Source organism: Sorghum bicolor, chromosome 10 (assembly GCF_000003195.3).
Source record: "Sorghum bicolor cultivar BTx623 chromosome 10, Sorghum_bicolor_NCBIv3, whole genome shotgun sequence".
NCBI lineage: Eukaryota > Viridiplantae > Streptophyta > Magnoliopsida > Poales > Poaceae > Sorghum > Sorghum bicolor.
The window spans coordinates 8,336,304-8,408,392 of record NC_012879.2 but is presented as its reverse complement, the minus strand read 5'-3'; the positions used below and the strand labels follow the sequence as shown (position 1 = coordinate 8,408,392).

The window sequence follows — 72,089 nt, the reverse complement described above, 5'->3', positions numbered from 1 at the left end:
GAATAGCTTCGACCCACTTAGTGAAATAGTCAGTGGCAACTAGAATGAACTTATGCCCTTTGCTAGATGGTGGATAAATCTGGCCGATCAGATCGATGGCCCACCCCCGGAACGACCAAGGTTTTATTATAGGATTCATAGCCGATGCGGGTGCTCTCTGGATATTACCGAACTTTTGACAACCTTGACATCCCTTGAAATATTTAAAACAATCTTCAAGTATGGTTGGCCAAAAATATCCATTCCTTCGAATCATCCACTTCATCTTGAAAGCTGACTGATGCGCTCCACACACTCCTTCATGGATTTCCCCCATTAAACTTCTGGCTTCATCATCACCCAAGCATCGGAGAAGAATTCCGTCGATAGTTCGATAATACAATTCATTTTCAAGGAGCACATACTTGGTCGCTTGAAATCGAACCCGTCTTCCAACTTTCTTAGATGGATCTTCTAGATAGTCGACAATCTCTTTCCTCCAGTCACCGGCATTGACTGCCGATGTTGCATTAATCATTGGCTGATATCCTGAGGCATGCTGGGCTAACCGATTAGCGTCCTCATTATGCAATCGGGGAACATGCTCCAATCGGAAGTTCTTGAATTCCTTTAACAGTTGCATACTTTTCTCGAAATAGGTTATGAGAACTTCACTTCGGCATTCATAGCTTCCGGCCAATTGATTTATAACCAACATGGAATCCCCGAATACCTCAACAGCATCAGTACGAACTTCTCTTAACAACTCCAATCCCTTGATCAGAGCTTGATACTCAGCCTGATTATTTGTTGATGTAGCAACAATCGGTAAGGAAAATTCATACTTCCTCCCCTTAGGAGAAACTAACACAATGCCGATTCCTGCTCCCCGGTCACAGGTAGATCCATCAAAGAAGAGCGTCCAGGGTGCAATTTCCAAGGTTTCCACTAGGCCGCAATGTTGAGTCACAAAATCGGCCATAACCTGCCCTTTGACCGCCTTAGCCGATTCGTAACGCAAATCGAATTCCGACAGCGCTAAAATCCATTTACCGATCCTTCCACTCATAATTGGCATAGATAGCATGTATCGGACTACGTCATCTTTGCAAACAACAGCACATTCGGCCGACAATAGGTAATGTCTTAGCTTGATACATGAAAAATATAAGCATAAGCACAGCTTCTCGATGGCCGAATACCTGGTTTCAGCATCAATCAACCTCCTACTCAAATAATAAATTACTCTCTCTTTCCCTTCAAATTCCTGAACCAAAGCTGAGCCGATAACCGATCCATCGGTAGATAAATATAATTTGAAGGGTTTCCCTTGTTGAGGTGGAACTAAAACTGGAGGATTTACTAGATACTTTTTGATTTCATCTAGAGCCAACTGCTGTTCTTCTCCCCACACAAACTCCTGATCGGCTCTCAATTTTAGAAGAGGACTGAAAGCACGAATTCTCCCAGATAAATTCGATATAAATCTTCTGATAAAATTCACTTTGCCGATCAAAGATTGGAGCTCGGTTTTATTGGTAGGGGCCACTATTTTATTGATGGCATCAATAGATCTTCGACTAATTTCAATACCCCTCTGATGTACCATGAAACCAAGAAACTGCCCTGCCGATACACCAAATGCACACTTGTTGGGATTCATCTTCAATCCATGCTTCCTTGTGCACTCCAACACTCTTCGTAAATCGGCAAGATGCTTTGAGAAATCTCCAGACTTGACCACCACGTCATCAATATATATTTCTACGATCTTGCCGATGAACTCATGAAATATAAAATTCATAGCCCTTTGATAAGTAGCACCGGCATTCCTTAACCCAAAAGTCATGACTATCCATTCAAATAGTCCAACATGACCAGGACACCTGAATGCGGTTTTTGGAATATCCTCTTCTGCCATGAATATTTGATTGTAACCCGCATTACCATCCATGAAGCTGATGACCCGATGGCCAGCCGCAGCATCAACCAGTAGATCGGCGACAGGCATTGGGTATCCATCCATCGGCGTAGCTTTATTGAGATTCCTGAAATCAATGCACACCCAAAGCTTCCCGTTCTTCTTGTAAACCGGGACGACATTGGAAATCCATTCGGCATACCGACACTGCCGAATAAACTTAGCTTCAATAAGTTTAGTGATTTCGGCCTTAATATCAGGTAGAATGTTAGGATTACATCGGCGGGCTGGTTGCTGATGTGGCCGAAATCCAGACTTGATGGGTAACCGATGTTCAACAATTGATCGGTCTAAACCAGGCATCTCTGTATAATCCCAAGCAAAGCAATCTTTATATTCCTTTAACAAACTAGTTAATTGCCGTTTACACTCAGGATCTAGTTTAGCACTAATGAAAGTAGGCCTAGGCTTATCACCACTACCTATATCTACTTCTACCAAATCATCGGCCGATGTGAATCCCTGGCCTAATTTTCCATCATCGGCGAATCTATCCATTAAAAACCGTCGTCAGAACCGACTGCTTGGATCGGTGGAATCTCATAATCGGCAACTTTGAGAAAATCTTTCTCCCAAACTTCTCCTGAAATGCACCTAGTCTTTTCATAAGTATCCGCTTCTGCCGATGCGATAACATAAGAAGAATCCCCTGGGACGATCTCAATCTTGTCACCTACCCACTGAACCAAGCACTGATGCATTGTAGATGGGACACAACAATTGGCATGAATCCAATCTCTCCCCAATAATAAATTGTAGGCACCTTTTCCGCTGATCACGAAAAAGGTTGTCGGCAAGGTTTTGCTGCCGATGGTCAGCTCTGCACATATCGCCCCCTTGACCGGAGACACGTTTCCCTCAAAGTCTTTGAGCATCATATCGGTCTTGGTCAAATCTTGATCCCCTTTCCCAAGCTTCCGATATACTGCATACGGCATAATATTAATAGCAGCTCCACCATCAACTAGGATCTTAGTCATTGGCTGCCCATCAACCCTTCCTTTGAGGAACAAAGCTTTAAGATGCTGCCTCTCGTTATCGGCAGGTTTCTCAAAGATAGCCGTCATCGGATCCAGAGCCAACTGAGCTATCTGATCAGAAAATCCCAACTCATCGTCACTGGCTGGTGCAAGAAACTCCATCGGCAACATGAATACCATGTTGATGCCTGCCGATGGACCTTCCTTCTTAGTGTCTGCCGGCTGCCGACTTTCAGAACTCTCTCCTTTATTTAACTCCTCTTGCCTTTCTCGTTGCAACCTCCTTTTCTGTGTCTTGGTTAATCCTTGAGGGCACCATGGAGGAAGTGGCCTTTGCCTTACTGCCGGGCGTCGGTTCTCCCTTGACTCCATACGATGTGTGTTAGCATCTCTGCAAAATATGAACTCATCGGGAACCCGCGCATTAGCCATTTCCTCAAGCTCTTCCTGGTTCCTGGGAAAATACTGGACACGGTCACCGAGCCGATCGTGAACACTAAGCCTGCCCCCCAGCCGATCATGAACTGATGCCCTTCCTCTGATTGGCCCATTAAATCGCCGTTCATCATCATGATAACGTCGATCGTTCCTATCGTACCGATCATAACCGTTGCATTCAGGGCAGTCTCTGACAGTAGGAAGCTTGATATTTTCCTCCCAACAATGGATGAAGAATGGGCAATTCCAATGATCCCTGTGCCGATTCCACTCCTGTCGGCGCCTTTCTTCTTCCCGTTGATAATCTTCCTGCTGGCGCCGATATCGATCTTCCCGTTGTTGCCATCTCTCTCGAGGCCTTCTATGAGTTATGACAATACCAGACCGAGGAAGTCTTCCTGAGCTAGCTCCTTCCTGGACCAAGCCCTTACTTCTTGCATCGGTGGTAGTAACTTGATGCTGAGGATCTACCGATGCACTCTTCTCAGCTGTCTCCGACGTTAAGACCTTAGCCTTCCCCTTAGCGTCCAACATGTTTGTCGGGAAAGGATGTTGGTCTATCTTCATCGGCTTCTGGGCTTTAGAACTGTCAAACTTGATTCTCCCCGACTCTATAGCCGATTGCAGCTGTTGTCTGAATACTTTGCACTCGTTGGTGTCATGTGAAGTTGCATTATGCCACTTGCAATATCTCATCCTCTTCAACTCTTCTGCCGACGGGATCACATGGTTAGGTGACAGTTTGATTTGACCTTCCTGAAGTAGAAAGTCAAATATCCTATCGGCCTTGGCGGTGTCAAAGGCAAACTTCTCTGGTTCTTTCTGCCCAAAAGGACAAGACATCGGCTTCTTGTTTTTTACCCACTCTGCCAAACCGATTACTGGTTCCTCGTCGGAATCTGAGCTTGTTGCTTCGTCAACAAATGACACTTTCTTATTCCATGCCCTCTTAGGCTCGAAAGGCTTGATGTCTTGATCAGATATCCTCTGCACCAAATGACTTAAACTCTCGAACTCTTGAGATGCATACTTATCCCTGATATGTGGCAACAAACCCTGGAAAGCCAAATCGGCTAGCTGCCGATCATCCAGAACCAGGCTATAGCATTTATTCTTGACCTCCCGTATCCTCTGCACAAATCCCTCAACCGACTCATCATTACGTTGCCTCAACTTAACCAAGTCGGTGATCTTCTTCTCATGAACCCCCGAGAAGAAGTATCTGTGGAATTGCTTCTCTAGATCGGCCAAAGTAATTACTGAGTTGGGAGGTAACGATATGAACCAAGTAAAGGCCGATCCAGACAGTGATGACGAAAATAGATGAACCCTTAATTCGTCCCTGTTACCAGCCTCTCCACATTGAATAATGAACCTGTTGACATGCTCCATGGTTGACGTGTCGTCTTGTCCGGAAAACTTTGTAAAATCTGGTACCTTGTACCGATGTGGAAGCGGGATCAAATCATACGCTGGAGGATACGGTGTCCGATAAGAATAAGTGTTGACTTTGGGTTTTATCCCAAATTGTTCCCTCATTACTTCAGCAATCTTATCGGCCCAATAAGCATCGGCATCTTGCCGATGAGGCGGCTGCGGATCCGGCACTTGGTGGCGAACCTCCACGTGTCTGTTTGGGACGTGACCTGTATGGAACATCGTATTGGTCACCTGTCCTCCAATCTGCGGACTACCAAACTGCTGTCCACCGATTGGCTGTCCTCCGAGTTGCTGTCCAAAATTTATTGGCTGGTTGGGAATTCCCTGACCTTGGAACCCGGGATAAACCTGCCCTTGCTGGAACCCCGTAGTCTGATAACCCTGCTGGGGCGACTGTGGAAAGGCTTGCTGTCCAAGCCATCCATTATTAGCGTTCATCGGCATAGGTGCTGCCGATGATTGGTAATTGGGTATCGTCGTTGAATTGACATACCCCGACTGGGCCATAGGCCTTTGTTGCATCAGCATTGACTCTGCCGATGCGTTGGGCATCTGGAACGTTGAATCTTGAGGATTTCCAGTGTAAGGCCTTGCGGTAGTAGTTGTGGTATACCGAGGACTCTGGTTCACCGGCACATTGGAAGGTGCCGATGTCATAGGAGTTTTGCCCCTCATGTCAGTTATCTGTGATGTTCCCGGCGTCAACTCTGGAGGCATACCATAACCCCACCAGTTGGGAGGAAGAGTTAATCCCGACATTGCCGATGCCAACATATCTGTTGTCAGTTTATGCTGCCCAACTGAAATTTGTGGGTTGGTTGCCATCGGCATAGATAGTGCACCAGTAGTCCCCAATGTACTTGGAGGGACGGCAGACTGTGCACTTGCACTCGTCAAGGCAGCCGATGGAGCCGTGACCTCTGGTGCCGTGGGTTGATGATGGGAAGGGCCCACATAATCCGGCGGGATTTGTCCTTCCTTGAAGGTTCTTGCCACGGCGTTGAAAACCGTATTAGACAGTACACCAGCTTGGTTAATCAGCGCTCGATTGATGGCATTGTCAACCATGTCTTGAAGCTTGCCAGGATTGGCGTCAAAGGTGACCTGCCGTGGTGCCGGCAGTGCATCTTTCTGGACCACTTCGCCGCTCCTGTTTATGCTGAAAGACTTCAGGCATTGCTGCTTGAACTCTTCCATGGCTTGGGCAATAGCTTGCTTCTGCTCATCCTTGAGGTTGGCTTCTGTCACGGGGATGACGTTGTCTTGATCGAGGTCAGAGATCGACATGTTGATCTTGATCTTGAATCGGTCCCACTGGGCGTGCCAAAAGATGTGTTGATGCAAAAACTAGTCTGCAAACACAAAGGGCTAATACCCGATTCAAACGTTAAGGCGTGCCAGCCGATTTGACCTTACTATCGGCAAAGGTGATAACTCGAATACTTTAGTCCTGACAACAGCGATGCGCCCGGATGTCACGGCTAAGAGGTACTCACGCGGAACTTGAGGATACGCCGAGCTTGGGTCGACGAATTCCTAAGAACTCGTAACAAAAAGAAAACGTATGACGAAGTCGTCGAAAAGTAAATGCTGGAATATGAGTAAAAACGTGTGTTTGATTGATTGATAGATAGATTTGATTACAAGGTCCTAGGGCTTATATTTATACCCTGCTCAAAGAGCTACGACCAGACACGATTAGAATTCGAATTCCAAATTACACGGAACCCGTATACAAAACGATGCGAATAACTAAGGAAATAATAAAACCATCCTTCGTGACAAACCGAAACTCCTCCACATGACAACTGGCAGCTTCCGGACTCCTCCTTCGCGTCATCGGCAATCCCCTTGCCATAGTCATCGGCAGACCTTTTTACTTGGTCATCGGCACCATATTACTGCCTGAGGACTTAGTCACATTCAACCTTTCCCTCATCGGCAACCATCCTTATCAGCAACCCGCATCGTACTGCCACCCTATCCTGCCATCCTGGACACGTGCCCAAAAATGGTGTCAACAGCATAATTAGAAACAATACACCAAAGCAATCAAAAGCATAAAGCAACCGTGCAACTGTATTCTACTCGTTGATACGAAACTATAGAGACCAGAATCACCTAAATCGGAGCTAAAACGCAAAAGTTATGACTAAAACAAGTTGGGTGGCAATTCTGTGAACTAACTGAACTAGTTTTCGCATCTAAATAATTAAAATTGAATTAAAAACGAGGTTTGGACTAAATCTACAAATACTGATGGCTACAGGGGCTAAACTGTAAAACCAAGGGCATATTTTAAATTAAAAAAAACTAAAACGGAGCGCAGGTTGATTTCTAAAAACTACAAGGGCCTTTATGCAAAAGAGGCAGGGGCGGTGCGGGTGTGGCCGGTCTGGCGGCCACGTGGCGGCGCATGACTGGCCCAGTCCATGGCGGCACTGTGGACCGAGGGCGGGTGCTGCGGTCCACCGGTCCATGGTGGATCGGGACCGAGTAGGGGCGCGAGCGCGAGCAGCCGAGGGTCGGCCGCGGCGGCGCGCCATGGCCGCGGCCCGGAGCTCGCCGGGGCGGCGTTTCGCGGCGCGGGGAACGATGGAGAGGGCACGGGCGAGGTCGGCGTGTCGAGCCGAACGCGAGGGTGGGGCGGCGGCGCGGCGGGTTCAACGGCGAGGTTGACGGCGGCGGCGCGAAAACTCGACGAAACAACTCGCGGTGGCTCAGGATGCGGCTAGGGTTGCGTAGGGGCGCGTGCGACAGCGGTACGACGCTATTTATAATGCGCGAGGATCCTAGGGAAGCGCGCAGCACGGAAGCCGAGCAACGGCGCCGTCCGCATCCGATTCGGGCGGGAGGTTGGGGGCGACCTCCCCCCTGACGGGTGGGACCCACTCGCGGGCCCCACTGTCAGCGGCAGCGGGTGGGCCGAAGGCGGCGCGACGCTGCTGGGCTGCGCGCTGCTGCGGGCCGAGGCGCTGGGCAGTTGGGCCGCGCGCACGGCTTGGGCTGGCCCACGCGGGGAGAAGGCGGGGGAGGGAGAGAGGGGAAAGGGGAACTGGGCCGAGGGGAGGGAAAGGAGGGGAGCCGGCCCAGGGAAGAAAAGCCCTTTTCCTTTTTATAAATTCAGATTTTTTATATTTCTTTCTTGACTCAAAATTAAATCAAGCACAAGCATTAAATAAAATCAAACAAAAGTAGATGCAGCAGCATGAATGCATTTCAAACATGTTTCTACCTTATATTCTATTTATTTTGTAAGTTATTTAATATTTGCCCAAAAAATTCAAACTACACCAAATTAAATCAAATTTAAACTATGATTTGAAATTCAAATTCCAGAGTGTTATACGTCCCCTGCTCATCCCCGACTCACCGGTCCTGCTCTTCTCCTCGTCGTCCCCTGCTCGTCGCCTAGAAGCTGCTCGTCTCTGACGGCGCACCCCTCCCCGTCGGCCACCCCAAGCCTCCAAGGTGAGTTCCCTTCCCTCCCTGCTCTTCTCCCTTCCTCCATCGGCTGCTTCTCTCCCGTGCTCTCAAATTTTTTGCTCGCCACAATCACCTTCCCCTCCGGCCTCCCCTGTTCCTCTCCTTGCAGCCTGACTGCCTGAGAATGGAGCCCTGCTGTGATTTCTCATTTCTGTCTAATTCATTAGTGAATGAATCTGAATGTCTGATTGCATTGCATGTTTGTTTGAATCTAAATGTGCATGTATGATGTATGCCTCTGTATTTTCTATTTTGTGATTGCCTGAATGTAGGATGTCATCAACTGATGGTTTAGCTGCACCTAAGAATGGAATAGAGGGATCAAATGTCCTAAAAAGGAATTCGGATGATGTTGGATAAGAATATGGTGTTCTTGTTGATGCTAACAACAAGGACAAGGTGAAGTGCAAGTTTTGTAGTAAGGAGATGAGGGGAGGGATTCAAGGTTGAAGCAACATTTGGCTCATGAGGAAAAGAATGTGAAGAAATACACAGCAAGAACACCATAGGCTATGGAGGCTAAAGAGAAGTGCAAGAAGGCACTAGCTGATGCAAAAAGGAAGAGGGAGGAGAAGACTGTTCGTGAGCTAGAAATTAGAGAGGAAGTTCATGTATCTAGGGTTGGAACATATTCAAATGAAGTCACCTGTGTTGGAAGTTCAAAGCCCCACAAGTTAGGATCGGTTGACAAATGGACATGTGTTATTGATCCTAAAGCTACAAAGTCTGATTCTTTGAAGCAACAACAGCTGAACAAGGAACTTTGGAAAGAACCAATGAGGTGCATAAGTACATTGCAAAATGGGCCTATACACATGATAATTTGCTAGTATACTATTCTGTAATCTGTATTTACATTTCAAAGTTCATTAGATGTTGTTTTCCTATACAAAACACTAATTATGCTTCTTTCAATGTTCAATTGGCGGCTGTTGCTTTCAATGCACTTGATAATGATGAGTTCAAGCAAATGTGTGAAGCAATTGGACAATTTGGTCAAGGTTTTGTACCTCCAACTCTGCGAGGGAAGTTGCTGGAAGAAGAAGAATATGAAAGAACAAAGAGTTTGTTGCAAGAGCGTGAAGCCGAGAAGATGAAAAATAGTTGCTCTATTATGACTGATGCTTGGTCACATAGGAAGAGAAAAAGCATAATGAATGTGTGCACCAATTGTGCTGAGGGAACCTCCTTCATCAGCTCTAAGGAGATGTCACATGTCTCACATACCAGTGAGCTCATCTTTGAACTTCTGGACAAAGCAATTGAAGAGATTGGTTCAAACAATGTGGTGCAAGTAGTGATTGACAATGCCTCTAACAACATGGGAGCAAAGAGGCTATTGCAAGAGAAGAGACCACACATTTTGGATATCTTGTGCAGCTCACACAATCAACCTTATGCTACAAGGAATTGGCAACATGCCTCGGTTCAAGAAAGTGGTTGACCAAGCAAAGGCATTTACCATATTTGCCTATGGCCACACAAGGACATTAAAGTGCTTGAGATGCTTCACCGAGGGGAAAGAGGTAGTGAGGCCAGAAGTGACTAGGTTTGCTTCAAACTTTCTCACTTTGGCTAGCATGCAAGAGAAGGATCAGTTAAGGAAGATGGTGGTTCATAGTAAGTGGGACACATTGAAAGATGTGAAATCAAAGAAAGAAAAAGAGGCAACATCAACTATATTGAGTCCAAACTTTTGGAGGGATGTGAAGCTAACATTGACTGTTTTTGAGCCATTGGCCAAAGTCCTCCGTTTGGTTGATGGTGATGTTTTGGTTGATGGTGATGTGAGGCCAGCCATGGGTTTCGTTTATGGAGAACTACTAAAGGCAAAGAAACAGATTAAAGATGCCTTTGGACCGTTGAGGCTCGATTCAAGGATGTAATAATTGTTGTTGACAAGAAGATGAATGGAAGACTTGATTCTCCATTGCATTTGATAGCCTATTTGCTCAATCCTCACTATAGCTATAGTGACCCATCAATATTTGATCAGCCCAGAATATCAGAAGGGTTCATAGCTTGTGTTGAGAAATTTTATTACCATGATGAGAACATGCAGCATCAAGTTGCCAACATTGAACTAAAGAAGTTTTAGAATAGAGGACCCTTTAGCAAGAAGCTTGCTAGGACTTTTGAAATTTTTTATTACAACCCAAGTAGAGGTACTTCCTTATTCCTATTACCATAAGCTTGCTACTTGCATGGCTCATGGCTGAAGGTTGTTTGCTGCTGTTTTCTAAACTAATAGAGGTGTTTTTTTATTTCAGCATCATGGTGGAGATTGTATGGATATGAAACACCTGCTTTACAGAAGATGGCTACAAGGATCCTATCTTTAACATCAAGCTCTTCTGGTTGTGAAAGAAATCAGAGTGGGTTTGAAGGGGTTAGTACCTATCTATTATGAACATTTCAAGTTCAACAGCATTACAATTAAATTGTAGAACTAAGGATTCTCTTTTTCAATTGTAGATACACACTAAGAAGAGGAATAGGCTTACTACAACCCGCCTCAACAAGCTGGTGTATATCCAATTCAACTCAAGCTGTTTAGTAAGAGAGAAAAGATCGAGTCAAAGAAAATCATTGATGTTCTTTTATCTAGTGATACATGTGAAGCTCAAGGTTTTCTCCAAGAAGGTGGGAATGATTATGCATTGGTTGAATTTAGAGATGGGGAGAAAGATGAGATGGAAAATACAGGGATACCTTGGTCTCTCATTGGAGAGGCAGTGGAAGCAGATGAACAGCTTGAGAGACGTAGAAGTGCAAGAGTGAGGGAGCTCTATGAAGGAAAAGAATTTGAGTCTAAAGAAGAGTATGAAGATGAGAATAGAGACTGCAGTGAAGAAAGTGAAGAAATATGATATGGGCTGCTAAACCATCTCCATCTAGTAGTGAAGCCTTTTGTGATGCCCTAGACTGCAGCTGTGACACTTTGTTTGTGTGTCTGTGCCTTCTTTTATTATTTGTGAGACCTGAACTAAGAAGTATGTGTTTGTTTTGCTTTATTTATAAATTGTGTTGTGCACTTCTATTATTATCCTATCCACTTGTATTGTAATCACCAGCTGCTGATATGGTATGTTCATGGATGGAAGGCTGTTGAAATCATCCAGATAAGTCACACATATAGTCATATATATAATATATAGTAGTTATATACATATATCTCTCCTACTTAAAACACGAATCTAGGACCCGTCTACCGGCTCCCGTGGTGAAGCCTCCCTCAGCCCACGCCTCACTCCTTGCCCCCGCACCATTCAAAGCCACTGTCCTCCACTCGTTCCTGTTCTCTACTCGCATGCAAACCCCATCCACTCCTCTCCAAGTCCCAACACACCCACGCCATCCACTCCTCTCTCCACGCACACGGTCCCCCATCCCCTCCTCTCCCAACGCAGCCCGACCCCAATCCCTCAGCGCTCGCCTGTGCCGCCGCCGCCCTGCGTGTGCCGCCGCCACCGCCGGTTAAACGCCCGCTCCAGGAGCTGCCGGAGGGCCGGGTGCTGGCTGAGGTGGCCGCGCACGCCCGCCCACGCCCGCGCCGCCCTGCGTGTGCCGCCGCCGCCGCCGGTTGAACGGGAGGCCGCCACCGCCTCGCGAGCAAGGAGCCGCCGGAGGGCAACGTGCCCTTTGCTGCTGCGTGTGCCGTCTACCGGAGGGCAAGGAGCCGCCGCTGCATCGCGAGAAAGGAGCCACCGGAGGGCCGGGTGCCCTCTGCTGCTGCGTGTCCGCCGCCGCCGCTGGTTGAACGGGAGGCCGCCGCCGCCTCCCGCTCCAGGAGCCGCCGGAGGGCCGGGTGCTGGCTGAGGTGGCCGCGCACGCCCGCCCACGCCCGCGCTCGCCTCCACTCCAACGACGGCGGCTGCGACGACGAGTGCGGCAGCAGGGGCTTTGCTGCATCTGCTGCACGCGGCTCCACGGCTGCTGCATCTGTTGCCACCGGCGCGAACCTGATTTTGGCTTCGACATGGAGCTGCCATGTGTTCGATGAAATGCCCACATGGTAATTTTTTTGCCTCTTTCTTTTGGTTTGTTCAAGTGTTCAATAAACTCTACTTCTTTATTTAGGCGTTGTTGTCCTCTTTGTAACTGTGGAGAACATGGTAGCTGAATGAAAAGGTTTTCTTGCTCTTCTAATTGTTTAGTTCGACATACATGTTGTTTTTTGTTAGTTGTGAACTTGAGACATGTTTACAGTGCTCTGACAGAGTCTGTTAACAAAGTTCAGCATTTTTTGAGTAATGTTTATGTATTTTGGTGATAATTGTCCACTACTTGTCACATTATCAGTGTGTGTAATTGAATGACTGCATAAGGTATTAAGGTGAGAATTTGGGGAAGTCTCTGTAACAACACTTTTGCTCTAATAACTTCCTGGTTTTCCTTCTGGTTCTATCGATCGCAACCCTTTGCTTCCTGTGATGTTATTTGCTGATGTGTGTATCTGTAGTTTAGGCAGAAACAATGGAATGATGGAGCAATTGTTGTCCAAATAAGTATATTAGGAGTATCGGTGACAGATTTCTAAACATCCTTAACTCTTTTGCTTTGTATAGAAAAAGGATTTAAAAGCATCTTTTGGTGGCAGTTTAAATAGGGTTGAGCTTGAAGGATGTCAGGTGGAGATAAGATCAAGGACACTTATAAGATGTCTCATTTTGTGTTTCAGTGATTGCTGACCTAGGTGTTACATTCATATCTCCCAAGAAATCAGGAGACGACCATTTGCTGGTGCATGCTGCCACCATCACTTTGATGCTGAGGAAGGCAAAGGTTGAACAATATGTCTGCAATATCTCTGATGCCCTAACCTTCCTTAGGGAGAATATATATTTTTCCCCTTTTTTTTCTCTCATGCTCCATGTTAATTTCTTAAAAAAGGTTTTGCATGCAGAAGAAAGCCACTCATATGCAGAGGATCTGTGGAAATCAGTAAAGATAAACAAGTTAACATTTGGAGGTGTGAAGTTATGCGGTTTGAGGATTGAATCTTTTTTGGATAGTTTTGCAACACGGGGCATCACGTGAATTCTGACTCAGCTCTTTGAATTGGCAGGGATCCCACAGCCGCAAGGTAGGAGCCGTGGTAGTTGCCGAGATCGAGTTCTTTGCAGTCATCTCCAAGACCGTCGTGGAATCACCAACAACGATGAGGCGACCCAGCAGCAACAGTTGAATGTCGGGTCGCCCGGCGGCGCTGGCAGCGGTGGTCACGTGCTGGCTGATTTTGGCCCCCCGAGAGGTGACCGTTCGGCGCTGCGACGAACATGATGGCTTGGAAGCCGCAGAGGCTAGGCAGTCGCTGGCGCTTCGTCTAGACAAAGATTTGCCCTCCGCAGGCTGCAAGGTTTGTCCTCCTCAACCTGCAATTTAGTACACTGATAAGATAGTTTACAAACAGTCAATTATTTTTGTCACTATGCACTCCATATTCTAATGCCTATGTTTGAGTGTTGGACATCCCATTACATTTGACGTGTTATAGCAGATTTGACTTGGTTGCTGAAAAAAAAAACCTTTTTCATGCTTATGTCTGTTGGTTACTCAAGTCATCCAGTGGTGCACAGATGCTGCTTTGGGCAACAAAAATTGTGAATGAAAAATAGTTTGGTTTTGTCAGGTCAATTTCTTACACTTAAACGTTGGCATGTGCCATCTGTTAACTTTATGGGGCTCTATGAGTGGTTTACGTTTTATTACGTAGGGTCTAAATTTTTAGGATCTTTGCTACTTCCTTATGTTTCAGATACTTTTGGTATCCGGGTATGATTCCTAAAGTTTGACCATGGTTATTAATATTTACCAGATTGCCAGTGAAATCATTTAAACTAATTCTCAACAGTAGCTGCCACAATTTGAAAATCATTCAATAATTTGGATTGATTTTATGAACATTATGAAAACTGAACCAGATTATTTCTGGACAAATCATTTCTGGATGCGCTGCCCTGAACTGATAACCATTTATCACTTTTTGCCAAGCATAAGCCAACTTAGTAGGATCTGATTTTCACTAAACTGCTCATTAGCTATGCCCACCTCCACATGATCAATTCTTACAGAATATGTTCATTTTGCCGCTCGGTTTGCCAGAGTATTCATGCTTATTATGAATGAGTAAGGCCAAAATGAGATTAGGAGTGAGAAAGGCCAAAATTAATTCTCAATATGTCACAGATCATCACCTGCAGAGATTTCTAGAGCTCTCAATAAGTTTGCTTCAGTTAATAAATACTATTTCCTTATCTCCTTAACCTGTTGAGCCTCAGCAGTATGTAAGTATTCATGATTAATCTACTTCCCTGCTTTATGGCCAGAATTCTGCAAAAGAGAAGAGGAGGAAAAAGAGCCATAATAGTAACAGTACCACCAATATTTTGGGACGCTGTTTTATTTATTTGAATGTGGCTCGAAACATTATGTTGCTAAGCCAGGTTAAAATTTATTTGTCTTTATTTCGACCCATTACTTTTTGATACTCTTACTGTGTTGAAAATTTGAGCACCTAATCTGCTATTTTTTCTTACTTTTATATGTTGAATTATATTGAAAATTTTAAGATTCCTGTAGCTATGCACGTGTATTAAGCCACCATCTCTTTAGTTCATATGCATTGCCATATTCTGTGATTGAGTCAACTGAAACATAATTGGTTCTGAAGTCCAAACACTGAATAGCATGTTCTGTACCTTCCAGTTATCTATGCTGGCTCTTGGGTGATGACTGACGGACAGTTCAGGTATTACCGCATTTTTGTTGTAGTTACATATATATACTTTAGAGTTGACAAACAATGCACTAATGCTATATTATTTTCTATTCTTTGTCTCATGGCACATTTCTTGTACAGTATATGGCAATAGGTGCCTAGCAGCCACAGGAGATTTTTCAAGGAGTCAGAACGATCTCACTATTAATAGGTGCCTAGCAGACACAGGTGATTTTTCAAGGAGTCAAAACGATCTCACTATTAATAGGTGCCTAGCAGCCTATGGTTATTTTTCAAAGAGTTATATATACAGTCACATAATGCAGTAGCATTGTCTTATTCGAGGAGGCCTTAACCTTTTTGTGTTCGACCGTGAGGAAAAAACTCTCACTGTGCTTGATCCTACTCCTATTTCTGATTGGTGTAAAGATATGCCATACAAGCGTTATGTGCATAGAATTATCAATGTTTCCAACAGCTATAGACTTGCAATGGGAGTGCAAGCACCTGAACGTGTTGTCGATGTGTTTGCTTGGAAACATATACTCCCAAGTGGCATTCCAGTCATAGAAGATAGGTAACTTCATTTGAACCACCTTTTACTATGCTATATATATAGAAATGGACTGTTAAGTTGATCATTTTTTGTGACTAAATTGATCATTTATTTTGCTATAGTGATCTAGATGCCTTTATCTTTTTGCAATTCATGTCTGCATGGAACAATGGAAAACTCATGCCAATCTCCACGGTGAGCACAATTCTCCACCTTATAATTTATATATGTTTATGTATTTACATCTTATTATTTATGTTTGTCTTGTGCACAGGATAGTCAAAGACTACGGAAGAAATTTGTGATCGATCTATTAGCATATGATGGGAATTCACGGTGTTGCATGATTCCTCTATCTGTACGAGAATATCTTAGCCGCATCACAGGCATAAGACAATGAAAGAGATAGTTGTGAAGGACGTATCTATCATGCACTTATTTATTTGAAATAGGCTCAAAACATTATGTTGCTAAGACAAGTTAAAATTTATTTGTCTTCAATTCGACCCATTACTTTTTGATACTCTTAGTGTTGAAAGTTTAAGTTCCTAACCCGCTATTTTTTCTTACTTTATTATGTTAAATTGTATAAAAAATTTTAAAATTCCCGTAGCAACGCACGGGCATTTACCTAGTATAGTCATATATATAATATATATAATTTATGGCTATATTGCCAAAACGCCTAGGACCGAGTACTCCCGACTAGGCGCTAGACAATGGGTCAATGCCCCGATTACGCCTAGCGCCTAGCTGAACTTTGTCATCAACCACTATGGACATCCAAATTAAGATCCAAATCCAGATGGAAGAGAACATTTTACAATACACAACTCCAACGTTTGTTTTTTAAGCCAAAGAATAAACGGTGAAACTAGGGTCACCGGCATTGCAATTAAGGGAGGGCAACAATTCAGCAAACAGGGCATCCAAAAAAAACAAGAGGAAAAACACCAACCATATAGAGATTACATCCAAAATTGTTTTGTTAGGGGCATTCGTGCCAAGCCTTCATAAACCTTGCATCTGCATATGCATTCCCCGGAGCCCACTTAAGCCAGCTTGGTTCACAGAATCTCACACACACATCCACACGGAGGCAGGCATCAAGCAAGCAGGCAGAGAGGGGGAGGAACAGGGACAGGGAGTAGTAGTAGTAGTAGTAGGAGGAGGAGGAGGAGGAGGAGGAGGAGGAGTAGGAGCAGCACCATCAGCAGCACCACCAGAGTGACCAAGCGGGCTTCAACGGGATAAATGCATTCAGATTTCCGTTCTTAATGCAAACACCATAATCATCAGGCTGGTAAATGCCTACCCTATAACAAAACCAAAACATTGAAGTACTTGCCTCCAAAATGAACAGAAACTCAGAAAATTTTTCAAGGTATTACGCATTGGCATTTCTGCAAGTGGAGTGGACTCGTGCTTTCACAAATGATCTTCCTTTAGCACAAAATGCAATTGTACTACAGGGACACTTGCCATAGCCTCTTAGCCAGGATGGTCAAAGCAAATAAGGATGGACTGATATTTAGAATATGATAGAGAACATTGGACAAGCCAGCTTCAAAGGAACAGAAAGCCAAACATGATCACAAGAGAAGAGGCAACTTGCAAGAAAATATGTTGAATCTGATGCTGGAATCAGAGATTCCCCAAGACATTCATCATGCAATTACATCCCTGATACCGGGAACACTGCAGATGTCCTTGTCCTGTTTCTTGCCATTACCTGTTTTTATGCAGTCAAATGTTGTGATGGCAATTCTCATGCAAATACCAAACATAATTCCTCCAAACACCTAAAACAAAAAAGAATAAAAAAGAAAGGAAACAAGAGGCACATCTTGCAAGAAAATAAATAGGGCTTTCAAAACAATATTACAAGATTAGCATCGTAGATTCCCCAAGTCATCATACTTTTGCATCGCAAAATTGAATTGACAATACTGCAGATGTTCTGGCAATCTGCCATTTTTTCTTATGCGGTGAAGTGGCAAAATATGGCAACTGGCACACCAGACATGTTTCTGAAAGAAAAGAATCAACAGACAGCGACTTAATTCCAGGCAAACAGTACCCAAGCTAAAATGGCTTATCTCAGTCACAGATGAGATGCCAGAAAACTTTTATGGCCATAAAAAAGCATCTAAAATGCATTACTCCAATTCAAAAGATACCTATCACTAGCATGGTTGTACACACATCAACCTATCCACCTTGTAAGCTATATAAGAAAATTCACATTAGCATTAGCATCAGAGATTCCCCTAGAAAGTCACCATGCCGAATGAACCAGGAGCACAGCAGATGCAGCTTTCTTTGCTTTTTCGCCGTCCACCAATTTTTCCCATAGGGTAAAATACTGCATGTTTGTACCTCAAATATCAGTCAAGCTAAAGCAAAATCATTAACATGATGCTGACCCAATCACAAGCAGCTCAGGCTGCATTGCAGTGCTTTATATAGGAACAGCTTTTCTGATAGTGATAAAGAACTCACTAAACAAGTTAAAACTGAATTTAGGCAGGGCATTCTTCCAATCTGGGATAGCCTTCATAACTTTTGCATCTACAGATGCATCTCCCGGAGCCTGCTCGGCCAGCTCAGTGGTGGAAGAAGAGTGAGGATATATATGTATGCATGTGTGTATGTGTGTGATAGCTGGTAGTTTCCCTGAGAGAACTACTCAGCCAAATTTCAGCGAGCCAAACAGGGCCATAATTTGGAATGGATGGAGTAGGGAGACAACGAGCTGAGCTCAGTGGCTCAGATGACCCACCACGGCGGTCAAGCAGGCTTCAACGGAAAGCACATTCAGATCCCCAATTTTTGTGCAAAAAATGCTAATCATCAGGCTGATGGATTAGAATAGCCCCCATGAAAAAAAATTCGATCATCTAGTCAGCTCGGAAATAAGGCTGAAACTACAACCTATTCACAAGGAATTAGGCATTTCTACGAGCTCACAGATCCAGGCCCTCAAAATCGTCAAGAATCCATACGAAAACAAAGTAACTCAAACGCGTGCTTTTAGAAAGCAGATTTCTCGAGATATGTTTGTAAGGCAGGGGGATCCGGAATAAAACGAATTAAAAAAAAAACTGGAGACACAGTCATCATGCAGTTGTGCCCACATGAACCAGGAGCACAGCAGATGCAACTTTCTTTGCTTTTCATAATCTGCCAATTTTGCCCATAGGGTAAAATACTGCATGTTTGTACTTCAAATATCAGTCAAGCTAAAGCGAAATCATTAACACGATGCTGACCAAATCACAAGCAGCCCAGGCTGCGTTGCAGTGCTTTATGATAGGAACAGCTTCAGATAGTGATAAAGAACTTGTTAAACAAGTTAAAAATGAATTTAAGCAGGGCATTCTTCCAATCTTTGATAGCCTTCATAACTTTTGCATCTACAGATGCATCTCCCGGAGCCTGCTCGGCCAGCTCAGTGGTGGAAGAAGAGCGAGGATATATTTATACTCCATACATGCATGTGTGTAGTACTAGTAGTTGGTAGTTTCCCTGAGAGAAAACTACTCATATAAGGCCTTGTTTAGATCGCGAAAAGAGTAGGGTTGGAATAGAGGGAGTAGCAAGGGAGTCAACGAGCTGAGCTCAGTGGCTCAGACGACCCACCACGGCGGTCAAGCAGGCTTCGACGGAAAACACATTCAGATCTGCGATTTTTGTGCAAAAAGATGCTAATCATCAGGCTGACGAATTAGAATAGCCCTCATGAAAAAAAATCATCTAGTCAGCTCGGAAATGAGGCTGAAAGTCTGAAACCACAACGGATTCGGCATTTCTACGAGCTCATAGATCCAGGCCCTCAAAATCGTCAAGAATCCATAGGAAAACAAAGTAACTCAGAACGCGTGCTTTAGAAAGCAGATTCCTCGAGATATGTTTGTAAGAGAGGGGGATCCGGAATAAAATAAATTAACAAAGAAAAACTGGAGACACAAGGTAAGGCAAGGGGAACAAACTGAGGTTATCAGCGGATTTCTTGCGCCCCCGGCCGAATCGACAATTGAGGGCGCCGCAGATTTACCTGTCATGCGATAGATAAGATGAGGGATAGCAAAATAGCACCCATAATCTCCCGAATCAGATGTTTGCTTTGCTGCAGTAAATGGCGAAGAAGTGGGTAGAGGCTGCTGGGTGGCGGATCATGAAAGAGGGAGGGCGGTTCCCACGAATAGGTAGGGCGAGGGTTTTCTTCCCAGGATGCACAGGCTGAGACGCCGAGGGGTTTTGTAGGGGGCAATTTAAATTGCCCTTTTGTAGGTAAGGCAAACGTGAGGACCGTGAAATCTCAAGGAGAGCCCTCCATCGCTTCCTCTCCCTCTCTCTCTTTGCTCCAGATGTCCAGATCCAGGACGAGGGGTTTTGTAGGCAGGGGAAAAGTTTTTATTTCCACTATATATCTGTCGGACGTCACATGTTCAAATGACACTTTTTAAAATACTCTTCCAATTTTATTATCTGAGATAGAACAAATTTTATAAATTTACTAAAAAAAGATTTTTTTTGCCTGTGTGGCATAAATCATGGTACGAGCATGGAAGCGCCTTGCGAAACCTGGCCTTGTTTACTTGCAAAGAAATTTGCAAAATGTAAACACTAATACTTTCGTTTGTATTTGACAAGTCCAATCATAGGCTAACTAGGCTCAAAAGATTCGTCTCGCAAATTATATACAATTAGTTATTTTTTATCTATATTTAATGCTTTATGCATGTCCCAGAAGATTCGATATGACAAAAAATTTAAAACATTTTGCAAAATATTTGAAGAAATAAACAAGACCCCTGTCCTGTCCTTGGAAGCACTAACCGGTGTAGCTCCTTTCTCTCTCTTCAGATTCACACCTCCTCTCATTGCTAACTAGTGAAAGGCGCGCGCCATCGCGCGCGTAGGCAGGGCAAAGATTGTAACGATGGAGAAAATGTGCTAGGTATATATACTACAATATGACTAAGTAGGAAACATCTTACATAAGACACCTAGTCTAATGAATAGAAAAGGAAAGTAAGAGCTGTTTTGGAGCATCCAAGAATTTTCATTGGCCCAATGACAAACTCATTAATAGTTTGAAGAGTTGGCAGGATATGAGGCAGGATGTGTTGTACCAGAATATATCAACTGTCCAGTAAACAAGAAATGAGCCCTTGAGGTACCCAGCGACCTGCACAATCGGGAGGAAATAAGCAGCATTAGTTGGTAACATGAGGAACATGTTGTCGCAAACAACAAAAGAATAGGATTAAAATCCTCGGAGGTAGGAGTAGAACGAAAAAAATCAGGTCAGGTAACTTAGTATGCAACTTTTCCAAGCATCATGTGGCCACCTGGTGGGCTCTTTGTATTCCAGGCAAACCGAACACAAATAATTCCACAAAGAGAAAAGAGCTAGACAACCGTACCGTTGTTTCATCACTACTAAATTTCTATTGACTTGTTCGGTATCAAGATTTTTGCAGTCTGCTATTGTTATATGAGATTGTAGGCAACTGATAAAAGTCAAAGTCATGGAGAAGCCTGCATGCACAAATGAAATTTTTATCACCTCCAACCCTTTTCATTCAAAATCAGTAGAAGCTTAGCATCATGTATAGTCTACAAATTTGTGAGGCACTCAGAGGAACTGTGGCAATAACAAAACTGAATCAAAGATAATGAAAAAAGGCAAAATATATCTTTGAAATGCAAATGTTATATAGCATACTACAATATTATGTCATCGTCGTTCGGAGGCACAAACACAAACCATGAAAAATTATAACCCGAGGGATAACCTTTTTTATGTTCGTAGAGTGTAGCAGGTAGTTTTCAATTTCTTCATTATCATCCTGGTCGCACGACGTAGGAAGGTAAACCTGAAAAAGTGGAAAGTTCCACCAAACTACGAAATAGAGAACACTCTAGGGTACATATATATTGTAGTAATGTAGGATCTGTAGAAGGGAACAATGCTAGTTTCCAATATGCAATATGGGACCTTTGATAACATAGAAAATACTTGGAGATCACACACTAAGTTGGCAGAACATAAAATGCTTTTTTGCATCCTTGCAAGATATAAGTATCCATATTCAGGAAGAATAAGTACGGTTTGAAATTAGCTCAACTGACCATTCAAAAAAGAATATGATTGCGTCTTTGCAACATATGAGTATTCATATTCTGAAAGGCCATTCAAATAGTCAAAATATATTGTAATGATTTCAGATAGTTTAATTTTGAGAGGCAGACAGACCTAAAATCATTGCAGTACGAAAAAATGGCACCAAACGAACAGGGTAGCAACAAAATATGTAGGCATGCCGATTCTCATCTTGCTCGCTGCAGTGATAGGGCAGGCGCTAGATCACAGGTGAAAAAAATTGATGTACAGATGCATAAATTCAACAAAAAATAGACGAAATGGATCCCAAGTGGTCAAGGGAACCCCTCTTTGACACACTTACAAAAATTGCGAGAGAGAGGAGTCGAAGGAGGATTTCCTGTGCGGCGACTGCAGTGCCGTGTCCAACCACAGCACCTGCTGCATCACCATGGCTACACTTCAGTCGTCCTGTACACCACACTTGCACATATGGTAAGTAGTCATATGTATAAACTCTGTAGTAACAGTAACTTGAAGAGGAGAATGACCATAGGCATGAGCAAAGTTTATGAAGACAATAATGATGTGGCAGGCAAGGAAGCTGGAGTATCCAGATTAACCTTAATGAACTCTGAATCCTGAAATTATCACAAAGAGAAAACAAAGAGCATTTATTTGTCTTGCTTAAGCACAACACTTGATGCGGTATTGCTGAACTTAAGGACATTTTAGTACTCAGTCTTGATAATTTACATGATCCTAATTAGGAGAGATGGCAAGCAAATCGCATGGAATGTGAGGGGCAGTACTTTGAGAAGCATAGGAAGCATATTAACATAGGTATTAAGCAGTAGGTATCTATCCTGATAGGCAATGAACTGTCAGGCTGTGTTCCTAGCCCCCTAGGTGAGCACCAAGAACACACACATGGTATGACACTGTTAATTTGGTGAAGAATAATGTTTTATAGTATGCAGGCGTATGAAGCATTATTGTTTGGAGACAATCTATGTGGTTTTCCAAGCAGGTCCACAACGTCGGAAAAACTAACATAGAACAAAGAATGAGTATTACTATATACAGGATGAAGTACTACTATATAATTTCTCCATTTAAAATTGTAAGAGTTTTAGCTTTTCTAGATCTATAGCTTTTGTACGCACGTAGATTATGTTATTTGGCCTGAAATAGACAAATAGGTGAAGCAGCAAACCTCAGAACCAAGCAACTTATATAGCAGCAACTGAGGAAGCTTAAATCAGTATGGCCAACAACTTTTTAAGATGTTACCATTATAACAAGAGCCTCCAAACATATTAGAATCGTTGTCCACAAAGTCGGTACATGAGGTACTCTGTAGGGATATATCATCTATAAGTAGGTGTTGACACCGTTTTTGGGCACGTGTCCAGGCCGGCAGGATAAGACGGCAGTGTTTTGTTTACAGGAAGAGGTGCCGATGAGGATGGTTGCCGATGAAGGAGAGGTTGAACGTGACTAAGTCTGTAGGCGGTGATGTGTCTGTGCCGATGGCTATGATGAGGAAGTCTGCCGATGACTATGGCAAGGAAATCTGCCGATGATACGAAGGGAGAGTTCGGAAGCCGCCGATGGTTTGTGGAAGAGTTTCAGTTTGTCACGGGGGATAGTTTTGTTATTTCCTTAAATTATTTAAATCGTTTTGTATACGGATTCTGTGTAATTTGGAATTCGAATTCTAATCGTGTTTGGTTGTAGCTCTTTGAGCAGGGTATAAATATAGACCCTAGGGCCTTGTAATGATACATCTATCAATCAATCAAACATACGTTTTTACTCATATTCCAGCATCTACTTTTTCGACGGCTTCGTCATACTTTTTTCCCTTTTCATTACGAGTTCTTAGGAATTCGTCGACTCAAGCTCGGCGCGTTCTCAAGTTCCGCGTGAGTACCTCTTAGCCGTGACATCCGGGCGCATCGCTGTTGTTAGGACTAAAGTATTCGAGTTATCACCTTTGCCGATAGTAAGGTCAAATCGGCTGGCACGCCTTAACGTTTGAAATCGGGTATTAGCCCTTTGTGTTTGCAGACCAGCTTTTGCACCAACACATCTTTTGGCACGCCCGGTGGGACAGATTCAAGATCAAGTTCAACATGTCGATCTCTGACTTTGATCAAGAGAACGTCATCCCTGTGACGGAAGCCAATCTCAAGGATGAGCAGAAGCAAGCTATTGCTCAAGCCATGGAGGAATACAAGTTGCAATGCCTAAAGTCCTTCAGCATGAACAGGAGCGGCGAAGTAATCCAGAAAGATGCAGTGCCGGCACCATGGCAGGTTACTTTCGAAGCCAATCCTGGCAAGCTTCAAGATATGGTTGACAGTGCTATCAACCGAGCTTTGATCAACCAAGCTGGCGTACTGTCTAATACGATTTTCAATGCCGTGGCAAGAACTTTCAAGGAAGGACAAATCCCACCAGATTATGTGGGCCCCTCTCGTCATCAGCCAACGTCACCAGAGGTCACGGCTCCATCGGCTGCTACGGCCGCTGCGAGTGCACAGTCTGCCGTCCCTCTAAGTACGTTGGGAACTACTAATGCACAATCTGTGCCGATGACAACTAACCCGCAGACTTCAGGTGGGCAGAATAAACTGACTACAGATATGTTGGCATCGGCAATGTCAGGGCTGACTCTTCCTCCCAACTGGTGGGGTTATGGTATGCTTCCAGAGTTGACGCCGGGTACATCACAGATAATCGACATGAGGGGCAAGACTCCTATGACATCGACGCTTCCTAATGCGCCGTTGAACCAGAGTCCTCGGTATACTACAACTACTACTACGAGGCCTCACACTGGGAATCCTCAAGATTCAATGTTCCAGATGCCTAATGCATCGGCAGATTCAATGCTGATGCAACAGAGGTCTATGACCCAGTCGGGGTATGTCAATTCAATGATGATGCCCAATTACCAATCATCGGCAGCGCCTATGCCGATGAACGTTAATAATGGATGGTTTGGACAGCAAGTCTTTCCTCAAACACCCCAACAGAGTTACCAGGCTACAGGGTTCCAGCAAGGACAGATCTATCCCGGATTCCAGAGCCAGGGGGTTCCCAACCAGCCAATGAATCTCGAACAGCAGCTCGGGGGCAGCAAATCGGTGGACAGCAGTTTGGTGGTCTGCAGATTGGAGGCCAGATGATCAACCCAATGTTCCGTGCAGATCATGTCCCAAACAGACACGTGGAGGCTCGCCACCAGGTGCCGGACCCGTAGCCGCCTCATCGGCAGGATACCGATGCATATTGGGCCGATAAGATCGCTGAAGTAATGAGGGATCAATTTGGGATAAAACCCAAAGTCAACACTTACTCTTATCGGACACCGTATCCTCCCGCATATGATTTGATCCCGCTTCCGCATCGGTACAAGGTACCAGACTTTACTAAGTTTTCTGGACAGGATGACACGTCAACCATGGAGCATGTCAATAGGTTCATTATTCAATGCGGGGAAGCTAGTAACAGGGACGAATTAAGGGTTCGTTTATTTTCATCATCATTGTCTGGATCGGCTTTTACCTGGTTCATATCACTACCACCCAACTCAGTGATTACTTGGGCCGATCTGGAGAAACAATTCCACAAATACTTCTTTTCCGGGGTTCATGAGAAGAAGATCACCGACTTGGTCAAGTTGAGGCAACGTAATGATGAGTCGGTTGAGGGTTTTGTGCAGAGGATACGGGAGGTCAAGAATAAATGCTATAGCCTGGTTCTGGATGATCGGCAGCTAGCCGATTTGGCTTTCCAGGGTTTGTTGCCACATATCAGGGATAAGTATGCCTCTCAGGAGTTTGAAAGCTTAAGTCATTTGGTGCAGAGGATTTCTGATCAAGACATCAAGCCTTTCGAGCCCAAAAGAGCATGGAACAAGAAGGTATCATTTGTTGATGAGGCAACAAGCTCAGATTCTGATGAGGAACCAGTCATCGGTTTGGCAGAGTGGGTAAAGAACAAAAAGCCGATGTCTTGCCCTTTTGGGCAGAAGGAACCAGAAAAGTTCGCTTTTGACACCGCTAAGGCCGATAGGATATTTGATTTTCTACTTCAGGAAGGTCAGATCAAACTGTCTCCTAATCAGGTAATCCCATCGGCTGAGGAGTTAAAGAGGATGAAATATTGCAAGTGGCATAATGCAACTTCTCATGACACCAATGAGTGTAAGGTTTTCAGGCAGCAGCTGCAATCGGCTATAGAGTCTGGGAGAATCAAGTTTGACAGCTCCAAGACTCAGAAGCCGATGAAGATAGACCAACATCCTTTCCCAACAAACATGTTGGATGCTAAGGGAAAGACTAAGGTCTTAACATCAGAAGCAGCCGAGAGAAGTGCATCGGTAGATCCTCAGCATCAAGTTACTACTACCGATGCAAGAGGTAGGGGCTTGGTTCAGGAAGGAACTAGCTCAGGTAGGCCTCCTCGGTCTGGCATTGTTATAACTCATAGAAGGCCTCGAGAGAACTGGCAGCAACGGGAAGATCGGTATCGGCGCCAGCAAGAAGATTATCGTCGGGAAGAAGAGAGACGCCGACAGGAGTGGAATCGGCATAGAGATCATTGGAACTGTCCATTCTTCATCCATTGTTGGGAGGAGAATATTAAGCTTCCCACTGTCAGAGACTGCCCTGAGTGCAATGGTTATGATCGGTATGATAGAACCGATCGGCGTTATCATGATGACAATCGGCGATTTGATGGGCCGATCAGAGGAAGAGCATCAGTTCATGATCGGCTGGGGGGCAGGCTCAGCGTGCATGATAGGGATGCTAAGACGCATCGGATGGAGTCAAGAGAGAATCGACGCCCAGTAGCAAGGCAGAAGCCACTTCCTCCATGGTGTCCGGAAGGGTTGACCAAGACACAGAAAAGGAGATTGCAACGTGAAAGGCAAGAGGAGCTAAACAAGGGCGAGAACTCTGGTCAGTCTGGAGGTCAGCAGCCATCAGACACTAAGAGGGAAGGTCCATCGGCAGGAGTTAACATGGTCTTTATGTTGCCGATGGAGTTTCTTGCACCATCCAGTGATGGTGAGTTGGAATTTTCCGATCAGATAGCTCAGCTGGCTCTGGATCCGATGACAGCTATCTTTGAGAAACCTGCCGATGACGAAAGACAGCATCTCAAAGCTCTGTTCGTCAAAGGAAGGGTTGATGGGCAGCCAATGACCAAGATCCTAGTTGATGGTGGAGCTGCTATTAATATTATGCCGTATGCAGTATATCGGAAGCTTGGGAAAGGGGATCAGGATTTGACCAAGACCGATATGATGCTTAAAGACTTTGAAGGGAACGTGTCTCCAGTCAAGGGGGCAATATGTGTAGAGTTGACCATCGGCAGCAAAACTTTGCCGACAACTTTCTTCGTGATCAGTGGAAAAGGTGCGTACAACTTGTTACTGGGAAGAGATTGGATTCATGCCAATTGTTGCATCCCGTCTACAATGCACCAATGCTTGGTTCAGTGGGTAGGTGACAAAATTGAGATTGTCCCAGGAGATTCTTCTTATGTCATTGCGTCGGCAGAGGCGGATACCTATGAGAGGACCAGGTGCATTTCAGGAGAAGTTTGGGAGAAAGATTTTCTCAAGGTTGCCGATTACGAGATTCCACCGATCCAAGCAGTCGGTTCTGACGACGGTTTTTGATGGATAGGTTCGCCGATGATGGAAAATTAGGCCAGGGATTCACATCGGCCGATGATTTGGTAGAAGTAGATATAGGTAGTGGTGATAAGCCTAGACCTACTTTTATTAGTGCTAAGTTAAATCCTGAGTGTAAGCAACAATTAACTGATTTGTTAAAGGAATATAAAGATTGCTTTGCTTGGGATTATACCGAGATGCCTGGTTTAGACCGATCAATTGTTGAACATCGGTTACCCATCAAGTCTGGATTTCGGCCACATCAGCAGCCAGCTCGCCGATGTAATCCTAATATTCTACCTGATATTAAGGCCGAAATCACTAAACTTATTGAAGCTAAGTTTATTCGGCAGTGTCGGTATGCCGAATGGATTTCCAATGTCGTTCCGGTTTACAAGAAAAACGGGAAGCTTCGGGTGTGCATTGATTTCAGGAATCTCAATAAAGCTACGCCGATGGATGGATACCCGATGCCTGTTGCCGATCTGTTGGTTGACGCCGCGGCTGGTCATCGGATCATTAGCTTTATGGATGGCAATGCGGGATACAATCAAATATTCATGGCAGAAGAAGATATTCCAAAAACCGCATTTAGGTGTCCTGGTCATGTTGGGTTATTTGAATGGATAGTCATGACTTTTGGCCTGAAGAATGCTGGTGCTACTTATGAAAGGGCTATGAATTTTATATTTCATGAGTTCATCGGCAAGCTGGTGGAGATTTATATTGATGATGTGGTGGTTAAGTCTGGGGATTCCACAAAGCATCTTGCCGATCTACGAAAGGTGTTAGAGTGCACAAGGAAGCATGGATTGAAAATGAATCCCAATAAGTGCGCATTTGGTGTATCGGCAGGGCAGTTTCTTGGTTTCATGGTACATCAAAGGGGGATTGAAATTAGTCGAAGATCTATTGACCCCATCAATAAGATAGTGGCCTCTACCAACAAAACTGAGCTCCAGTCCTTGATCGGCAAGGTAAATTTTATCAGGAGATTTATATCTAATTTGTCTGGTAAAATTCGTGCTTTCAGTCCTCTTCTTAAGCTAAAAGCCGATCAAGAATTTATTTGGGGGAAAGAGCAACCGTTGGCTCTGGAAGAAATTAAGAAGTATCTAGTGAATCCTCCAGTTCTAGTTCCACCTCAGCAAGGAAAGCCCTTCAGATTGTATTTGTCTACCGATGGGGTGGTTATCGGTTCAGCTTTGATTCAAGAATTTGAAGGGAAAGAGCGCGTAATTTATTACTTAAGCAGGAGGTTGATTGATGCTGAGACCAGATATTCGGCCATTGAGAAACTTTGCCTATGCTTATATTTTTCGTGTATCAAGTTAAGGCACTACTTGTTATCGGCCGAATGCACTGTTGTTTGCAAAGATGATGTGGTCCGGTACATGCTATCTATGCCGATTATGAGTGGCAGGATCGGTAAATAGATTTTAGCGCTATCGGAGTTCGATCTGCGTTATGAATCGGCTAAGGCAGTTAAAGGGCAGGTTATGGCCGATTTTGTGACCCAACATTGCGGTACGGTGGAGGCTGTGGAAATTGTGCCTTGGACACTCTTCTTTGATGGATCTACATGTGACCGGGGGGCAGGAATCGGCATAGTGTTAGTTTCTCCTATGGGAAGGAAGTATGAATTTTCCTTGCCAATCGTTGCTACGTCAACAAATAATCAGGCTGAGTATCAGGCTTTGATAAAAGGATTAGAGTTGTTAAGGGAAGTTCGTGCTGACGCTGTTGAAGTCTTCGGGGATTCTATGTTGGTTATAAATCAATTGGCCGGGAGCTATGAATGCCGAAGTGAAGTTCTCATAACTTATTTCGAGAAGAGCATGCAACTGTTAAAGGAATTCAAAGATTTCCGATTAGAGCATGTTCCTCGATTGCATAATGAAGAGGCCAATCGGTTAGCTCAGCATGCCTCGGGATATCAGCCTATGATTAATGCAATATCAGCAATCGGTGCCGATGATTGGAGGAAAGGAATTATTGATTATTTGAAAGATCCATCCAAGAAAGTTGAAAGACGAGTTCGATTTCAAGCAACCAAGTATGTGCTCCTTGAAGATGAATTGTACTATCGAACTATTGATGGAATTCTTCTCCGATGCTTAGGTGATGATGAAGCTAGGAGTTTGATGGGAGAAATTCATGAAGGAGTGTGTGGAGCACATCAGTCGGCTTTTAAGATGAAGTGGATGATTAGAAGGAATGGATATTATTGGCCGACTATACTTGAGGATTGCTTTAAGTATTTCAAAGGGTGTCAAGGGTGTCAGAAGTTTGGTAATATTCAAAGGGCACCTGCATCGGCTATGAATCCTATCATAAAGCCTTGGCCGTTCCGAGGATGGGCTATTGATCTGATCGGCCAGATTTATCCACCATCTAGCAAAGGGCATAAGTTTATTCTAGTTGCCACTGATTATTTCACTAAGTGGGTCGAAGCTATTCCTTTGAAGAAAGTCACATCAGCCAACATGATTGATTTTGTGAAGGAGCATATCATTTACCGATTTGGGATCCCTCAAACAATTACTACCGATCAGGGCACTATGTTTACATCGGGGGAGTTTGATGAATTTGCAATCGGTATGGGGATTAAAGTGTTGAATTCTTCTCCTTATTATGCTCAGGCCAATGGGCAGGCCGAGGCGTCTAACAAAGGAATTATCAAGCTTATCAAACGAAAGATTGAAGAAAATCCTAAGCGGTGGCATACATTATTAAATGAAGCGTTGTGGTCCTATCGAATGGCTTGTCATGGATCAACCAAGGTGTCACCCTATCAATTGGTGTATGGACATGATGCAGTGTTGCCTTGGGAAATTAAGGCTGGATCTAGGCGATTATCTTTTCAAGATCAATTGGCTGCCGATGATTATGCCACTTTGATGACCGATGAGTTAGACGATCTAGCAGGACATCGGTTAAAGGCTTTAATGAGTATAGAAGAAAATAAGAAGAGAGTTGCTAGATGGTATGACAAGAAAGTAAAGGCTAAGGAGTTTGCCGATGGAGACTTGGTATGGAAATTAATTTTACCGATCGGGACCAAAAGTTCGAAGTTTGGAAAGTGGTCTCCTAATTGGGAAGGTCCTTATCGGATAAGTCAATCGGCTCCTGGAAATGCCTATATTTTAGAAACTCTCGAAGGAGTTGAATTTCCCAGAGCATTAAATGGCAAATATTTAAAGAAGTACTACCCCAGCATATGGGTCGATGCATAGAAGTTTAAGTACCGATAACAGTCCTATCGGCTAGACTAAGACATTAGGAAAGCTGAAATGCAGAGGAGCGAAGACGTGTTGCCGATGAAAGCTTCAGATGTTCAGCAGCGCCTGGATCGCCGATATGGCGAGTAGCCGAATTTGGTTGGCTTGTTCTATCTCTTTGGTATCATCATCGGCAGAACCTTCTATCGGCTTCAGCTTCTTCTTCAACTGCAGCGCTTTGCGACCGTGGGCATTTCGCTCTTGCTCGAGGTGCTTGATGGTCCCCGGTAGTTGACTTTCTTCTTGCTGGGCTCGGGATAAGGCATCCTCCACTTGCTTGAGTTCTGCCAGCAGGGCTTCTCTTTTTGCCGATAGATCAGAGATTTTCTGCTTCAATGCATCGCCTGAGGACTTCAAGGTGCCGATGTTCTTGTGCTTCTCATCGGCTAAGAGTTTCTCTTTCATCATCTCCTCAGAGAGCTGGGTCTGAGCAGCTCTATCGGCAAGGCGCCGAGTGGCTCTCTGGTACTGCAGCTGGCGACTTTCTAGATGTGCGGCCTGGAAGAGGGTTTCTTCAGCATCGGTAGGGATCTGGCCTCTGAGGGTCTTGAACAGAACCTTGGCTGGGTCGGAATCATTAACCAGTTGAGCTGTGTCTTGATGAAGGATAGCCGATAGTTCTTCCAGCTTAGCCCTGGTCTCTGCCGATACAATCCCAACTGCCCGGGAGGAACTTGCTTCCTCACCTTCCTCTTCGGAGATATCAATGGCGAAGGAGAATAAGCTGTCGGGAGAGTCTTGTTCCTGAGAGAGAAGATAAAATGAGTCATTTTTATGGTCAAAGCATCGGCAAATGATACCGGTGGAAGATTGGATGGCTTACTTGCTTCAAGGCAATCTCTCGCCTTTGGCTGAAAGATGCCGATGGGGCCACAGGTTGGTCGGCCAGAGTTGCCGATGGAACTACGTCAGCTGAAAGTTAACAGAAGGGGTTATAAGATCGAAAAGGAGAAGCTCATCGGCAGTAATATTGTAGGGAGTACGTTACCCTGAGGAGGGATGATACTTGTCTGAACTGAAGAAACTAACGATAGTATGATTGAACCTGCTAGATCGGTAGTTTGATCGCCTACATCGGCCGGCGCGTCTTCTAGTTGGGGTGCCTCTAACTGAGGTTCTTCTTGCTGGAGTTCTTCCATCTGTGGTGCTTCCTGCATTGGTTGGGGAGATGGTGCTTGCTGCGTCTAGACTTCTGGAGAAGAAGGGGAAGACTCCACCGAAATTGGAGATACCGGAGGAGAAGGGGGAGTTGCCACTTTCTGGCGCTTTGTTCCAGCCTTGGTACCCTTGGCGCCCTTCCTCTTTGGATGGCTAGACTGGGGGGGATCGGCACCTTGGCGTTTGGCTTTTGCCGATGCACCGGTTTGCTGCAACAACAAAAAGGAGTTTATGAGTACAAATGTAGCCGATATAAAGGTGATCAGTGTGAATAAAAAGGTTTGGCAAATTGCCTTGAAAGCCTGCGCCAGAGTGGAAGCAGCTACCGTTGGTGATGTCTGAGTTCTCCTGGTGGTGACTTTCTTAAGGCGCACACCCCGATGCACGATGGTAGCCAGAGTGGGAGCATTGTGGCCGATTGAGGAGATCGGGCCTGATGGAAACAGGTCAATCGGCTTACCACTTCTGCTAACCGATGGGGGGATGTTGTCAACCTGCAAAAGGGATACAAAGGTGAGTTACCGATGGAAATAGAATTGAAAGAAATTGGAACATCGGTTTGGAATACTTACAGCGTCGTCAGGGACTTTATACTCGGGATCAATCATGCCGCGATATGAAAGGGCTGATTTGCAGAATAGATGCTCCTTCCATTCTGCCCACCATAGTTTGTACGCCTGAGTGATGAAAGCGGCTGGAACCCACTCTGACAAATCTGCATCTGTATCGGCATTCGGTGGTAGTTGGGCTACTCGAATCCACTCAAGAAAGTTGCTGATGGGCTCTCTGGGTTTTATCACATCGGTATAACAGAGCGCAATCGGCAACTGGCCGAAAGCTAATTGACGAGCTAATGCCGATGGGTTGTAAAATTCATAAGTCTGGGGAGAGGTTTTTGTGCTACCAAAGAAATTCACTGGTATGGCTCTAGGAGTCACAATTGCCATCATCACCTCATTATCCCTGTCAAGAGCGTCATCAAATGGATTGAAAACCAGGGGGAGCATACTGTCTGGGTCATCATAGGCCAACCACGGTCGTTCATCTCTGGCCAAGCCCTCATACAGAGTCTGGAAGAATCGGCCGATCTGATCTAGATTACCCCCTGAACCAGGTAGAACTATGACAGCTTCGCCAAAGTTCAAGGGAGCGCGTGTTGCCGATTCCTCTTCACCCAGCACATGATTTTCAGTTATATCTCTTGGGAAACGCTGTGTGAACAGGTTGAAGTTGAGGCGCTTGTGCAGATGCAGATTAAGCCACATGTTAATAAACCACCAGGGGCCTCCCAAGTTGCCAGTGGATTGGCCGAGTAGGAGTTTCTTGACTACCTGATGAAGAAGGTGGTAGGCAGCACCAAGCAAGTATCGGCCGAGAGGGAATCGGCCACCGTTAGCCAGTCTTTCTGCTGCCGATAGATAGACGGAAGTCGGTCCTGCCGATCGACCACAGAACACAAACTTGTCCAGCCACATGTTCAGAAAGGTGGTTTGTTCCTTTATGCTGACAGGCCCCGTCCCACGGTACTTCTGAATGTACCCTGACCAGCCGCCGATGGAGCGAGTTTCCACTTTGGCACTAGGAGCGGTGTCAAAAAAGTGGGTGCTATCGGCGGAAGATATATCTAGACCGGTGAGCATGACTACATCGGCAAGAGTAGGAGAAGCGGGGCCGTGGCCAAAGATAAAAGCATTGAGGGTGTCTGACCAAAAGTAAGATGCAGCTATCAACAGTGACTCGTTCCTGTGCATATCGGCAATGGACAATCTAATGCATTGATCTAGCTTTCTCTCACCCCACTGGACTTCATTGGAGTTGCTGACCCTCAAGAACCAGTCTTTCCACCCTACAGTAGGGCTGGGCCAAGAGCGGAAGGTGTCTTTCCACAGATCTAAAGAAAAATTTTCGGTTCTGAAAGGGATCCTGTTGGTTTCTGCGTTAATGAGATCGGTTGGATCTGGATCCCCTAAAGGGCCGAGGCATTGGAGGTGTGGTTGATCGGTGGGGATGACAATTTTGTTAGACAACTCCTGGTGATTTAAAAATAAAGAAGAGGAACACAAAAAAAAGGGGGAAGAAAATATTCAGTAAAATGGATTGCGAATGAACAGGAATGCTAGGAAAAGTACAGGGGATGGAATGAAGAACTGACCTCAGGGACGATGAAGTTAATAGCCATCTTGCGACGAGGAGGATGTTTGAGGACTTCGGAATTGGTGAGGAAGAGTCTTTGTCGGAGGTCTTGGAGATTTTGAATGGCGCCGCCGCTGGAAAAGTAAGGTTGGGATGGGGGAATGATGTGATGGAGAAGGAGTACCCGAGAAGGAACTATTTATAGGACAAAACGGGCAAGGGCAAATCTGACTTATCTCCTTGCCGCATCCGAGAAATCCGAGGGTGCTCAAGTAGATATGGTAACTGTTCGCACGATAATCAAGGGATTGTGCAGGTGATTTGACGGGAAGCGGTCATTATCTGAAGATATTTTACTGTGCGGGATCTCCTGGTCGGTCCATCGGCAGTGTCCTGTAACGGTCATATTGCCGATGGGCGAGTAAAGTGGAGATAGCCGTTTGTACGAACGTCCTGATCAGTTCATCGGCAGATCTTTGTAACGGTAATATTGCCGATGTACGGTTGAGAAGGAAATGCCCGTTTAGGAAGTTGAGGATTTCGAGGAATCTACAGAAGAATAGGATCAGAGTTGTTCAGATTGAGGTTGTCGGTTACCAGATTACGAGCATTAATTGCAAGAAAAGGCATCATTATTGTAGAGAATTTCGGAGCATTGATGATTTCATACTCCGAAATTGGGGGGCATGTGTTGACACCGTTTTTGGGCACGTGTCCAGGCCGGCAGGATAAGACGGTAGTGTTTTGTTTACAGGAAGAGGTGCCGATGAGGATGGTTGCCGATGAAGGAGAGGTTGAACGTGACTAAGTCTGTAGGCGGTGATGTGTCTGTGCCGATGGCTATGATGAGGAAGTCTGCCGATGACTATGGCAAGGGAATCTGCCGATGATACGAAGGGAGAGTTCGGAAGCCGCCGATGGTTTGTGGAAGAGTTTCAGTTTGTCACGGGGGATAGTTTTGTTATTTCCTTAAATTATTTAAATCGTTTTGTATACGGATTCCGTGTAATTTGGAATTCGAATTCTAATCGTGTTTGGCTGTAGCTCTTTGAGCAGGGTATAAATATAGACCCTAGGGCTTTATAATGATACATCTATCAATCAATCAAACACACGTTTTTACTCATATTCCAGCATCTACTTTTTCGACGGCTTCGTCATACTTTTTTCCCTTTTCATTACGAGTTCTTAGGAATTCGTTGACTCAAGCTCGGCGCGTTCTCAAGTTCCGCGTGAGTACCTCTTAGCCGTGACATCCGGGCGCATCGCTGTTGTCAGGACTAAAGTATTCGAGTTATCACCTTTGCCGATAGTAATGTCAAATCGGCTGGCACGCCTTAACGTTTGAAATCGGGTATTAGTCCTTTGTGTTTGCAGACCAGCTTTTGCACCAACAGTAGGTAGTAGTATTAGAAAGTTGGGGACACCATCAGGAAATTAGAAAAAAAAATGGCAGTGTGAAACTGAACCTATATGAGCAGTGTACATTGTATATTTGAAAAGGACAAATGGTTCTTGTAAATGAACCAAATTGAATAATAGTAGAAATAGATTGTGTGAAGACTATACAATAAAACTTACAGACATACGAAAAACAGTTATATTGCAAAGCTGAGTTTATTCTTACCAAGTGTGGTTGTTCAACCTTTTTCGTGGCATGCAACCATCCCCCACTGCAGTGATCTCGTATATTGTAATGCATGCGCCCTTGCATTTGTTATGTCATTGAAATGATAGAGTCAAGCTTTCATGCTTTCAAATAATGTACCTTGTCGAGGGTATCGGTAAGGGGTACCCTCAGCGATGCGCATTATGAGATTGCCCGTACGAAGGTCGAGACCCTCAATTCGATGCTCTAATCTTACGTATGCGCCGCCATCGACGGTCACAGCCTCGAAGACGGAAATAGCGTCGAGCGAATCGGTCAGGGCTCGAGCGACGACTGTCGTCGAAAACGGAAGTGGGCTCGAGCGAACCGAGAGGCGTCGGGCGCAAGGACACTGTCCGCCGCCTGACGCGCGCACGCGGGCCGGAGCATTAAATGCACCTGACGCTTCCCCACCTGACACACGGGTCACGGAAGGCGTGATAGGGAACAAGCTTCTGTCCCATCGTTCTTTCCGCAGCCTTCCCACCGAACGACCCAGGGCGTGTCAGGACGCAGGAAACAAGGATGGAACGTCTAATCGGGACCCCCTCGAGACACCCAAGGTCAGCGCTCCAGATATCAGCATATTACACGGCGTCCGACCCTCGACCGAACCGGGTCCCTTCCTAGGGACAAGTTGGGCGTCGACTAACAACACCACAGCTACCCCGCCGGATCCGCCACCATACCGTACAAGCATGCGACCTCAGAACCAGCACAAGGCGGCTGGCAGGGCAGAACGCAGGAGCACGCGTAATCATCACCGGGCTATCAAGATGGGACGGCTCGAGGCCATGCCGTACGGAAGCCTCGAGTAGGTCAGCGCTCCATGCGGCTATCGATCCCTACTCTAACATCTACGCATGTACCCTGTGTCTCTCCTTGGAGCTATAAAAGGAGAGACTCAGGAATAGAAGAGGGAGAGATCACAACACAAGACCTCGCTCATACGTAGTAAAGCTCCACACTTCATACCACGCTTGTATTCGCCCCTGTACAAGCACTTAGGTGCAAGATAATACAAACTCTCTCCCCCCGCTGGACGTAGGGCCTTCTCTTGCCCGAACCAGGATAAATCTCTGTGTCTTCTTGCATCACCATCCGGAAAAGGGAGCACGCATACAAATTTACTCGTTGGTGTGACCCCCCGGGGGAAAAACACCGACAGTTGGCGCGCCAGGTAGGGGTCCTGCGTGTTTTTCACCGATTTCCCACTACTTTCCGGATGGCTACTCTTGCCTCGCCGCTTCCGCGCTCCACGGTGATTTGGTTTGGGAGTCTCGAGTTCATGTCTACGGGCTCCGGCTACGACATGATCTTGCTCTCAGTCAAAGGACCAGGAGGAGTCCGCGTTACGCCAGCACGGTTGAAGGCCCCGAGACGCCCTCACCACCACGCCTCCCCGCCTAAGAAGAGGCGCGGGTAGCACCACCGCGGCCCCTCTGCTTCAGCACGACCAACAACTCGTGCAAGGCAGGATGTGGGCCACAAGTCGGCAACACCGTGTGACGGAGCAACAAGCACGACGACTCAGCACCGCGCGACGACGGGGGGGGACGCGTCTCGCGCGCCCTCCCCCACCGCAGCTAGGCTACTTCCACACGGGTTGTTCTCTCCAAGGGCGGCACTGCCGTTCGGATTGGACAACGCCGCGGCGTCGCTCGCCAAGGCGATATGCCCAAACGCCCAGACGTACGTAGAAAGACCAATGGTCCTCCCACGTAGCTCTGAAGCGCGGCGGCCGGCGTCCGAGCTGCCGGACCTTTCCCGAGTACGAGGCCTCCGTCGTCTAGGCCCCGGACGATACTCGATCACCTCCCTCAGGCAACGATTGCTGGAGGAAGGACGTGGGTGTTTCCACGCCGCCGAACCGGACTCCGACTCCGAGACAGACAACTATGACCCAACGAGGGAATGCTATCACATCGACAGAGCGGCAGAAACCACCGACGAGACACGGGATGCTGCTGCGGGTGGGCGAGCCCCCGCGGCGCAAGAAGACCCCAGGACGCCTGGGAACGACGGACGGCTCGACCCTCTTCCTCAGGAAGATAGAACTGCGCAGCTCGCGCAGCTGCGGGAGCTCAAGATGAAGCTCGACGAAGATCGCGAGCGCCTCGTCCTGCTCGAGCAAATCCTCGAACAAGACCTGCCCTACCCGCCGGGCGGAAGTGTCCGCAGACGCGCTCGAGAGGTACATCGACAGATCGTCGGCGACGCAGAGGCGGAGCAACCTGTCAGCCGTTTCCCTCGAGCAGGCCAGAATGTAGTGGCAGCAACGATGCTGCTACGTAACATGCCAGAGCCGTCAAATTCCAGGCCCGACGCATTCGAGATGAAGTACAGACATTGCTCCAGGTGGCAGCGGTTCAACAAGCCGAAAGTTCGGCGTCTCGACGGCGAGGAGCTGCCACAGAGAAGCGCGACGAACAGCCTCTAAACGAAGAGGAGGTGTCAGTCCATCAACAACCTCCCCCTCGAGGTAGAAAGACCGCTCTCATCCTCCCTGCCGACAATCAACGTCGATACGACGCGCGGCACGACATCAAAGAAAATAGACGCCGCCGGCACGGAGACGCGGAAGAACGTGGTTATAGCGCGCATCGTGGTGGGAGATACGACAGCGACGAGGACCGGGTGGCCCCCGAGCCACCGGGTCCACGGGTGTTCAGCAGGGCGATTCGCAGCACGCCCCTGCCTAATCCATTTCGACCCCCAACCAGCATCACGAAGTACAATGGAGAGACCAAGCCAGAGCTATGGCTGGCCGATTTCAGGCTGGCCTGTCAGCTAGGTGGCGCTCGAGGTGATGATCGAGCCATCATCAGACAGCTACCCCTTTTCCTCTCCGATACCGCCCGTCGATGGCTCGAGGAACTCCCTGCCAATCAGATCCACAACTGGGTTGATCTGGTCAGAGTCTTCGAGGGTAATTTCAAAGGGACCTACATACGGCCAGGGAACTCGTGGGACCTCAGCAAATGCAAGCAGAAGTCAGGAGAAACTCTTCGGGAGTACGCTCGACGCTTCTCGAAGCAGCGCACTGAGTTGCCGCACATCCCTGACCACGACGTCATCTTGGCGTTTGTCTCGGGCACCACCAGTCGAGACTTGGTGCGGGAATTAGGTCGCAATCGACCTCAGACCGTCGACGAGCTGATGGACGTAGTAGCTAACTACGCGGCAGGGGAGGAGGCAGTCGGCGCCTTCTTCAGCTCAGAAGGAAGAAAAGGCAAGCAGCCCGTCAATGAAGATGGGACTTCTAGTCGAGGCCTCAAGAAAAATAAAAAGAAGCAGAAAGTGCGGCAGTTCCACCGGGAAGATTCAGGTGACAACCTCGTCGCCGCCATGGATCGAAAAAAGCCGCGAGGCCCTCCGGAGGGAGGCATCTTCGACAAGATGTTGGAGGAGCCGTGCCCTTACCATAAGGGGGGCGCCAACCACAAACTCAAGGACTGTCGTATGCTGAGAAAGCATTTCGACAGTCAGGGGTTCAAAAAAGATACGCGTGATGACTCCAAGAAAGAGAAGGCTGGCGGCAAGGAGGACAACAAAGATGACGACGGCTTCCCCGCCGTCCACGACTGCTACATGATCTATGGCGGGCCCTCGACTCGGTTGACCACGAGGCAGCGCAAAAGGGAGCGTCGCGAAGTCTTTGCAGCAAGAATGGCGGTGCCCCAATACCTTACCTGGTCGAGCACTCCCATCACTTTCGACCAAGAAGACCACCCTGACAAGGTAGTCGCCCCAGGCGTCTACCCGCTCGTCGTCGACCCCATCATCGTCAACACCCGACTCTCGAAAGTGCTGATGGATGGTGGCAGCAGCCTCAACATCATCTACCTCGAGACCCTCGATCTCCTCGGCATCGATAGAGGACGCCTCCAGCCAAGCGCCGGCGGTTTCCATGGCGTCGTACCAGGGAAAAAGGCACTGCCAGTACGTCGAATCGACCTACCGGTCTGCTTCGGCACGGCGGCCAACTTCAGGAAGGAGACCCTCACCTTTGAGGTGGTCGGGTTCCGAGGCACGTACCACGCCATCATCGGGCGCCCGGGCTACGCCAAGTTCATGGCTATACCCAACTACACATACTTGAAGCTGAAGATGCCTGGTCCCAAAGGCGTCATCACTGTCAGTTCCTCCTTCGAGCACGCGTACGAGTGCGACGTCGAGTGCGTCGAGTACGGGGAGGCGGTCGAGAGCTCCACCGAACTCGTTGCAAAGCTTGAGGCCATGGCCGCTGAGGCTCCAGAGCCTAAGCGTCATGCGGGCAGCTTCGAGGCGGCGGAAGGAACTAAGAAGATCCCGCTCGACCCCAACAACTCCGACGGCAAGGTGCTGACGATCAGCACCGACCTCGACCCCAAATAGGAAGCCGTGCTCGTCGACTTTCTCCGTGCAAATGCTGATATATTTGCATGGAGTCCCTCGGACATGCCAGGCATACCGAGGGAAGTCGCCGAGCACTCCTTGGAGATTCGAGCCGGTTCCAAGCCAGTGAAGCAGCGGTTGCGCCGATTCGACGAGGAAAAGCGCAAGATCATTGGCGAGGAAGTCCACAAGCTTTTGACGGCCGGATTCATCAAGGAGGTTCATCATCCTGACTGGTTAGCGAACCCTGTATTAGTTAAGAAAAAGAATGGGAAAATGAGGATGTGTTTCGATTATACTAGTTTGAATAAAGCATGTCCAAAAGTTCCCTTTCCATTGCCACGCATTGATCAGATTGTCGATTCTACCGCGGGATGTGAAACCCTTTCTTTCCTTGATGCTTATTCTGGTTACCACCAAATAAAAATGAAAGAGTCCGACCAGCTCGCGACCTCTTTCATCACACCTTTCGGGATGTATTGCTACGTGACCATGCCATTTGGGCTTCGAAACGCGGGAGCCACGTATCAACGTTGCATGCTCCACGTATTTGGCGAACATATAGGCTCAACGGTCGAGGCCTACGTCGACGACATTGTCGTCAAGTCAAAGCGACGAGGAGACCTGATCCAGGACCTCAAGGTTGCCTTCAGCTGCTTACGCACCAGCCGGATCAAGCTCAATCCCGAGAAGTGCGTTTTTGGCGTGCCTCGAGGCATGCTCCTAGGATATATCGTTTCGCAGCGCGGTATCGAGGCCAACCCCGAGAAAGTCTCGGCCATCACGAAAATGGGGCCAATCCGAGACATCAAGGGTGTGCAGAGAGTCACGGGGTGCCTGGCGGCTCTGAGCCGTTTCATCTCGAGACTAGGAGAAAAGGCATTACCATTATATCGACTCCTAAAGAAGGTCGAGCGCTTTTCTTGGACCCCCGAGGCCGAGGAAGCACTCGAAAAACTGAAAAAGACGCTGACCTCGGCACCAGTCCTGGTTCCACCTCAACCTGCAGAGCCGCTGCTCCTCTACGTCGCGTCGACGACCCAGGTCGTCAGCGCGGCGGTGGTGGTCGAGAGGCAGGAGGAGGGACACGCGTTACCGGTTCAGAGGCCAGTATATTTCGTCAGCGAGGTGCTTTCGGAAACCAAAGCACGTTACCCCCAAATCCAGAAGCTGATTTATGCCGTAATCCTTGCCCGTCGCAAGCTGCAGCATTACTTCCTCGGCCACCCCATCACGGTGGTCTCGTCTTTTCCTTTAGGCGAAATAATCCAGAGCAAAGAAGCCACGGGAAGAATAGCAAAATGGTCCGTCGAGCTCATGAGTGAGACTCTCACTTATGCGCCTCGAAAGGCCATCAAATCACAGGCCCTGGTAGACTTCATCGCAGAATGGACGGACACCCAGCTCCCCCCAACCCAGGTCCAGGCGGAACTATGGACGATGTATTTCGATGGGTCGCTCATGAAAACAGGAGCCGGAGCCGGCCTGCTGTTCATCTCACCCTTGGGCGTCCACATGAGGTACATAATCAGGATTCATTTTGCCGCATCTAACAATGTCGCAGAATATGAGGCCCTCGTCAACGGTCTCAAGATCGCTATCGAGTTAGGAGTCTGACGCCTCGACGTCCGAGGTGACTCCCAACTCGTCATCGACCAGGTAATGAAAACCTCGAGTTGCCACGACCCAAAAATGGAAGCATACCGCAAGGAGGTCCGTCGACTCGAAGACAGGTTCCACGGCCTCGAGCTTGTCCATGTCGCTCGACGCTACAACGAGGCAGCCGACGAACTCGCCAAGATCGCATCTACCAGAGGCACAGTGCCGCCTGATGCATTCTCAAAGGATCTTCACGAGCCATCCGTCGACCTAGGCACGGGGGCTGGCGTCGACACCACCATCGCCCAACCAACCAATGCTGTCGATGCGCTCTTGATGGAGGAAGAGGTGATGGAGATAGAACGACGACCGGGTCGACCATTCGATTGGCGCACACCGTTCCTCGACTGCCTTATCCGCGGTGAGTTGCCAGAAGACAAGACAGAAGCTCGTCGTATCGCTCGACGGGCCAAATCATATGTGATCTATGGCGGAGACAACGAGCTATATCGACGGAGCCCGATGGGGGTCTTACAACGTTGCATCACCGTAGAGGAAGGCCGAGAACTCCTCGATGACCTGCACTCGGGGGCTTGTGGCCACCACGCCGCCCCACGGACCCTTGTAGGAAACGCTTTTCGGCAAGGCTTTTACTAGCCAACGGCCGTGGCGGATGCCATCGAGCTCGTACGCTCGTGTCATGGGTGCCAATTCTACGCCAAACAGACGCATCTGTCCACCCACGCTCTTCAGATGATCCCCATCACCTGGCCGTTTGCGGTATGGGGGCTCGATTTAGTAGGACCTCTACAAAAGGCGAAAGGAGGGTATACCCATTTGCTGGTGGCCATCGACAAGTTCTCCAAATGGATCGAGGCTCGGCCCATCACCAACATCCGCTCCGAGCAGGCTGTCCTTTTCTTCTCCGACATCATCCATCGGTTTGGGATCCCCAATGTCATCATCACCGACAACGGCACCCAGTTCACCGGCAGAAAGTTCTTGGATTTCTGCGATCAGCATCACATCCGTGTGAACTGGTCCGCAGTAGCCCACCCTCGAACTAACGGCCAGGTCGAGCGTGCCAACGGCATGATTTTGCAAGGACTCAAGCCAAGGATCTACAATCGATTGAAGAAATTCGGCAAGAAATGGGTCGAGGAGCTTTCCTCAGTCCTATGGAGCCTTAGGACAACGCCAAGCAGGGCCACAAAATACACCCCGTTCTTCATGGTCTACGGCTCTGAAGCTATCCTCCCCACAGACCTCGAGTATGGGTCACCACGACTCAAGGCTTACAACGAGCAATCGAACAAAGAAACTCAAGAAAACGCGGTCGACCAACTCGAGGAGGCTCGAGACATGGCCCTCCTCAACTCTGCCAGATATCAGCAGAGACTCCGACGCTACCACGACAAGCACGTGCGCAAAAGGGACCTCAACGTAGGCGACCTTGTCCTACGACGCCGGCAAAGCAACCAAGGACGCCACAAGCTGACCCCACCTTGGGAAGGCCCGTATGTGGTGGCCGAGGTCCTTAAGCCAGGAACGTACAAATTGGCGGACGAAAAGGGGGCAATCTTCACCAACGCATGGAACATCGAACAGCTACGTCGATTCTACCCCTAGAAGTCCTAGATTTACGATCCTACATTTTGTACGAAGACTTTGTAAATGAACGCATGAATAAATAAAGTCTTTCCCTCGAGCGGCTTCTTTCTGTACCAAAAATAGTTACGAGTTATAGTCTCGACGTCAAAAGGGGATGCCGACCATGACCCATCATAGTCCGCACCCCCTCGGGGGCTACCAGAGGGACGACCCCTCCCCAAGCGTCGAAAAAGCCAAGAAATTTTCTTTTCTTGCTTGGTAAACCTTGCACGGTTCGAGTAGCTAAGGCACCTCGAGCCCCTCAAAGGCCGAGGGATAATGAGCCGGAAAACTCCCACGCCCCTGGGCTACGGAAACTCTACTCACTTCCTCACCCTTGAGGAAATCGAGGTTGTTTCTGACGAAAGTTCGAGCAAGGGATACAAACGTAGGAACAAAGAGAAACAAAGGAACCTCGAGCGGAAAGACAAATAAGCAGTTAACAATTACGAAAAGATACTATATCACGTAACAGCAAAATTAACAAAGTATCGTACAAGGGGCCTCAGGCGCCCTGAGCAGGCTCGCAGGCCTCAGTCAGCGGCACGATCCTCACCGCCCGAGCTAGCCTCAGGAGGGAGCACCTCAGGCTCGAAGAGCTTGGCCAACCTTTCCCCAGGAGCCTCCGCGTCGTCGATCAAGGCATGGAGCCTCTCCTCGTTCTCCGCGTCGGTCTTGGAAATGTCGGTGACGAAGCCATGGGACACCACCTCCATGTCGTAGGAGAAGCCCGAGCAGACAACCGCCATCGCCCGCTTCACCCCGATGTGGAGGGCGTCCCGCACCCGATCTCGCAGCGTTGCGCCTATGTAGCACAACTGGTCGATCAGGGCGTCACCTCGAGCGTCCTCCCTCGACTCATCCATAGGCTCGACCTCCCAAGAGGTTGAGAGATCGCTTATCGCCGTCCGCACTCGACGGTTCAAAGCAACCTCAGCCTCGAGCTGAGCCTTGGCGTTGCGAGCCTCGGCTTGGGCGGCCAGGAGTTCGTCCTTGAGCCCTATAAATGCCAATACAAAGAAGCTTTAGGAAAAACTCAAGCACACCTCGAAAAGGAAATTCGACAAAGGAAACATACCTTTTATGCTCTCCTCTAGGGCCGTGTTCTCGCCGACCAATCTGGTGTTGGCACGCTCGATCTCTCTGTTGGAGCGCGCCAGCTCAGTATTGGCGACGCGGAGATCTTCGATCACCCTGCCAGCCTGAGCGACGGCTCCACTCTTCTCCAGCAATTCTCCCTTCAGACGCTCGACGTCGTCAGAGAGACTGCGGGATCGAGCTCGCTCCATCTCGAGGTCTTCGAGGGCCTTCTTCTTTGTGTCCTCGGCGGCACCCCTGGCGACCTCATTGTCCACGAACGCCACTTTCATATTTTGGAAGGTATCGCGGAGGGAGTCCAGGTCGGTTTGGAGAAGGCCCTTCTCCTTGTCCAGGTCCGCAATGATGCTCTTGTAGGACAGGGCCTCCTCCCGGGCTCTGGACGCGGCCTCCTCGACCGTAAGAGCCCGCTCCCGTAGCTGCATCGCCTCCTCCTCCGCCCTCTTCGAGACCTCCCGGGCCTCGGCCAAAGCAGCCTCCCTCGCCTTCTTCTCCTCCTCGAGTGCTATGAGATCTTTGTAAGCTTTAAGCAGCTTTTCCTGCGACTCGAGGAGTTGATCCTTGAGGAGGGGAAGCTGCTCCCATCCGCCCCTCGTGGCATGTATGAAGCTGGACTTGATGCGAGAGGTCTCTTTCATATCCTGCGAATCAGGGGTCGGATGGATTAGAATACAGAAACCAGAAAGCACCATAAAGATTGGAGTTCGAGAGACACTTACAAAATAAGCTGGCCCGAGCCCGTTGTTGATGACGTCCGATAGGAGCCCCACCACGTGTTTCATCCAAAGGCGGAGCTCCTCGACATGCTCCCACTTCTCGACCTCCTTCTTGTCGTCGAGGAAGATATTGGGCCCGGACGGGTCGGTGGAAGCTCGGATACGAATCCGATCGGGACACCAGTTCTCCATCTCCCGATCAGCCCGCACCTTGACGCCGCGGAGAAAGTTCTCGACGGTCTCGAGGGAACTCCCATGGCGCAAGAACAGGTCGGCGAGGCAAGGGAACCGCCCGTCGTCGTCCACCGTCTTCCACGTACCGTCCTTGCTCCCAGACGACCCGATCTCATCCTCCTCAGAGGGAAAGCGGTCCTCCCATGCTCGACGCTCCCGGAGGAACCCTGGGGCGATCCCGTCCATGCCGTAGATCGTCCTCTTGATCTCGGACTCGGGGTCGGTGGGGGTGCGCATCATGCAGGCGAGCGCCACCACTCCGTCCGCTCGCCCCGACTCTGCCCGGATCGCGGCAGGCGCCCCCGGGAGGAGCCACGCTGGGGTGGGAGGTCCGTACACCGGCAAATTTCCCTCTTGATCGCCGGGCTCTTGCGACGCCAGTGGCGCCGGTTCGGCCAAACCTTGAGGCGGGGGCTCGAGTGGCTCGTCCTCTTGGCCCCCCAGCTGCTGTTGCTGCCCCAGCTGCTGCTGCTGCTCCTCCTGCTGATGCTGCAGCTGCTCCTCCGGCTGGGGTCGCTGCTGCTGCTGCTCCAGTGATGGCTGCGTCGCCTCGCGCTCCCGCTCCTCCTCCTCCACCATCTTCCTTTGCGCCTCGAGAGCTCGAAGGCCTGCAGGCCAGGGAGTCCGTCCCGCGACGTTGAGGGTCGATGCTTCTTCCTCCATAGGTCGAGCGCCCCCAGACGCTTCGTTGCCATCAGACGTATCGCTGATGGTGATGGGTTCCCCCTCGACCCCCAATCGAGAGGGCTCGGGGGCTCCCTCTGACGCTCGCGTCTGGGGGGCCGCATCATGAGTCGGCGGCGGCGGAGTAGGCGCGGGACGAGATGAAGCCCTCTCGACGCCGGCTGGAGGTTGGGTGCTGGATGAGCCAACAAAACAAAGGGTAAGGGTCAGACGTTATGATAACCAACGCAAGAATATCGCGACGCCCGGGAATTAACTACGAACCTGGTTCCGTGGAGGCGGCACCCGTTCTGAGCCTCTTGGCCATAGACGGTTGGGCCTGCTCAAGGGTCCGCTTCAGCCTGAGAAAAGGTCGGCATATGAGGAAAGGTGGAAGAATGGGAAGACAAAAACCGCAACATCAAAAAAGGCTTACCCCACGGGGAGAACGGCTCGCCTTCCGCCACCCCGACCAGCGGGCCTCGAGCCACCCCGCGTCGGGGCTCCGGGCCCCTCGAGGGCACGAACCGGCTTAGGTACGTCGGTCCCCGCCTGGCGGACGCCGGGACCCGTGCTCTTACGGCCGGCGTCTCCTCTCTCAGAGGCCGCGGCGCGACCACGGGTTAGCGGCCCCGACGCCTGGGACCTAGCCGGATCGCTCTCCCTGGGCACCGGGGGAGGGCGCGGTGCGTCTTGTCCCGCCTTGGGCGCGGGAGGGGTGTCGGCCCGGGGACGACGAGATCCGCTCGGACCCTCCTCTGGCGCCTCTGTCCGGGGGGCGTCGGCGTCGCCTCGAGGCGGGCCCTCGAGAATCCGATCGAGGCGCGACGCCATCCCCTCGGAGTCGTCGCTGTCCTCGTCGTCATCGTCGTCATCATTGGGGGATTCTTCTTCAGGCTCCCCCCTCTGCCTGGATTTGGCTCGACGCGCCTCTAATGCTTGGCGGTCGAGGTTCTTCTTCTTCTCCCCCTTCTTTGCGGAGTCCTTGGCAGACTTCAGCTTTTCGGCGGATTGGCGCCGTTTGTCGCGATCGACCTCGTCCTCCTTTACCGGAGGCCTCGAGGACCGGACATCAATCCGACCCTGCCAAAACTAAGGTAGACTTAGAAAAAAGAGAGGGGAGAAAGGAAACCCAGAATTGGGGATGCGCGTAAGAAGAAAGCATACCAGATCGATCGAGCCTGCGTCAGGTCTCATGGGGAAGCCGTTGACATGCTCCGGCTGAAAATCACCGGCAATTGCGGCCCTGACTCGGGCCGCGACTTCGTCGTCCGTCGGAGGCTCGTTGGACATCCGACATGCCTCGAGGTCCCGAGATGAGACGCCAGGGCCCATCTCGTCCATCCTCAACGGTCGTGACATCAGAGGGAGAACTCTCCGATGATGGACGGCCGAGAGGACGAGGGCGGCGGTCAAACCTTCCTGGCGAAGCTTCTTCAGGGCGTCGAGGAGAGGGTCGAGCCGAGACTGATGAGCTTGGACGACGCCGTACATCCAGTCCGCTGGACGCTCCAAGATCAGACGGCCCGAGTAGGAAGGCAGGAGGTTGTCGTCGTTCCGCAGGTAGAACCATTGGGAGTCCCAGCCGGCGTGGTTGGTCGACAACCCTACCGGGATGTACTCCCGCGGCCGGTCCGTCTTCCCCGTCTTCTGCACCAGATTGAGGCAACCCGCCCGCACGGGCTTCCTTACGCCCGTGGTTCCGGTGGAGGCGTGAAACAGCTCGCCCCTGTAGAGGTGGAGCCACAGCTCCCAGTGCGGCATCATCCCCAGGAAGCCCTCACACACGGCGGCGAAGACCGCCGCTACGGTGATGGCGTTCGGAGAGAAGTGCTGGAGCTCCACCCCATAATGGAAGGAGAGGGCCCGCATGAAGCGGCTTGGGGGCGCGCCCAGACCGTGGCGGTGAAACTTGGCGAACGACACCACGTAGCCCTCGGGCGGCTGAGGCGCCCTGTGACTCGCCGGCGGCGCGATCCACTCTGGCGACGACAGCGAGGTGCGGCGGCGCAGCAGTCCCTCCTTCTCAAGCTCTAACAGCCGGCGCTCCGTCATCGACGACGGGCGCCAGTCGTCGGCGGCGACGAGTCTTACAGGCATCTCGGCTAAAGGGACGGTGGGTTCGCTACAGCTCGAGGGGGCGTGTGCGCGTGAGATGGCGAGAAAGCAAAGGCAGCGAAGGAATAAGAGCGAGAAGGCGGAAGGGAGAGGAACGGCGGTGACGCGACGACGTATTTATAGGCAGCTGTCCGCCAACGGACAGATCCGAGAAGTAAGGTAACTCTCCCCATAAATGTGCCGCCTGACAGTCCTCTCTCTCTCCTCACAGGCCGGACTCTCCGAATTCCTCGCCGATACGGTGTCGTAACGTCATCCGCCTAAAAAGGCGCGCCCAACGGGCAGAAAGGCGAACTGCCACGGCCGTTTCCTTCCCTCGTAAGCCAAGGGACGTAACCACAAAAGTCTCGAGAGGTCGATGGCTGGCCCGCCAAAAGGGTTCGACAGCCGATCTCGAGCGCCAGAGTCAGGGATCCCCAGCGAGCGGTCGAAGATCGAGGCCCGCCTCGAGGACTCGCTGGCGATGTTCAAGGTAGGGTCGAGACAGTCGAGAGGAATCCCCCCGACGGGAGGCATCGAGCCGCCGGTCTCTATCGAATGAGACTGGTATCCCCGACCACGTCGACCCTGCTTTATGAGGGCGCCTCCGGGCTACAGCTGACCCCCTCTAAAGGGGCACAGGTTCTCACTTGGACTACCCGCTAGGAACTCAATTTGGGATGGAAGACGCTCGCTTTGTCGAGAGTACGTCGAAACCCCCGGGCAAAAACGAGCCAGTCAGAATCTTCCACCACTGGTGTCGAAAGCGTCTCTGCGAATTAGACAACATAACCCTCGAAGGAGTCAAAAACTCCTCCGAGGGCTCGGGGGCTACTGTCGAGGGTATCGGTAAGGGGTACCCTCAGCGATGCGCATTATGAGATTGCCCGTACGAAGGTCGAGACCCTCAATTCGACGCTCTAATCTTACGTATGCGCCGCCATCGACAGTCGCAGCCTCGAAGACGGAAATAGCGTCGAGCGAATCGGTCAGGGCTCGAGCGACGACTGCCGTCGAAAACGGAAGCGGGCTCGAGCGAACCGAGAGGCGTCGGGCGCAAGGACACTGTCCGCCGCCTGACGCGCGCACGCGGGCCGGAGCATTAAATGCACCTGACGCTTCCCCACCTGACACACGGGTCACGGAAGGCGTGATAGGGAACAAGCTTCTGTCCCATCGTTCTTTCCGCAGCCTTCCCACCGAACGACCCAGGGCGTGTCAGGACGCAGGAAACAAGGATGGAACGTCTAATCGGGACCCCCTCGAGACACCCAAGGTCAGCGCTCCAGATATCAGCATATTACACGGCGTCCGACCCTCGACCGAACCGGGTCCCTTCCTAGGGACAAGTTGGGCGTCGACTAACAACACCACAGCTACCCCGCCGGATCCGCCACCATACCGTACAAGCATGCGACCTCAGAACCAGCACAAGGCGGCTGGCAGGGCAGAACGCAGGAGCACGCGTAATCATCACCGGGCTATCAAGATGGGACGGCTCGAGGCCATGCCGTACGGAAGCCTCGAGTAGGTCAGCGCTCCATGCGGCTATCGATCCCTACTCTAACATCTACGCATGTACCCTGTGTCTCTCCTTGGAGCTATAAAAGGAGAGACTCAGGAATAGAAGAGGGAGAGATCACAACACAAGACCTCGCTCATACGTAGTAAAGCTCCACACTTCATACCACGCTTGTATTCGCCCCTGTACAAGCACTTAGGTGCAAGATAATACAAACTCTCTCCCCCCGCTGGACGTAGGGCCTTCTCTTGCCCGAACCAGGATAAATCTCTGTGTCTTCTTGCATCACCATCCGGAAAAGGGAGCACGCATACAAATTTACTCGTTGGTGTGACCCCCCGGGGGAAAAACACCGACATACCTCTAGATATTTCAGAATCAGATATGTAGTGTATCATGTGCACCTGATCTACCACATTGAAGTATTTTACTCTATTCTAGAACCCAGTATTTTCAAAAGGAAAACATGGTAGAAGAACATAATAAAATATAGAACAAACTCCAGACGAAATTCAAATCTGAGTCAAGGCATTCAGATAGGCAAGTAAAAATATGGAACGCAACTAAAAGGTAGAACTCCCAAAGTCACAAAATGACAAAGTCTCATTAGTAGCAATGTCCACATTTCATCAGCACCATTCTCATGTAGGCAAACCTAATTATTCTTGAGCCTAGAGGAGTGGATCAGATCCTACTAATCAGGCCCTTTCCCCATACCTTAGCAAACTGAACAGAAGGGACTTTGTGCCCATTGTCAGCCATCCATCCTGCAGCTTCTTATAAGCTTCATTGATCTTCCCCTGCCTCTCACACAATACATGCCTAGATGCAGATGCACGATTACCAAGCAACCTTTGTTCAACTGAAACCAAAGGAAACATGGTCAGAACTTACACCCAGAGAGAACAATCAGGAATAGAAACATCTCAAGGAAGCATTCAAACAGGAATAATCTATTATTTAGCATTGGTCATGCACATGCACTAATTTTGAACAAGCAAAATATAATGTAAAGATCTCACCTATGCTAACTTGAGAGACCGGCTTATATTAAATGGCAGCACAATCAGTGAAAGTATTTTTGGCATTAACTTGGGCAGCTGAACCAAGGCACTTGAAGTAAAATTGTTTACGGCACAAAAAAAATTCAATCGAAACCCATGAGGCACACGAGGGACGGATGTAGGTTAGTGCTCCAAGTAACAGGATAGTGACGCAGCTGGTGACGTTGAACATAGGCAGCTAGGGTTTCGTCGGGCATAGGCAGACCGCGCGGGAGGAGGCAGCAATGGGAAGCCACACCGGCGGCCACCGGTGGGGTTCGGTCGCGCCGTTCCGTCGCCGGCGACAGCCACCGCTAGGGAGCATGCCCGGCACTGCGCTCGACTCCAGAGCCGGTGAAGTAAGGAGAGGAGAAGGAAGGGAGAGAGGCCGCACCTTGGGGCCAGGGCACTCGCCTGTGGGGCGCCGCCACGCCACCACGGCGGGGAAGGGGAGGCGCTCGGCCAGCGCCGCCGCGCCGGCTCCACATCGCCGCATCGGGGGGAGGGGCGCTCGTCCCGCGCCGTCGGGTTGGGAGCGAGAGGCTCGACGTTTTTTTCCAGTGGAAGAATCAGGAAGGAGAATCGGAAGCCCACGTATATATTTGGTTGGTTGGCTCCGGAGCAGAAGCCGCTCGACACCGTCAGAAGCAGAGGAAAAGCCGATCAAAAACAACAAGAAGCAGTAGAAGCCGCTTCCATTCGAATCCGCTCCAAACAATCGCGACCACACGATCAAAGATCCGACGGCTGGAAAAAATCAGAGTGACATGGACCTTGCTTCTCCTCTGGAAGCTGGCGGCTCATTTAGAAGAGAATGACCTCACTCATTACTCGTTAGCTTCATCTCCCACTCGTCAGCTAGGGGTAATGAATTTCATGTGATCTCACTAAGATCTAAACTAGCTTGACAAACCAAATAGGTAACATATAGATAAAAGGAAATGAAAAATTCAATTAATATAATAATAAAGGTTCAACAACTTGACAAGAGGCGCGCCAACTTTTTTTGGCAGTACATCAATATTAGTGAGTACAAGCAAGTGGATTTGCCACAATTTTAGAACAAGACCATTGGTCCTACTTTTATTATTATTAAAAGTATCAAGAAGCAGCTCTTATAAAACAGTCCAACAGTTCTCATGGCCTAAGCCAAAAAGAGGATTCACTCTAGAGAATTCCCTCTAAACTTCAAAAACCATCACCTAAAATAAGCAAGGTCACCCGGAAAACCATCCGAAAACAAGTTCAACAACAATCTTGGCATGACCATCAAGCAAGGACTATTATAATGGACTATGGAGTTCACACAATCACACTAAACTATGACTTGCTGTCCATAATGACAGACAATTATAATCTTACTTAGTTTCAATTTCACGTCGCTTGATCCATCTAGCCAGCCTGGTTCTTCATTCTTGTTTAAAACATTTCATCTCTGCAAGAAATTGAGTAAACAATGAAGTCCCACATCTGGTAAAGAAATGGCAATATTTCTAAAAAAATACTTTTCAGATCAACAAAAGACTCCAACACATTACATATCCCAGTAATATCATATTTTTTAGCCCATTTTCTACAAATTACACCCCTCAGACCCAAAAAATGGCTTTGGAAGGTGTCCACACCATGTGTCTTTAGATGTGTAGACATAACACGGTGCTCCCCCTCAGAAAAGCTGATTTGCTCCATTTGCCATGGAGCTTATGATCAAGTCCTATCTGTAAAGCCATCAAGGTGCTAACGAGGGCCATTTCATTAGCCATTACTAAATACAAAAGCCTTGCACTATAGATAGCCTAACCATCGTTCCAAGTATTATACGTCAAAGTTGTGCAAGCTGATTCATAGAGCTCAATGCGAAAGTAGTAAAGTACTACAGGGACAAGTTATGGATGGACTTATATTTGTTATGGGAGGAAATATACGATCCACCACAGTAGCCAAGCCAACTTCAATAAACAAGTGTATTCAGGTCCATTCTTACTGCAAAAGGTAATCAACATGCTGGACGCTGCACCCCCAGGATCCAATGGATCAAAAGAATCATTCAGCAGAGTTGTGTGGGAGTTATGCTCAATGGAGAAGAGAGTAATTTTTTCAAACCTAGAAAGGGGTTAAGGCAGGGTGATCTGTTATCCCCTTTACTTTTTAATCTTGTAGGTGATGTTCTAACTAGAATGTTAGTGAAAGGTGCCAATATGGGTCTAATTAAAGGGTTAGGTTCTGATGTTAGGGAAGTGAGGTAATTTCCTTACAATACGCTGACGATACAATCTTATTCTCTGACGTAGATATTGACCACCTTCTTAACTTTAAGGGTATTTTAATGTGGTTTGGACCTTTATCAAGTATGAGAATTAATTTTCACATGAGTGAAAATATTGCCACGAACCTGTCAAAAGAGACAACTCATGAAATCTCTCATTTGTTTACTTGCCCTTTAGGAAGTTTCCCTATCAAATATCTAGGTGTGCCTTTGCACTATGAAAACCTAAGAAGAGAGGACATACAACCCATAGTTGTTAAAATGCTTAGGAGGATTGCTAAGTGAATAGGTAGACTTCTCTCTTATGCAGCAAGAGTGTTTTGACCAAAGCTAACTAGTATACCAATATACCTCATGTTTTTCATCAAATTTCCAAAATAGGCCATAAAAATTCTTAATACACACTTTTAACTGTCTTTGGAATGATAATCCAAAGAGTCACAAGATTCATTAAGTTAATTGGTATAGTGTGTCTATGATGAAAGATTATGGAGGGCTAGGAATCCCAAATCTGAGAGATTTGAATATTTGTTTGTTAGCCTCCTCGAGATCTAGATTAAAAGATATATTGTCAACAAGAACAAACTGTGGAAGCAAATCATAGACTCTAAGTATAGGACAAATAAGCCAAATATCTTTTATAGTGGGACTAATGGAGCCTCTCAGTTTTTTAGGGGTATCATGTGGGTTGCATCTGCTGCTAAGATGGGCTTTAGATGGAAAGTGTTGGAATGTGCTCAACACGCCTCCAGACGGAATGACGGTGGGAAGCCAACTCACTCGCGGCTGTGAGCGGCTCAGATGCTGTGGCCAACGGGCTCGCCGCCCTAGGGCAGTTGGTGTAGTAATAAATAAACTTAACTTTCTCCTTCATGAGCATTTATATTTCCCTTATATAGGGCGTGGATCTCGACCTAAATCTATTACAGGAATGCCCCGTGTTAGTGCTGAATATTTCGGCATATTCCACAACTACAGCCCACAGTTCACAGGGTCACTTGAGTAATTTCAAATTACGAGCTTCACGCGCGTCGTCTGATCGGAGCCCTGGACCTGCTGGAGCTCGAACCTCCGCTAGAGACCATGAATCCTTCGCCGCAAGGGCACCGAAGGCCATCCTTCAGCTTCTCCTTGTCTCCCAGTCCGCCCTTGGTTGCACTCGGCTCATCCTTCGTCATGCGGGATCCAAAGGATACGTCCTTCCTCCTCCGTGATCTCCATCGTCAGCTTAGTTCCTGCATGCGCAGCTTGCCTCACGAAATCATTAGTGTTAGATCCGCCCGGGACCTTCGCCCCTCTATATCCGAAGGTCCGAGATGCGGAGGTTTCTGGTGATGGCTAACTCCTGATGCAGCTAGGGGTGAAGGCATGGCCGAGTCCCCAACAGAAAGTAGGGGATGAAAGAAAAGTCAAATTCTGGGAGGATAACTGGCTAGATTCCTCTAGTTTAGCTATCCAATATTGGGAGGTGTATGTGCTAGTTCAAGAGCAAGCTAGGACAGTAGTTGAGTTGTGGGATGGTATTGATCTAAAATGTACTTCTAGAAGGGGGTTTAATTTGAGAGTTTATAATGTGGTGTGAGTTTGTTCAATTGGGTTCAACAATTACCTTGATAGAGGAAGAAGATACTTTAATTTGGCTTTTTAATTTCTCTAGTATTTTACTCTTCTCAATCTCTATACAAAGTAATTAAGTTTAGAGGTATAACTCCTATTCATGTCCCATCTGTTTGGAGCTTGAATATCCCCTCTAGAGTGCAATTTTTTCTCTGGTTATTATCTAAGAATAAAATTCTGACTAGGGATAACTTGAGCATACGAAAGAAGCTAGATGATATGATCTATCTGTTTTGTTTAGAGAAAGAATTAGTGCAGCATCTTTTTTTTGATTGTGTGGTAGCTAAGCAAATGTGGGTCCACTTATCTGAGGTCTGCGATAGAGGTAGGCCAGGACTTTATGTCAATATGTTAGATGTGGTTAAGCAATAAGAGATTTTTAGTTTGCAATTCCTTCTTTGATGCAGCCCTATGGGGGCTATGGAAGCTAAGAAATGAAATATGTTTTCAAGGACAAAAATGGGTGGACCTAAGATTACTGCTCTTGAGAATTGCAGCTATGCTGCAGACTTGGGTGATCCTATGTCCCCAAGAGAAGAAGCAAGAGTTCTCAATGCGTCTGAAGAAGTTGAAGGACATTGCAAAAAGACTAACAAGGATCTGTGGCTAAGTCAAGTGAACAACAAGTGGGACTTTTTCATATTCTGGTAGACGTATAACTGGGAAACTCAATCTCTACTAGAAGTTTTGCTGAAGCTCTCAAACACTCCGGTGGCTAGCGATTGAAGCTCTGAGAAGACCTAAATGAGTCTGAGCTCTATGATATCTGGAGAAGAATGATGTGGCTTAGTGTGGTCCTTTGCTATCTTAGAAAGGTTTCTTTTTTAGTTGTTTTTCCCACTTTATGTTTTTAAGCTTCTTGATGAACTGTATGGACAGGTGTATCCCATCTGAGCAGTGCAAAACATTGATGGTGTCTTTGCTAATGCTAATACAAGGGCTATACCCTAGAATTCTAAAAAACACTGCACCCCCACCCAAAGAAAAAGGCTTTGGAAGCAGCCCACACCATCAGGGTGTCTTTAGATGTGCGGACATAACATGGTGCTCACCCTCAGACAAGCTGATTTGCTACATTTTCCATGGATCTTAGGATCAAGTCCTATCTATAAAGCCATGAAGGTGCTAATGAGGGCCATTTCATTGGTCATTAGTAAAATACTGAAGCCAAGCCAAGCCGCTTCAATATAAACAAGTGTATTCAGGTTCATTCTTGCTGCAAAGGTATCATGCTAGAATGGCAGAACACTGCACCCCCCACCCACACACATACAAAGAGTAGACACTGACTGGGAACATATGGTTTGCAGAAAACTGAGCCTCAATCGTCCTTGGGCTGCTCTCCCATTACATGTGCCTAGGCAAGTGAGAGCCTTTTTCTCTGTAGCCTGAATTTTATAATTAGAGATGGTGCAAATACTCTTTTTTGGCCAGTGGATCCATGGGCGGTGCATTGAAAAGGAGGGTCAAGCGGGCACTGTCCAGGACGCCCTCACAACATTCAGAGAGCTCATACAGTGGGTGATGTGGGTGATTTTAGACATTCACGAAGGGTGTGTTAGTGGAATATCTTGAATTATGGAATCTTTTGATGGATTTTCAGTTACAACTGGAGGTTGAAGAGGCTCTCTTCCAATGGATAATACTCACTAAGTCGACATATGATGGATTCTTTTTGGGCTTTACTCTTTTTAAACCTTGGGAAAGATTCTAGAAATCTTGGGCACCGCCTAAGTGTCACTTCTTTATGTGGCTGATTGCGCACAAGTGTTGGACGACTGATTGCCTGGCACATCATGGGTTGCCTCATCCTAAGTAATGTCCTCTTTGTGACCAAGAAGAGGAGTCTATTGACCATCTTCTTGTCCATTGTATTTTTGCCAGATAATTTTGGTTCAATCTGTTCAGACAGGCTAGTCTTCAAATCCCCTCAGGCTACAGAGCAATCCTTCTAGGCTTGGAGGGAGAAAGCTAGCAGCAGCACCGTTGATGGGTTGTTGAAGTAACAAGTTAATTCACTTATTATTCTTGGAGCTTTGGACTATTTGGAACCATCACAATGGGTGTGTGTATGATCTATCAGGTAGCCAAGCTTGGCCAACAAACAAGTTCAGTTAGATCTTCATTTTTTAGCGCAAAGGTAATCATCAGATTGGCATACCAGAACATTGATCGCCACCATAGCAAACACTGAAACTAGAAAAATGTAAGTTGCATCCTCCACAAGCACACTGTGCTAGCTTCTAGAACATTGATCGCCACCATAGCAAACACTGAAACTAGAAAAATGTAACTTGTATCCTCCATAAGCACACTGTGCTAGCTTCTAGAACCTGGTTATACTATCAATAGCTACATCCAAAGTTCAAAAAGGCGCTCGCCTAGGCTCGCTTCAATGCTAGGCGGAGGGGTGCCGCCTCGCCTGTTGGGGGGAGGAAAGCAGGCTGCCAACGCGGCTAGGAGGCGGCAGACAACGAGCGGAGCCCAGGAGGAAGGCGGAATGTGGGCGCATCTACAAGAGAGGGCGGGTGTCAATGTCTAACAGGCGCATCTGAGGAAGGAGGCTGGCCGGCACTGGAGAAGGAAGAGAGGAGGCTAGCCGCGACGGAGAGGAAGGGAGGAGGCTGGCCACAACGAAGAAGGAAGGGACAGAGTTAGGCAACGATGGAGGAGAGCGGACTCGGACACGACATAGATGGAAGAGAGAAGTTGAGTATTTTGCGGCTACATGAAGGGTGTGCGCAGCTAGAAGGAGATGTGGATGGATAAGACTACGGTGCTCTTGGTTCATATGCAGACGGAAGGGGCTGGGAGGGGTATGGATAAGATGGGCTAGGCTCTTTTCATGGGCCTCTCTTCCAACTTTAGTTCCACTAGTCTAGTGGCTTTCTTTTTTTATATACTATATTCAGCTATTCTATGTCTTTATTTATGATGTATGCTAATTTGGCAAAACGCCTAGAAAATCGTCTTAAAACGCCTAGGCTCTGGGCTGTGGGTCATCGCCTAGATACCGCCTAGCGTCTTCTTGAACTTTGGCTACATCCACGGTTTAGTAAGCATCTAGCCATCTTAAATGAATCGACATAAAAAAGAATCAATTGACCTCACCTTATTTGTAATGCAGATCACTTGACTAAGTTGTCATCCCACATTGTAACCATAATCATCAACTATTTATGAACTGGCACACTGTGGCTACAAACTACGGAGTAGATCCCAATCTTGAAAAATCACATAATTTCAAGAATTGATCAGATTGGATGACAAAATTTGACAAGACCAACACAACTCCATAATTTGCTTTAATCAAAAAGAAAAAAATAGAAAAAGAATGGCTAACTGCAATGTTGGAAAATCTGCTTGCCAAAAAAAGAGAGTAAAAATCAAGCTCATAGAGACAACCCATAACCAAAAAAAATGTTGCAACGATGCACAGCTATCCTGCGGATTTGAGAAAAACAAAACAAATTTGTTCGATCAGGGGGGTTCTTATATCTGGCAAGCCTTCATAATCATTGCATCAACATATACATTTTCCAGACAATCATCCCGGGGGGGCGGGGAGAGAGAGAGAGAGAGAGAGAGAGAGAGAGAGAGAGAGAGAGAGAGAGAGAGAGAGAGAGAGAGATGATGATGATGACGACGACGACCCATGAGAGGCACAGCAGCAGCATACCATCAACCAGAGTGGCCAGGCACATCCATTAACAGGAAAACTGCATTCAGATCATCACTCTTGATGCAAATTACCATTAATCATCAGGCTTGAATATCAGAATGCCCCATAACAAAACCAAAACACTGAACTACTAGCTTCAAAAATAAAACCAAATAAATCAGAACTTTTTCCAGGCACTACATATGGCAGTTATGCACAAATAATCTTATGCGCATACAAAGGTACTACAGGAATGTCTGTCAAAGCCTCAATTCCTATTTTACCTACACACATCCTAGTCGGAGCCCACTCAGCCAGCTTTGTGGAAGAAAATCAGAGTAAAATATGCATGGATAGCTCGATGGATTGGATTTAAACTTGGAATTGGACTTAAACTTGGAATCGGAGGGAGTACATGATCCAACACAACGCCAAGCCGACATCAACTAATATGTGTATTCCAATCTCCACTCTTAGTGCAGAGGTAATTATCAGGATGCCAAATCAGAACACACCATGACAAACTCTGAAACAAGAATAACTTGCTTAAACCAATCCATGATTTAACAAGCATCTACCCATCTACTAACCCCTACAACTTAATAGTCATAAGGGAAAACGAAATAAACAAAAAAAGCCTGAGATTAATGAAGAATACTCGAATAACACCCAAAACCAAATATGATCATAGGAAAAAAAAAAGACAATGTGCAAGAAAATAAGCAAAAGAACCTGATATTGGCATCAGAAACTCCCCTAGACTGGGATCATCATGCTATTGCATCCCTGATCCAGGGAACACCGAAGATCTTCTCGTCATCTATCAATGTTTGATGTTTCTATGAAGTGAAATGGTGAGACATTGGCATATTTTAATTCCCAGATGCATGGCAGACATAGATCCTCCAACAAACACCTAAAGCAAAATAAGGACACCAGGAGACGATATCACACTTATACTAAAATTGGGAAACTTTAAATGTCCTCCCAGATGCACCCTGTTCGTTTGGCTAGCCTAGCCAATATAACCAAACACAAACTTACTATTTAGAAAAAAAAAACTTTTTTTTACCTCTCAAACTATTTTATGGTTTGATTTTTTTTCCTTGATCTTCAAATCAGACATCTTACCTCATCCGCTCTCAAAACCATTTAAATTAACCCTTGCCGCGTTTGCAAGTGTTTTTGGTTTCATCCTTTTTATTAGTTAAATAAATCAGATAAATACCTAATATGGGTTTTAAACCAGAAAAAAAAAAGGTCTATAAGCTTCTAAAAATTCCAAGAAAAACCTAGGGATAAAATGGGACACTACAAACCCAAATAAAATATTTAGGGCTCATGAAAATATATCTAAAAACTTCCAAAAATTAGATGTAGCTCTAGAAATGGTAAAATATATAGAAAAAAATCTAGATATTTCAAAAAACATTAATCAATATCTAAACACATTTTAAAACTTTCCACAACAAAAATATTAGATGCACCTAGCAAGAGTGCAACTTCATTCCAACTTTGCATTCATGTTAGTCGCATCTCATGTTTTATTGTGGAAAGTTTGAGAACTTCATATATTTTTTTGGATAATTTTCTCATTTTCCTAGAGCTAAATCTAGTTTTTTTAAGCTTTTAGAGATACATTCATGATCTCAAAATATTTTGTTAAGCTCAGAGATATTCTTTGTGGTTTAAACCTTATTAGGTATTTATTGAATTCTTTTTAAAACTAAAAAAATTAAACTAGTCTAAGAAACCACTTCTAGGCATGGCAAAAAGGTAATTTAAATAGTTTAGAGAGATGAAGAGGAAAGATGTCCGATTTTTAGAGTTCGAGGCGAAAAAATCAGACTAGAACAATAGTCAAAAGAGCTAAAATGGACTTTTTCATGGTATAAAACTGTCCCAAAAGTGTAAATAGTATCACAAATAAAACGAATTGACCTCTTGCGTGTAGAAAGAACAGAAAATACGTCCAAAATAGAACAAGTATATTCAGTACACGATCGACCACCATGGCCAAGTTGGCGCCAACGAACAAGTGTATTCAAATTTTCATTCTCAGTGCAAAGGTAATCATCAAGCACGCAGACCAGATTCACCAGAACATCCCCATGACAAATTTTTAGTAGCTAAAATTAGCACTAGTGGATCCAAACATCCTAACTAATAGTACAACTAATAACCCAGAATAAACTATCTACTTACCTAGCTAATAAAAAGTCATTGACTGGTTTCCCCAAGCTAAGTAGCACTAACTACTACCTCCATCCCCAAATAAATCAACTTCTAAAGTTCTCCTAATTCAACTTTTGTAAGTTTAACAGAACTTATAACAAAGATACCAATATTTATGACACAGAACTAGTATCATTAGGTACACCATAATATATACTTACATAGTATATCTATTTGTTACCATAAATGTTGATATTCTTTCATATAAAGTTGGTCAAACTTACAAAAAATTGACTTACAACTTTCAAAGTTGATTTATTTGGGAATGAAGGGAGTATTAAATGGAGGATCCCAATTGGGCTCAAATAATAGATTAGCTAATTGTCCTGCTAATAAAAAGATATTAGCTAGCTTCCCTCTGCTAGCCAATAACTATTAGCACTAATGGATCCAAACAAGGCCAAACACTGAAACTAAAGCTAGTATCTATGTAACCTGGAGACTTTATGTTTGCATTATGCCAATTTCTAGAAGTTTGTCTATACTAGCACTAGTTACATCCACAGTCTAACAAGCACTCACCCATCTGTTAAACGAATGTGTCTATACTAGCACTAGTTACATCCACGGTCTAACAAGCACCTGCCCATCTATTAAATTAAATGAATGGTCATAAATGTTCATTTCATCTCGCCTTGTTTGCAATGCAGGGTACCTAACTATGTTGCCATTCCAAACACTGGTTCACTTCAACAAATTCCAACCTTGAATCATAAACCACTACGAGACCTGTAACTTAAGATCCAAATCCAGATGGAAAAGAAGATTTGACAATACACAACTCCAAAATTTGTTTTATACACCTAAGAATAAGCAGTGAAACTAGAGGTCAATGGCATTGCAGTTAAGAAAGGGCAACTATTCATTAAACAGGGTTGCCACAAAAAAAAGTAAAAACACCAACCTTACAGAGATATTACTTTTACATGACAAAATTGTTCGGTTACGGGGCATTCTTGCCGCATTCATAAACCTTGCATCTGCATATGCATTCCCCGGTGCCCACTTAAGCCAGCTTGGTTCACAGAATCACACACACACACATCCACACAGAGGTAGGCATCAAACAAGCAGCCAGAGAAGGAGAGGAACAGGGATAGGGACAGACAATGATGACGGTGGCTGAGAAGGCAGTAGTAGTACCATCAGCAGCACCACCAGCAGCAGCACCAGAGTGGCCTAGCGGGCTTCAAAGGGGTAAATGCATTCAGATCTCCATTCTTAATGCAAACGACATAATCATCAGGCTGGTATACCAAAATGCCTACCCCATAACAATACCAAAACATTGAACTACTTGCCTCCAAAATGAATAGAAACTCAAAAAAAAATCAAAATACTAAGCATTGGCATTTCAGAAACAATCTTCCTTTAGCACAAAATGCAATTGTACTTCAGGGACAGCCAGGATGGTCAAAGCAAATAAGGATGGACTGATACTTGGAATATGATCGACAGCATTGGAGAAGCCAGCTTCAAAAAGAGCAGAAAGCCAAACATGGTCACAAGATAAGAGACAAGTTGCAAGAAAATAAGTTGAATCTGATATTGGAATCAGAGATTCCCCAAGACAGTCATCATGCAATTACGTCATACTGGGAACACAGCAGATGTCCTTGTCCTGCTTCTTGCGATCTATCCGTTTTTATGCAGTCAAATGTTGTGAATTTGTGATGGCAACTCTCAAGAAGATACCAAACATTAATTCCTCCAAAGTGCACCTAAAGCAAAAAAAAAAAGGGGGGGGGGGGGAGAAACAAAACAGGGGCACACCTTGCAAAAAAATAAATAGGATTTCCAAAAAGAATATTGCAAGATTAGCATTGGAGATTCCCCCAAGTCATCATACTTTTGCATAACGAAATTGAATTGACGACACTGCAGATGTTCTTGTCTTTCTTCTCACGATCTGCCATTTTTTCTTATGCAGTGAAGTGGTGAAATATGGCAGCTCGATAGCAGACATGTTTCTTATAGGAAAGAATCAATAGACAGTAACTTAATTCCAGGCAACCAACACCCAAGCTAAAATGGCTTATCTCAATCACAGATGAGATGCCAGAAAAGTTTTATGGCCATAAAAAAAATCTAAAATGCATTACTCCGATTCAAAAGGATACCTATCACTAGCATGGTTGTACACACATTAACTTATCCACCTTGTAAGCTATATAAGAAAATTTGAATTAGCATTAGCATCAAATATTCCCCTAGACAGTCATCATGCAGTTGTGCCCCCATGAACCAGGAGCACAGCAGATGCAACTTTCTTTGCTTGCCAATTTTGCCAATAGGGTAAAACACTGCATGTTTGTACTTCAAATAGCAGTCAAGCTAAAGCGAAATCATTAACACGATGCTGACCAAATCACAAGCAGCCCAGGCTGCGTTGCAGTGCTTTATGATAGGAACAGCTTCAGATAGTGATAAAGAACTTGTTAAACAAGTTAAAAATGAATTTAAGCAGGGCATTCTTCCAATCTTTGATAGCCTTCATAACTTTTGCATCTACAGATGCATCTCCCGGAGCCTGCTCGGCCAGCTCAGTGGTGGAAGAAGAGCGAGGATATATATATACTCCATACATGCATGTGCATAGTACTAGTAGTTGGTAGTTTCCCTGAGAGAAAACTACTCATATAAGGCCTTGTTTAGTTCACGAAAAGAACAGGGTTGGAATGGAGGGAGTAGCAAGGGAGTCACCGAGCTGAGCTCAGTGGCTCAGATGACCCACCACGGCGGTCAAGCAGGCTTCGACGGAAAGCACATTCAGATCTCAGATTTTTGTGCAAAAAAAGATGCTAATCATCAGGCTGACGGATTAGAATAGCCCTCATGACAAAAAAAAAAATCATCTAGTCAGCTCGGAAATGAGGCTGAAACCACAACCCATTTACAAGGGATTCAGTATTTCTACGAGCTCATAGATCCAGACCCTCAAAATCATCAAGAATCCATACGGAAAACAAAATAACTCAGAACACCTGCTTTAGAAAGCAGATTCCTCGAGGTATGTTTATAAGACAGGGGGATCCGGAATAAAATAAAGTAACAAAAAAGGAAAAGCCACATATCTTTTATTCAAAGAGACTAGCATGGTCAACATGAACCAACCTCATTCACTGCATAAGCTACAAACAAAAACTGGTATCACCAATTCAACATCAGAGATTCCACTAGATAGAGTCATCATGCTATTGTGCCCCCAGGAACAAGTAGCACTACAGATGATATTATATTTGTTTCTCACGCCGATGTTGGCCCCATAGAGCGAAAAATTGCAAGTTTGCAACTCAAATATCTGCTGCAGTAAGATGTTGGGATACCAACCACACAAAAGCAGAACAGTCTGCACTGCAGTACTTCAGAATCAAAATAGCTTTTGCACTAGTAACAAAGAACTCGTTAAACAAGTTTAAAATAAATTCAGACAGGACATTCTTCCAACCTGCCGCCTTCATAACTTTTGCATCTACAGGAGCATTCCCCGGAGCCCGCTCAGACTGCTCAGTGGAAAAGCAGGAGCAGAGGATATATAAATCTATATATGCATGCATGCATGCATCTGCGTGTGTGTGTGGTTGCAATTTTCCTCTCAGGGAGGAAAACTACACCAAACATAGCAGAACGGAGGGGGAATGGTAGTTTGTCACGGACCGGACCGGAGCAAGCCTGCCTGCCATGAGAAACAGTCAAGCGGGCTTCGACGAGGAAGCGCATTCAGATCTCCGTTCTTTGTGCAAACAATGCTAATCATCAGGCTGGCAGATCAGAATCCCACGAGAAACATAAATTAATCATATACTAAGCTCGGAAATGAGACGGAAACCCTAAACTATCCGCAATATATTACCGCATCTCTACTACCTCATAGATCCAGGCCTCAGACAAACCAAATATCCATAAGAAAACCGGGTGGCCGATAACAAAAGGAAGGAAAGATGAAGACACGAGATGCGAACAAGAAAAGGCAAGCATACGAACTGAGGTTAGCACCGTAGCTCCTTGTGCCGCCGACCGGAATCGGCAACCGAGGGCGCCGCAGATTTGTTACCTGTCTAGCCCCGGTCCCCGGTGGGGATACAACGGGCGAACAGAAGAGCACCCGGAATTATCCGGATCACATGGTTAGTGTGGGAATCGGCGAGGGGGTAGCCCGCGCAACGCAGTGGTGCCTGGATGACTGGATCTGATGGAGGGCGCGGCGGCGGATTCCTCGAGCAGGAGTAGGGTTTTTCAAGGTGGAGACTGGAGAGCAGCGGTTTCGCGGAGGATTGAGAGCGAACGGAGAAGGCAGGACGGGTGTATGTGTATGCCTGTATGGGAAGGGGATGGGGTTCATGACTCAGGACTTTTGAGTTCACCTAAAAACTAAAAAAGTTTTCAATTCTCCGTCACATTAAATTTTATCTTACCTTACCTTACCGTATATACATAGAGTATTAAATATAGACAAAAATAAAAATTAATTATACAATTTGTCTGTAAATCGCAAGATGAATCTTTTAAACCTAGTTAATCTATAATTGAATAATAATTGACAAATAAAAACAAAAGTGCTACAATGCTCTAAACCAAAAAAAAATTAGGAACTAAACAAAGCCTCAATTTTTAACTTATCAAAATTTTGGAAATAGTGCAGAAAAATTTTATGGAGATGTAACTTTTTCTACTCTTAGGCCGTGTTTAGTTCCTTAGGGAAAAATTTTCGCGACACTGTAACACTTTCGTTTGTTTGTGATAATTATTATCCAACTATAAACTAACTAGGTTCAAAAGATTCGTCTCGTAAATTCCAACCAAATTGTACAATTAGTTTTTATTTTCGTCTATATTTAATACTCCATGCATACATCTAAAGATTCGATGTGACGGGAAATTTTGAAAAAATTTAGGTTTTTGGTGGAAGTAAACAAGGCCTTATGAAACTCTTATCATCTCTCTTTATTAATACGTTGCCACATCATCATATTTAATATGCATGAAACTCTAATAAAACTTCATTGAGATTGACTTAAGCGAGTTACGGTGGAAAATTTAACTTTTCCTAATTTTTTGTTTGGTTTGTATAGAAAAATAAACCAGCTATCAATATCTCCCTAAAAACAGCTATCAATATATAGAAAGAAACCGACTATGAGAGTGTTTAGTTTAAAAAAATACAAAATGCTAACTACTTTAAAATAACGGAATGCAAAATACTAAAGATTTTAGGGTTATATTTAGTTCCATCCAAAATGCAGAATTTATTGTCCTTATGAGGGCCTCTTGAGGCTCTTTGGTTTTTTTTACCTCTTGAGGCCAAAATTCAAAACAGAGAATAACCACCATTTTACCAAAATTTTTGCATGATGTTTAGTTCTATTTTGCAAAATAATGAACCAAAACCTAAAATTTTTTATAATAGAAGGAGAACTGTGTCCGATTAGATTTTCGTTTAACAAACTCTATCTGTGACCCTAACTACTTTATATAAGGAGGTAGGCAGCCTCTAATGCGTCATTCCAAAATCATCCCATATAGACCGAGCTTGTCCTCTAGATAGCTCCATAAATAGACACATCATTGTAATCCTTTACTCGTAACTGACAACGAACTAGTAAAGTGCCCGTGCTAACGCTACGGCTTTATCTTAGGATGCACATGAAAACAAAAGAACAACAATATTTTTTCATTGTTTAAGCTGGAAAAACATTCATGTATGTTATCACTGAATCTATCAATAAGCATTTGTTTGAGGTCACCAGCGCGTGAACCCAACTCAGCCTTGACACTTTAAATCATTTCATATTTCCAATCGACACTTTAAATTTACATGAAAATGCAACATTTTCTTAAATAAAATACTAAATTGTGCTACAAATATTTTTAACAAAAAAATGTGCATGATCCCGTATTCTCATGACTGTTTCCACCTGTCCACCTGAATGGATATCAGAAAATAAAGTCATAATTCAGTTAACTACAGAAAATATTTCAGAACCAAAACAAAAACTGTTAGTAGTATTAGAGAAATGATCTCTTACAAGCTATGGATATCAAAAAATAAAGTCATAATTCAGTTAAGTACAGAAAATATTTCAGAACCAAAACAAAAACTGTTAGTAGTATTAGAGAAATGATCTCATACAAGCTATGTTATCAGCCTAGAGAAAAATAAATATCTATGCATACAAGCTATGATCCATTTGCAGCCAGATACAGTTGCAGCTCCTACTGAATACTTTGCCTAACTTATTTGCAATGGTACCTTATGAAAAAAAAGAGAAAATAGCCACAGCATAGTAGTACATAAGTTAACTGCATATATCAGTTCTTGGGAATTAATAAAGAGAACAAGATCAAAATAATTAATCAGTATACAATGTGAAAAAATAATTGGTTTGTGTTTCTTTTGATGTCATCGCATAACTCCCTAGCTAGCAAAACCTTCCTTTGGTCCATCCTTAACCACTCCAAAATATCAAAAGCTTTAAGCCTTCATTAATATGAGTAAATACTGTTGGAATGGTGAGAAAAAGCGCTAAATAGTTTCTTCTTCATCCAGTACTTCAAAACAATAAGATGCCCATTCAAAAACACAACACGATTTAATTTCCGAGATAGCCAAAAATAGTTGCATTATTATTGACAAAAGGGAGCACATACCAGAAGGCGTTGCCAATAGCCCACAGGCTTGCCTGAAGTCCCAGCCAAATGAAATAAGTATGTAAGACAAAGCAAATGATTTTAAGTGCTGCTACAGATTCATAAGTCCCGGTCAGTGTATTACCAGCATAATCAAGAATGGAGAAATACATGTTTTTTATTGACAACTCAATAAAGTAATTATCTCGATGCTAACTGCATGTAATATAATGCTCAATCTATACTTATCAATATTGCCTACTGATTTAGCAGATATTGTTGGACTGAATAGCAGAACCCTTGCATTAAAATTCATATTTGATTTCTGTGGGTATTTTTTCCACTTGCAATCAGAACATAATGACTCATATGACAGTAACATTGATGAATCCCTAGTCACATATCAGATTTATTTTTAGCATACCAGTTCAAGAAGAAAACTGAACAATCCTGGTTGCAATAGCAAACATTTTTTCTTTTTCTGCTTTAGGAAGAAAGACCATTATAGACTAAGCATTGACACTTGATTTATGTAAGCTCTTTTCGTTATGAAATATATGAACATCTACTTATCTTGTCTTGTTCTCATATTGTTAGGAGAAAACAAACTTATAAAGGATCACTTAAAGAAGGTTATGTCAGAGTATGGAAAAGTCCAACATGGAGACATAACTGTGTATGGTACCGATAATATCAATATCAATTTATAAGTGATAAGATATACTCTTTGTGGGTTGTTGCAACCTAAATCATTTTTAAGGTTAAAGCAAATGCATGCAAGCTGTAATTTTCTACACATAGTCTTCTGAACTCTAAACATTGAAGGTCTTCCAATTTGGAAGAATATTAAATCTCCTAAAGTTATAGGAATGCAAATACAAAACATGCAAGCTGTAATATTCTACATAAAACATTTCCTTCTTGTGCAAAGTTAAAAGGAAAAAGTGAAAATGATAAATGCTTGGGTCAACAGCTTGCCATCATCCTCCAACAGTATACCTGAAGGGACTCCACATTAGTTGAAATTAAATTGGTAATCCTTCTAGAAGCAAGCTTCCTACGACTACCATTAGTAAGTCGCAATGACTTGTGGAAAACAACTGCATGTATAACAACAAATTAAGTTCAGACCATGTGTTATTATAAATCAGGAATGATTCACAAGCCAACCTATGTAGAAGAGTGATCTCAAGAAAGTGGAACAAGTGATTCCAAGGATGCCTTTCTTACTGCATAGCCTCTTAACATAAATGAAAATAGTCATGAAGGAAATGCAAATGATCTATACCACTCCTGCAAAATTTGAGAAGGCATAAATGTACCCGTTCTAAGATGGATCAACTTTTCTAATAGAAATTTAAAAAGAAAGAAAAAATATTGATTCAAAGCAAAAAGAAAATTACGGCATGTTAAGATATGCATAATCACACTATCTATTCTAGAAACTTCAGTAGCACTATTAATGTTGGAGGAGGGTGATTGATAAAAAGAAATATATTTATATATTTATTACATAAATAAGCACTTCTATGTTATATTGGCTTCAAAACTCAAGGAATGAGAAGCAAACTTATTCAGAACTGCAGGGCGCATCATCTAAAGAAAATGTACCTTAAAAAATCAACGCAGCCAGAACCTGGAACTGCTAGGCGCATCCTACCTGCAGGGATCTGAAGTAAACGGAAAGAGCAGACAAAATAAGCATCCAAATCTCATCTTACCCCAATCGACAACCAAGCCCAATAATCACTAATAAAATTAGAAGAAAAAACAAGAGTAAGGACGGCAAACAAGCCTGGATGCTTTTGCGTTTTACACAGATCGGATATGTAGAAAACTTGAACCAGAATCTATTAGGAATGGATTTGCGTTACCTTTGAATCTCTATTGGATAGTCGAGGCAGCACCGATGTGCTGGGCCTGGGTGCTGGACCCCAGACCACCGTTGGCACAGGGACTGGAGGCAGTAGAGGAGTACGGCGAGGGAAGCAAGTAGGGGGCCCAGCTCATCCACCGCCGGGGAGCTCACCTGTCGAGGGAGCCGAGCCCGCTCGCCGAGGAAGACACAGACCCAGTGCGTAACCAGCGTGGCGGCTGCCGCAAAACCCTAGCCGCGTTCGCTGCGCCGCCTCGCCGCTGCATGGTCTGCGTCCACCGTGCTGGTGCGTGCTCCACGCCCGCCGTGCTCCGTGTGCGCCGCACTGTCCGCCCTGGGGTTTGTCCGTCGGGGTGAGGAGAGAAGCGCGCTAGTCGAGCGTCGGGGCGCCCCGGCCGCGCGCCCCTAGCCACGCGCCCCGGCCGCAAGCCCCTGGCAACCCTCTGGCGTGGCTCCAGCGTCGCGCCCCGGCGTGGAGGGCGCCGGGTGTGGAGTTCTGGCGGTGCCCCGGCGTGGCGGCGTGCGTCGCAGGAGAACAGGAGAAGACGAAATAATTATGAGGCCTCGGAAGAGCCACGGTCGTGCGTGAGAGGGAGGTGGGGGCGGACCGAGCGATGGTGAGTGATGAGTTAGTGAATGAGAAATTAGAGTTAATCTTGTCCTTTAATTTCAAAAGATAGAATTTTTTTAGTGCAGTTATCTGGGTATACTTAGTGTAGTTTATGACTGTAGTAGTAGGTTGTGGGGTGCACTTAGTTAAGTTCATAACTGGTGGATTATATAGTAGTGGAGATACATAGCAGCACACAAAAAATAAAGATCATCTACGCTGAACAAAGAATACATCATATCTAAATCAATCCTAAATGGTTTGGTCCCTTTTAGTCACTCCAAAGTGATTAAAGAAGACTAAAGGCAATTTAGTCTCATTTAGTTATAATACCTGGATAAACAATGGCTAATTAAATGAGGCTAGATGGAACTAAATTTAGAAGTAGTTAGATGAATCAAACACCTCTAAATATGTATTCATGTGTTGCCTGTTCATTATCAGCGAATAATATTTTCAGCTATGGTTTACCAACCAAGCAAACAGGCCTCTATCATAATACACAAATTATTAGTCTTATGATAATTTCTATGGCATTAAGCACAATACTTTAAACATTAGACTTACGTTAGGAGTTGCTTGTAACCGTTCTTTTTTTAATAAGGCAGTAGAGAGCCTTGCTCCGCTGTTCATGAACCAAGACTCCAAACAAAACGATTTCAAGACCTGAACATGAATGAGCATTCTATATATGTCAAAATATCTAGCAGGTAACCTACCAAGAACGTAAGTGGCCATTCTCAACAAAATTCATATATATATATATATATATATATATATATATATAATGTATTTGGAGCTAACAACCAAGCCAATATATGTATATCAACTCTATAGTGCGAGGCCAACTCTAAAATGGAGTTGTTTTATGTTTTCAAAGCTAGAGCTCTTCTAATAGGCCATTATTAGGAAGCAAACCATCTCCTCAAGTAAGTCTTGTTTAGTGTTGGTATTTCTTATGCACAATTAAAGTATGAAAGATTCCGCAAGCGTATAGAAAACCATTATAGTATTTTACCGGAAGTATTCCAGGTATCGTTATTTATATTTTACCACTAGGAAACAATGGATAAAGATATTGATAGTTCACCATTATGTATCTACTAACTAATACACCAACTAGACTAAAGTAGGGGTAAATAATAGATGATAGAAATTATGCATATATATGACACACACACCGGAGAATTATATGATAAAAGAGTAGATAGCTAAAGTGAGAGGCCAACGGAAGAGTTTAAGGTTCCTAAATACTTCTCTATTACTAGGGTTCTATAATAACTAATTCATGATAGGTAAAGCAATCACACAATAACACTTTGGAACATCAGAGCACTTAGCCACAGACAGATGAGAAGGGGGCTAGGATGGTCTAGCTACGGTCCTACAATACCAATCCAAACGTGGTGGAATATGTCGGCCGTCAGGGCTGTTACCACCTGGGGCTACCACAACTATCCGTAGAACTGGGTGCAATTTCAGGTAACCTATAGTCTAGACACCATGTCTCTACTACAAATTACTACTCTAGTCACAATTAATAACTAGAGCACCCGATGCGGGCGAAGATCCTATGCCAAAGTATAACAACTGTACTAACCAATCAAATGTAATGCATAAAAGTAAATAGAGAAGATAAAATATATTAAAGCATAAGTCTTACAAGAAAAGATACAAAGATATACCAGAACTCTGACGACTACTCTAAAGACTCCTCCGGAACCTGGGCGTAGCGCCGCTCTCTCTAACTCTCAACTAGAATTAATCTACTATATTGGAATGTCTAGCCCTAATTCTCTAGAGGTGAGAGGTTATCCATTCGAGGGACGCCTCTACATCTCCATAATATGGTGCCCTCAGAGAGGGGGTCTGCCCCTTTATTTATAGCCCGGTGGGATCGACGTGCGCCGCAGGATCAAACCGACTTAACCAAGGCCTAAGATGACTCCTCATAGGCGGTGGAGGAAACTTACAGAAGGGGGGGCGAAACAATAGCAGGGGCCGCCAGCCGGCGCTAGGGTGGGGCCGGCCGACCCCACCTGGCGGCCTCTAGCCCCTCGACTCTTCGGGTGTCTTCCAGAGTATTTCCACGCCTCGTTTGTGATATTGTCGTGGCGGATAAGTTTCGTGTTTATTTTGCACTAGAATCTCTATTTTCGGGTTTCGTAAAATTCATCCTAGAAAATACAGAATATGCAAAACTTGTGAAAATTGTCAGATAAAACCCTATACTAGTGTGTTTTCATGTTTTCCTTCGGGTCTAAAGTTATAATAAAAATTGACGTTATTGACCGTCAACATTTAGTTCCTTAAAATTTACACCCTATCTCATCAAATGTTTTGACATATGCATGGAGTATCAAATATAGAGTAAACAAACAACTTATTGCACATATTGTGATTTCTTTGCAAGACAAATATTTTAAGCCTAATTACTCCATGATTTGACAATAAAATGCTACAATAACACATGTACTAATGAGAGATTAATTAGGCTTAATAAATTTATCTCGCGGTTTACTGACGGATTCTGTAATTTACTTTTTTATTAGTATATGAACACCCATATGCCACCCCTATATGACAC

At 46.0% G+C, this 72,089-nt stretch overlaps 1 protein-coding gene and 1 long non-coding RNA gene across 5 annotated transcripts; both read right to left on the bottom strand.

Moving 5' to 3' along the window:
* LOC110431219 lies at positions 20,484-64,706 on the bottom strand. The gene is made up of 4 exons (XR_002448601.1): positions 57,605-64,706; positions 51,973-52,045; positions 50,285-50,429; positions 20,484-20,775 (listed from the first exon to the last, which is right to left on the bottom strand). It is a non-coding gene; the product is annotated as an uncharacterized LOC110431219 (long non-coding RNA).
* Positions 66,141-69,500, bottom strand: LOC110431306. 4 transcript variants are annotated; one of them, XM_021450289.1, is made up of 5 exons: positions 68,891-69,500; positions 68,187-68,686; positions 68,016-68,116; positions 67,038-67,125; positions 66,141-66,312 (listed from the first exon to the last, which is right to left on the bottom strand). In XM_021450289.1, exons 2-5 carry the CDS (start codon positions 68,278-68,280, stop codon positions 66,236-66,238), a joined length of 360 nt encoding a protein of 119 aa, XP_021305964.1. In that variant the 5' UTR covers positions 68,281-68,686; positions 68,891-69,500; the 3' UTR covers positions 66,141-66,235. The 4 variants fall into 4 exon arrangements, 2 of the variants coding, with proteins under 2 accessions (XP_021305964.1, XP_021305965.1); XM_021450290.1 differs by having other exon boundaries at positions 67,038-67,069; XR_002448773.1 differs by having other exon boundaries at positions 66,141-68,309; positions 68,628-68,686.

Coding starts and splice junctions, on each gene's coding strand:
- LOC110431306 (XM_021450289.1), bottom strand. CDS start 68,280: ATGACTATTTTCATTTATGTTAAGAGGCTATGCAGTAAGAAAGGCATC. Junction 68,117..68,186: donor GAGATCACTCTTCTACATAG/GTTGGCTTGTGA, acceptor TTATACATGCAG/TTGTTTTCCACAAGTCATTG. Junction 67,126..68,015: donor CTAATGTGGAGTCCCTTCAG/GTATACTGTTGG, acceptor AATCTGTAGCAG/CACTTAAAATCATTTGCTTT.